The sequence below is a fragment of the Pistacia vera genome, unplaced genomic scaffold (assembly GCF_008641045.1).
Source record: "Pistacia vera cultivar Batoury unplaced genomic scaffold, PisVer_v2 Contig461, whole genome shotgun sequence".
Classification (NCBI taxonomy): Eukaryota; Viridiplantae; Streptophyta; class Magnoliopsida; order Sapindales; family Anacardiaceae; genus Pistacia; species Pistacia vera.
In genome coordinates, this window is record NW_022196292.1 from 442773 (window position 1) to 506669 (window position 63897).

The 63897-nt window shown below is 36.2% G+C and overlaps 11 protein-coding genes across 13 annotated transcripts; 8 read left to right on the forward strand and 3 right to left on the reverse strand.

Moving 5' to 3' along the window:
- Positions 1 to 669: 669 nt before the first annotated feature.
- On the reverse strand, positions 670 to 1608 carry LOC116145402 (transcription termination factor MTEF1, chloroplastic). Its single transcript, XM_031430867.1, has one exon. It carries the CDS (start codon positions 1594 to 1596, stop codon positions 751 to 753), a length of 846 nt encoding a protein of 281 aa, XP_031286727.1. The 5' UTR covers positions 1597 to 1608; the 3' UTR covers positions 670 to 750.
- An 858-nt stretch (positions 1609 to 2466) lies between these two features.
- LOC116145369 (cytochrome c biogenesis protein CCS1, chloroplastic) lies at positions 2467 to 6218 on the forward strand. The gene is made up of 8 exons (XM_031430825.1): positions 2467 to 2902; positions 3187 to 3406; positions 3498 to 3609; positions 3797 to 4069; positions 4427 to 4692; positions 5258 to 5414; positions 5504 to 5587; positions 5706 to 6218. The coding sequence occupies exons 1-8, from the start codon at positions 2539 to 2541 to the stop codon at positions 5859 to 5861; spliced, it is 1632 nt and encodes a 543-aa protein (XP_031286685.1). The 5' UTR covers positions 2467 to 2538; the 3' UTR covers positions 5862 to 6218.
- A 4448-nt stretch (positions 6219 to 10666) lies between these two features.
- LOC116145458 (transcription termination factor MTERF6, chloroplastic/mitochondrial-like) lies at positions 10667 to 12082 on the forward strand. Its single transcript, XM_031430909.1, has one exon. It carries the CDS (start codon positions 10785 to 10787, stop codon positions 12033 to 12035), a length of 1251 nt encoding a protein of 416 aa, XP_031286769.1. The 5' UTR covers positions 10667 to 10784; the 3' UTR covers positions 12036 to 12082.
- Positions 12083 to 13759: 1677 nt separating this feature from the next.
- On the forward strand, positions 13760 to 16247 carry LOC116145349 (protein DETOXIFICATION 33-like). The gene is made up of 7 exons (XM_031430801.1): positions 13760 to 14030; positions 14205 to 14746; positions 14826 to 14912; positions 14994 to 15050; positions 15167 to 15405; positions 15482 to 15687; positions 16143 to 16247. Exons 1-7 carry the CDS (start codon positions 13785 to 13787, stop codon positions 16194 to 16196), a joined length of 1431 nt encoding a protein of 476 aa, XP_031286661.1. The 5' UTR covers positions 13760 to 13784; the 3' UTR covers positions 16197 to 16247.
- Positions 16248 to 16372: 125 nt separating this feature from the next.
- Positions 16373 to 19438, reverse strand: LOC116145350 (4-hydroxy-3-methylbut-2-enyl diphosphate reductase, chloroplastic). Its single transcript, XM_031430802.1, has 10 exons — positions 19098 to 19438; positions 18535 to 18731; positions 18144 to 18323; positions 17897 to 18028; positions 17704 to 17778; positions 17512 to 17617; positions 17327 to 17421; positions 16848 to 17033; positions 16630 to 16716; positions 16373 to 16533 (listed from the first exon to the last, which is right to left on the reverse strand). Exons 1-10 carry the CDS (start codon positions 19369 to 19371, stop codon positions 16468 to 16470), a joined length of 1398 nt encoding a protein of 465 aa, XP_031286662.1. The 5' UTR covers positions 19372 to 19438; the 3' UTR covers positions 16373 to 16467.
- A 2721-nt stretch (positions 19439 to 22159) lies between these two features.
- LOC116145410 (protein DA1-like) lies at positions 22160 to 24994 on the reverse strand. The gene is made up of 8 exons (XM_031430872.1): positions 24972 to 24994; positions 24833 to 24893; positions 24642 to 24731; positions 24151 to 24264; positions 23842 to 24069; positions 23596 to 23705; positions 22600 to 22661; positions 22160 to 22512 (listed from the first exon to the last, which is right to left on the reverse strand). Exons 1-8 carry the CDS (start codon positions 24992 to 24994, stop codon positions 22160 to 22162), a joined length of 1041 nt encoding a protein of 346 aa, XP_031286732.1.
- Positions 24995 to 27357: 2363 nt separating this feature from the next.
- On the forward strand, positions 27358 to 31573 carry LOC116145372 (protein TIC 62, chloroplastic). Its single transcript, XM_031430828.1, has 14 exons — positions 27358 to 27620; positions 28153 to 28270; positions 28368 to 28440; positions 28517 to 28568; positions 28715 to 28891; positions 28988 to 29069; positions 29160 to 29232; positions 29328 to 29438; positions 29529 to 29672; positions 30278 to 30411; positions 30494 to 30691; positions 30834 to 31031; positions 31147 to 31228; positions 31332 to 31573. Exons 1-13 carry the CDS (start codon positions 27446 to 27448, stop codon positions 31199 to 31201), a joined length of 1590 nt encoding a protein of 529 aa, XP_031286688.1. The 5' UTR covers positions 27358 to 27445; the 3' UTR covers positions 31202 to 31228; positions 31332 to 31573.
- A 699-nt stretch (positions 31574 to 32272) lies between these two features.
- LOC116145360 (EEF1A lysine methyltransferase 4) lies at positions 32273 to 34949 on the forward strand. Of its 3 annotated transcripts, XM_031430815.1 has the most exons (7): positions 32273 to 32439; positions 32530 to 32626; positions 33498 to 33636; positions 34008 to 34090; positions 34226 to 34360; positions 34536 to 34640; positions 34712 to 34949. In XM_031430815.1, the coding sequence occupies exons 1-7, from the start codon at positions 32354 to 32356 to the stop codon at positions 34823 to 34825; spliced, it is 759 nt and encodes a 252-aa protein (XP_031286675.1). In that variant the 5' UTR covers positions 32273 to 32353; the 3' UTR covers positions 34826 to 34949. The 3 variants fall into 3 exon arrangements, with proteins under 3 accessions (XP_031286675.1, XP_031286674.1, XP_031286676.1); XM_031430814.1 differs by having other exon boundaries at positions 34536 to 34949; XM_031430816.1 differs by lacking the exon at positions 34536 to 34640.
- Positions 34950 to 37098: 2149 nt separating this feature from the next.
- LOC116145331 (probable E3 ubiquitin-protein ligase ARI2) lies at positions 37099 to 42677 on the forward strand. Its single transcript, XM_031430777.1, has 7 exons — positions 37099 to 37470; positions 37872 to 37904; positions 38023 to 38299; positions 38702 to 39182; positions 39406 to 39954; positions 40033 to 40199; positions 42158 to 42677. The coding sequence occupies exons 1-7, from the start codon at positions 37336 to 37338 to the stop codon at positions 42301 to 42303; spliced, it is 1788 nt and encodes a 595-aa protein (XP_031286637.1). The 5' UTR covers positions 37099 to 37335; the 3' UTR covers positions 42304 to 42677.
- Positions 42678 to 54364: 11687 nt separating this feature from the next.
- Positions 54365 to 55712, forward strand: LOC116145411. Its single transcript, XM_031430873.1, has 6 exons — positions 54365 to 54372; positions 54522 to 54621; positions 54714 to 54773; positions 54850 to 54936; positions 55019 to 55147; positions 55238 to 55712. The coding sequence occupies exons 1-6, from the start codon at positions 54365 to 54367 to the stop codon at positions 55535 to 55537; spliced, it is 684 nt and encodes a 227-aa protein (XP_031286733.1). The 3' UTR covers positions 55538 to 55712.
- Positions 55713 to 57519: 1807 nt separating this feature from the next.
- Positions 57520 to 60309, forward strand: LOC116145412 (plastid division protein PDV2-like). The gene is made up of 2 exons (XM_031430875.1): positions 57520 to 57930; positions 59653 to 60309. Exons 1-2 carry the CDS (start codon positions 57676 to 57678, stop codon positions 60307 to 60309), a joined length of 912 nt encoding a protein of 303 aa, XP_031286735.1. The 5' UTR covers positions 57520 to 57675.
- Positions 60310 to 63897: the final 3588 nt, after the last annotated feature.

Consider the following 63897-nt stretch of genomic DNA (forward strand, 5'->3'; position numbering starts at 1 on the left):
ATCTAATCATATTCTATTAAACTCAAAATATGTAGATTATTTTTAACTTCGTAGGTTTGTTAATTTAATTAAACACTCCCGGTAATAAAAATTTATAAATTGATAAAAACACTCACATCCACTCACATATTGTTGGTAGTCAGCTATCATTATCAAAATGTGGTCGAAATTTGTTGTAATGGTGCATGACAGGTTGGATTTGATCGGTCGTGCGTTGATCTAACATTTTCTAGATGTTAGATCTATGGTCAAAGGTGTGGCCGTTGATGGCTAGATCTAGTCAGATATGGTCGTTCGACGACGACCATATCTTGGCTATTATTGACGATCAAACGACGGCCATATTTGTGACTGTAGATCTGGCTTTTCACAGCCAGATCCACAGTGGATCCAGTCGAAAAATGTCAGATCAGCACATGACCAGCTAGATTTAGTTGGTCGTGTGCAATTCTGATAGATTTTGGTCACCTTCTAGTGGTGGCGGTGGATTGTTGGTAATATGTGAGTGAGTGAGGGTGTTTTTATTAATTTATAAATTATTATTATTGAAGTGTTTAGTTAAATTAACAAACTTATAAAATTAAAATAATCTAAATATTTTTAGAAAATGTTATTAAAAAATATTAAAAAAAAAAAAACTTATTAAAATCCTATCATATTTTCCAAAAATATTAAATAGCGTAGAATGGTATTCTAAATAACCTATCCAAAGTTTTCATTATATGTAGAGCGTAGAAAAGAAACAAAATTTTACTTCCATTTGGCATAGAACCTGTTATCACTCCACAGCAACATTCTATTCAACTTAATATGAACATTTCTCTGCTTCAAATGCCAATGTCTTGGAGCAATTCTTTCCCCCAAACTAAAGGCAAAATACTGAGGAAACTCCTTCAACTCCTCCAAACTCCTCCCCATCTCCTCCACCAAAAACTCAAACTTAACCCTCAAGTTATCCTCAATATCATACCCAAAAATGGCCGGCATTCTCCTGCAAAATTCCGCCGCCTCTCCATGACTCATCCCTGTGCTTTTCAAGAACTTCAACGTCTTCCGTAACTTCTCCACTCTTGTGTTCAAAAGATGTGCATTCAGTTTACTGGCCACATTCAGTTTCTTCACCCCAACTTGCCTTAGATAGTTGAGAGTTGGCTGTAGACAATATTCCACGTCTGAAAGAAGAATGTAAGGGCAGTTCACTATCAATCCGCGCCTTTCTGGAACCGTAGCTTGTAAGTTTGAGATCAAGAATTCGAAAACAGGTTCGATCTCAGAAGGGTCGAAGTTGATGGTGAAAAGCTGAGGGCATAAGTATGCTATACGCGACAAGTCGGTATCGAGAATGCCTTTGGATTTGAGGAAGTGTATGATTGAAAAGAGGTGTGTGACAACATCTGGAGAAGGAAGCTTGTGAGGCTTTGTGTTGGGATCAATCACGCCTATGGCTTTGAGGTACCGGAGATTTTCGCGGTGCGAGGTTCTGAATTTCAGGTACAGAGAAGGGTTTTGATACGAGGAAGATGAAGAGAAAGAGTTCAGATTTGAGGTATTGGAGTAAGAGCAGGAGACTGTAGGAAGATGAAGAGAGAAAAGCATTGCTGAAGTGGTTTTGTGTGGTCGTTATTTAGATAGTCTTTGGAAGATAAATAGGATTGTAAGAAGTTCACCAATAGGACGCATTTGTTAGTTTCTTTAACCTTTGGATCTAAAATAATTACGGAAAACCTTGAGGACTTGGAATATCCACAGAGCTACGACTATTCAACGACTTCTCGTCCAAAGAGTTAGAATTCAGCAGACAAGACAACACGTCTTCTATGTTTTGGACGACATGTCGTCTATAATTTGATCAATTAAAGTCTTCTTTAGTATCATAAATTATTACGCATGTTCTAAGTTTAAGGTATTCATGAAACACCCTCAAATTGTGAAATTTAATCAAAGAGCACCCCTCCTGCTGATATTATTTATTTTTTCTGTGATATAATCCCAAGAGATTGGTCTGATGGTCAAGAAGGTTTACTCCCTTCATTGACTTCTTGGATTCAAACCTAGGGTCACCTACCACATTTGTGGTTTACCTAAAACATTAGGTTTGTAAGGTGTTCAATGGGCTTCAAAGATTAGTTGAGGTGTGCGTAAACTAGCCCAGATACTTCGGTTATCAAAAAAAAGAAAAAAAAAAACTTGTATGATGTGATTCTTTTATCCATTTTCTTTTTATTTATTTTTTTTTTTTATGTGATCAATTATACTTAATAATGAGGATATCTAGATTCTAAAATTAATAAATTTGTAAAAATATTTTAGTATAGTGTAATGATATATGAACTTTCAGGGTATCAAAACTTTATGGGGTCCAATAATTTTTAAGAGCCGAGGATGGTTTCTGAAATTTACCATTTTATTAAATTATCCATACAAAAGCCACACCAACAAATATCTCACTTTGTCCTTGAAGGATAAACTAACAGCAATGGTCGTTATTACACGACACAACACAGCACAGTTAGTTCCAAAACTCGAAGCTCTCCATTAATGGAAACTCTAAACTCATCTCTACACAGAACCCACTTCCTCAGTGCTCCTTTACTTCACTACTCTACATTCAACCCCCAAGTTTACACTCTGTTTAAAAAACCATCTCTTTCTTTCTCCATTTCTTGCAAGCTCAAGACTTCTCAAGATGTCAAAAAGAAAAACGAGAATGTATCCAAGAAGATTGTGTTGTCGGATACACAGCCACCGCCGTTGAAAAATGAGGAAGCTTTGGGGAAAGTTGAGAGAACGAGAGGAGTTTTTGGGTTGGTTAAGAGGTTGCCTAGAAGGGTGTTGGCTGTTTTCTCTAATTTGCCTTTGGCCATTGGAGAGATGTTTGCTATTGCTGGTCTTATGGCTATTGGTATGTGGCCTTATAGTTTTTTTATTCTTTTTGTTTTTGGTTTTACTTCTCTCATTTGTGTTCAATGGTTTGATTGGGATTAGTGAACTGTGTATAGAAAAGACGATCTAAAAGCACTGTGTTCAAGACCTTATTATTATAAATTGAAATTGGAATTGAAATTTACAGCTATAGTTGCCTGTTCAAATCTAGCTTCACTGGCTGTTTAATGTTCTTTGAAAATTGTATCTGTTGCATTGTTTTTGGAAAAATTGTTTTGTGTGTGTAATGCATTGCATTTGCAGGTACTGTGATTGAACAAGGCGAGACACCGGAATTCTACTTCAATAAGTACCCTGAAGATAATCCTGTGTTGGGATTCTTCACTTGGAGATGGGTTCTCACACTTGGATTTGATCACATGTTCTCATCACCCATTTTTCTGGGATTGTTGGTTCTCATGGGATTATCACTCATGTCCTGCACTTACACCACACAGATTCCCCTCGTTAAGGTTGCAAGAAGGTCTGATTTTTCTGCCATAATTATGTACTCTCTGACCGGAAATCTGTTGGAGAAGCTTTTTGTTAATACAACTATTTGAATATATATGCAGATGGAAATTTTTACAATCAGCTGAGGCTATCCGGAAGCAGGAATTTTCGGACTCTCTGCCAAGAGCATCTATTCAAGATTTGGGTGTTATTCTTATGGGAGCTGGATATGAGGTCTGCTCCTTTACTTTGTGTTCTTTAGTTGATATGAATTGTCATGTGAAACAAATTGGTTAAATATGTTTTTACTTCATCCTAAATTTTTATTTGTTAGTCATCTTCTGTATCATTTTTTATTCCTCGTGGGGTGTTACTCTATATGAAAGGCTTTCTACTCAGTATGATTGTTGGATGAATATAGGTATTCTTGAAAGGACCATTCTTATATGCCTTCAAAGGGCTGGTTGGTCGATTTGCCCCTATTGGAGTGCACATAGCGATGCTGCTGATAATGGCAGGTGGAACTCTTAGCGCAACTGGGAGCTTCAGAGGTTCAGTTACGGTTCCACAGGGGCTTAATTTTGTTATGGGTGATGTCTTAGGCCCAATGGGGTTTCTGTCTACTCCAATTGATTCTTTCAACACCGAGGTTCATGTCAACAAATTCTACATGGACTACTATGACAGTGGAGAGGTAGGTCAATTTTGTTTTCTCTAACAACCCATATGAGGGGAGGGAACCTTATGATATGAGTTGGAATTGATTTGTATCAAATATTTCATATGTTCAAAATCTTTAAGGATATTTGCTTTTCAACTTACATTTATATATTTTTCCTGAAAAAGATAACAGTTAAAGCAAAGAAATTGTACAAGTGAGAGTATATGTATCTACCATAGGGTAGATGTCCTAAGCCTACTCACAGTGATTTGTACATTAAACTATCTCTTTTATCAAGTGCATTTCGTCTCAGTTTTTATGGCTTAAAATGCTTAAAAGAGATTGACATTTTTCTTCATTTCTGAGTTTTTTCTCTGGTTTATGTTATAGGTGAAGCAGTTTCACACTGATCTTTCTCTATTTGATCTTGGTGGGAAGGAGGTGATGAGGAAAACAATTAGTGTAAATGACCCTTTAAGATATGGTGGGATCACTATGTATCAGACAGATTGGAGTTTTTCAGCACTACAGATACTTAAGGATGATGAAGGACCTTTCAATCTGGCTATGGCCCCTCTAAAGGTCAACGGAGACAAGAAACTTTACGGGACCTTCTTACCTGTTGGAGATGTCAATTCTTCAAATGTCAAAGGAATGTATGTACTTCTTGCACTTATTCCCTGTATATACTAAGTTATGTAGACAGGAATTTACAGATATGATATTCCCTTGTCTTTCCGTAAACTCTTACTGGAAAACTAAAGGATTAGTTTAGGATTTTTGCTGACTTTGGGAGCCTATACGGCCCATTCTTTCAACTAATGTATGCTGAGTCATTACTTGTTATTTTTTTAGCACAGAATTTTCTTTTAATGTTGTAGTCATTACGAAACACTTTCAAAGAGGACATTACAACAAATCATGACCTCCCATAGAAGAAAAACTGAAAATGGCTACTATGTATTTTATATAATTACTTTAGCATGTGGTTTTATGGCAGGAAATTTTATGTTGTTACAAGTGTTTTGGATTTTTCATAGAGGATAGAATTTGTTAAACTGTCTCATTAACTAAATAGGATTTCTGGGTATTTTAAATGATCTGGTTTGTCAAGTTTCTGTTAGCCTAGAATTAATTGTCATCAATTATTTCCTTCGCTCTTCTTCTGCCAACTCCACCCCTCCTGGTTCTTTATATTTGCCTCTTCATTTTCCATTTTAGATCCATGCTTGCTCGTGATCTTCAATCAATTGTCATATATGATCAAGAAGGGAATTTTGTTGGAATCCGACGACCTAACTCTAAGCTTCCAATTGAGGTTGATGGCTCAAAAATTGTCATTGTAGATGCTATAGGGAGTACTGGTCTTGACCTGAAGGTGAGGACTTGAAATATTGTACACAACAACGTGCAATTGTTATTCATTATTTTAGGTTTATAAATTGGAACTAAAGCTTGTTATTTCAGACTGACCCAGGAGTGCCAATTGTGTACGCTGGTTTTGGTGCTCTAATGCTCACAACTTGCATCAGTTACTTATCTCATTCGCAGGTAAAATTTCTTTACATTATGAATTTGGCTATATCTGTTTCAATATAGAATTTGGCGATGAATTTGTTTCTTCATTTGATGTTTGTGTTCTTTGTTTTCTTCTCTGGTCAACCTAAAGATATGGGCCTTACAAGATGGAACTACCGTTGTTGTTGGAGGAAAGACTAATAGAGCCAAGGGAGATTTTCCGGATGAAATGAATCGCTTGCTTGATCGAGTTCCAGAAATAGTTGAATCATCTGTCTCCAAGCAATCTGATGGCATTAGTGGCTAGTTTCAAAGTCGTGTGATGTGATGGACAGACAGAGCACTTAAGTGGGACTATATTAACTGCTATATGAATTCTTGAGGTAAAATCTAGATATTGTGTGACTTCGATTTAGTTGTCCAGCCTGACAAATAAGCAAGTTACTCCATTACAAGTCAATTCATATAGGTAGACGCAACAGCTCGGCAGGAGTCAAAATTGTTTTTATTCATGTATAGAATGTATAATTATGTCTGGGACCATAAGTCTCAGCCTTGAGATTACATTTTCACTTTCTTCATGTACAAGTTTTCATATCAGCCATTATTGTACCTACCATACTTGACTTCAAGCTTTTTTGAAAGATTCATACCTTTGAATACATCATCATTCTTTATGTCTACTTTGCATTATACGTGCTTTCTTGTCACTTTGGGATTCATTTCACAAATATTCCGGCAGTTCCGGTGCTGATTGCATTCTTTCAAGCATAACATGGTTACTCTCTTGTGGGTTCTAGTGTATATTCATGAAAGTATCTGGCAGCTTTGTGTGCTTTCTCAAAGGCTAGGCTATATTTCAAGTTTCATGTTATAGCATTTCTTTCAATCACTCCAGGAAAGGCTATAAATTAATCGAATATAAAAAATATTTAGTTGAAAGATTTCCTTCTCATTAAGTTATTTAGAGAATCCAAATGGGATATGATCATGCGACAAGTTGGGAAATGTCATTGAAGTCTGTAGATCTTCAACGGTCTTGGGTTCATTTATGTTATGGTTCCTTCAATTCAAAAGCCTGCGCCATAGCTCAACTGCCTCAACATCGGTGTCTCAGAATTGAAGAAAGTTTAGCGAAGTAAGTACAAAGTTCATTATGTTTCGTTTTCTGTGTAGAAGAACACATTTGTCTCTCATCAACTCAACAACTCATCTGGGTTTTTCTCAAAACACATTTTTGATTGTTAGGTCTCTTTCATCAGCTAATCAAAATGAACAAAATCAGTCATTGACGGTCACATACTTGATAAAATCATGTGGGTGGGTTGTCTTTAGAATCTGCTATTTCTGTTTCTAAGAATCCTAAATTGAAGAACACAGAAAGAGTGGACTCAGTTCTTAGGCTTCTCAGTAGCCATGGTTTTAGTAACCCCCACATCTCTAAAGAACTCATTTCTTATGATGCTGAAAAACTCTTTTGCCCAAGATTGAATTTTTCCGTTCTATAGGGGTTTCAAGTAATGAACTTTTAAATATCATAGCTATCTGTCCAGGAAGAGTCTTCTTGTTCCCAATGACAATTTCCTCAAGAATGTTGTTGTTTACAACCACCATTGGGTGACCTGATGATAAAAGAACACATTGGGTTACCTGATGATAAAAGAACAAAAGGAGGTTGTCACGGAAGGATTACTAGATCAGATTTTCAGGGTTTCGGGGGATTAGTTGAGGTGCGTGCAAACAGGTTCAGACACCCCGGTGATAAATCCTTGAGAGATTATGGTATGTGTAAACTAGCTCAGACACCCCGATGTTAAAAAAAATGGGTGTGTGCAAACTAGCCTGGACACTCTTGGTAAATAAAAAAAATGTTGTCGTTCACAAAAAAAGTTGTTAAACACAAAAAGAGCAAACTCAGTTCTTAGGCTTCTCAGTAGCCATGGTTTTAGTAACACCCACATTTCTGAAAAACTCATTTCTTATGATGCTGAAAAAACCCTTTTGCCCAAGATTGAATTTTTCCGTTCTATAGGGGTTTCAAGTAATGAACTTGTAAAGATCATAGCTATCTGTCCAGGTCTGTTAACTATAGGAGTTTAAAGAGTCTTCTTGTTCCCAATTACAATTCCCTCAAGAATGTTGTAAGTTCATGTCTTCAGGATGAAAAAGTAGGCGATTGGTATTTTTACAAGATTTCAGGAGTAGAGATTTTGCTCCAAATATAGCCCTTTCGAACGATACTGCGGTGCCTCAATTTCGGATTTCTTATTTCGTGACTAACAGTCCATCTCCAGCATGCTGTAAATTTTGCAAAATTGTCAATGAGGTTAAGGATATGGGATTCAATTCCACCAAAACTTCGTTTGTTCTGGCAGTTGAAGCGCTTAACCAAATGAAGGAATCGGTCTGGCAATCTAAACTTGAGGTTTATAAGAGGTGGGGTTGATCCAAGATTGAGATTCTTGCTGCATTTAGAAGGCATCCACATTGGATGGCCAACTGTGTTCTCTTCTTCAGCTTAGAGAAGAGGATTGCTCCGAGGTGTTTTATTATTCAGGTTCTTCTATCCAATAGATTGATCAAAGAAGATATATCTCCAGCCACTTACTTAAACCCTGCAGAGAGCAAATTTTTATGCAACCAAATTTCAGGAAGAAGTTCCTCAGTTGCCAAATGTATTCAGGGAAAAACATATTACCTATACCTCAATTAATTTTTTTTTCACATATCCCCCCTCCCTTTTTTTTTTTTTTTATGACTGGAGTTCGGATTAGTTTGTGTACACCTCAACTAATTTCTAAAACCCTAAAGTTGACAGCCAGATAAATTTTGACCACCGCTATTACAACCATAAATTGAACTTAAGACATTTTAAATATATATCCAAAAGTCTAATTGATTGTAACCATATGGTTATTTCAGCACATCCTTACCATTTACTTGAACAGGAAAATTACTCTATGATCGGATCCAAAAATGGAGTTAAAATAGACAGGTATAAATCGAGTCATGAAATGCGTGTGCAAAAAAAACCGATAACCGAACCGAATACGGTAACCGATCGAACCGAACCCGAATTTTCGGGTACCCGAAAATTCGGGTCGGTTTCGGGTAGTTTTTAGAAGGTACCCGAATTTTCGGTTCGGGTATCGGTTTTTAATTTTTAAAACCGGGTATCCGGTAACCGGTTTTTATTTAAAAAAAAAAAAAAAAAAAAAAACAGATTAACAAACTCGTGACTCGTCTGTGCAAAAAAATCCCCAAATGCCAAACTGAAAATTTCAAATGCCCTAAACAAAACTAAAACCCAGATGTCACTCTCCAGTCTCCAATCTCCCCTCTTTACTGTGTAAACTTCCAGAGTTCCAGTCTCACTGTCTCAATCTTCCACTCTCGTCACTCGTCAGTTGACTCATTTCGTCTCTTCACTCTCTTCCATTCCAGCACTCAAGTCCTGCAGCTTTGCTTCCTACCAGACTACCAATATCCGCTTCTTTCACTAATCCGGTCACCGACTGTCGCTGCCAAGTGCCACCAGCAGAGTCTCCTACTTGAAGCTGCTGTCGACCTACAAGTTTCTATTTTCTAACCAGGTAAAATTCTGCTTTTTTTCTCTTTAATTCTACAAGTTTCTAACCAAGTTTCTAGCTACATTTCTTGTCAGATCTATCACCGAGACACCGATACCACCAGTAGCCACCACCAAGCCGACCTGCCTAATATTCTGCAACTATTCAGAACTTAAAGTTAGAGAGAGAGTAAATTAATGTTTGTTATTGTTAATCTGATGTTATTTTATATTTACAGTAGTTTGTTTTTTTAACTTAATGTTTTCTTTTAACTTGTGTTATGTTAATTAACTTGGAAGTATCTGAAGTATATCCTGAAAACTTAGAAACAAATTTGATGGAAAAGATTTCAGTATACAAAGCTGAACAAAATATCTATACGGTAGTGTTCTTTTCTTTTTCTCCTTTGTTCATACACAAAAGTGTCCAGAAAATTTTAGCTTTATTAAAGCACTTTCACTCTCTTTTTAGTTCTTCGGCTTGAATATATCTATAAACTTGAGTCTCTCAAAATTATTGTAGGTATACCTCTTAGTTATGGCAGAATTTTTATTCAGTTTTTATCAAACCCTGTGGGAGATTGAGCATAATAATACTTTGAAAAGGGAGAGATCTGAACTTGGAGATTTAGATGAAGGATATAGAGTATTACATTGATTTGGTGTATATTAAATCTTAAGTATTGAAGGCATTAATTAAAATTTGATGTTCTGGCAACTAATGATACTACATGAATAAGATTTAAGTTTTACATTTCTATATCCTTTGAATATATATGATTAGATGTGTATTTTCTCATAAATAATTACATATTTGATACTAAGTTGTACATTTCTATATCCTTTGGAATATATTTAACTAATGATACTAGTTGTGGGCAAGTCCCAATTTTGACACAATCATAATTCATAAACCCCATGTAAATATATATTTTCTCATAAATTAATATATATTTGAAGCCGAAATATCCAGTTGAGTTGTTACAATGAAACAACTTATCTAAGAGTTTATTTATTAGTAAGAAAAGCTTATTAAAGTCATAAACATTAACACCATTGAATTATTTGGTTGTATTTAAGAAGGCTTGTAGGATTTTAAATAAATTAATTTACGGCTTTTTGAGATTCTCTCATTAGCTCTTTTGGAGCTTAATTAAATTGTTAAAATTTCAATCTATTTTTACATGTTAAAACCTTTTTCTTTTTGGTTAATTAATATTTGAAATCTTTTTAAAAATTTTGTAACCAAGCAATATAAAATTCGGGTACCAAAATCGTTTACCCGGTTTTTTGACCCGAATTTTCGGGTACCCGCAAAACCGGATAGTTTAAAACCGGTTCGGTTAGCGGGTATATTTTTTGAGGTACCCGAATTTTCGGGTACCCGGTTTTTGGCCAAATTCGGAGCGGGTACCCGGTTTTGCACAGCCCTATGAAATGGTGAAGCACTTGACCCGAAACTGACCCGAACCTCTTTTCTGTTTTCTATGGGGTCAAATAAATAACTTATTATACACATCCCCACTAGGTGAACATTACAAAACAATGGCGGCTAAAGATTGAACGTTGAAGGCTCTATATTCAGCTTCAGCCTTCGTAGTCTTGCCATTGGCAGTTTGAATTGAAGAAGTTTCCGGAATGCAGTTTAAACTTGAGTGAGTTATGTTCATTATGTTTCGTTTTCTTTGTAGAACAACAAGAAAAGTAATTGCTGAAGGGGATAGGGATAGGGATTTAGCTCTGAATCTCACAACTACTCAACTGGGTTTTTCTCAAAATAAGATTTTCCCTCTTAGGTTTCTTTCATCATCTTCGCATGTAGGGAAGAGAGCGTTAAAAACTGAACAAAGTGAACAGGAAGAGTCTTTGACTCTTTCATACTTGATAAACTCATGTGGGTTGTCTTTAAAATGTGCTGTTTCTGCTTCTAAGTTGATTCAATTGAAGAACACTGAAAGAGCGGACTCAGTCCTTAGGTTTCTCAGCGACCATGGTTTCATTGAAACCCAGATCTCTAAAGTTGTGAAAGGATGCCCACGAGTCATTTCATTTGATCCTGAAAAGACACTTTCTCCCAAGATTGAGTTTTTCCGTTCTATGGGAGTTTCAAGGGATGAGGTAGCGGAGATTATAGCTAGGACTCCACCATTGTTATCTAGGAGTTTAAAGAATCATCTCATCCCCAATTACAATTTCCTCAAGAATGTTGTCATTGATGACAAAAAAGTTGTTACAGTTTTGAAGCGCATGGGACGGGGACTTTTACAGGATTTAAGGAGTAAAAATCTTGGTCCAAATATAGCTCTTTTGAAAGATATTGGTGTGCCTCACTCTGGTATTATCTTTTTGGTGACTAATACATCAAGCGCAGCACGTTCCAAACATTCTAAATTTTGCAGGATTGTCGATAAGGTTAAGGAAATGGGATTCGATCCTACCCAAATTGTGTTTGTTATGGCAGTTGGAGTAATTAGCCAATTGAAGGAATCGGTTTGGGAATCTAAGTTTGAGGTTTATAGGAGGTGGGGTTGGTCCGAGGATGAGACTCGTGCTGCTTTTAGAAAGCATCCATACTGTATGCTGATATCTGAGGAGAAGATTACAAGAGGTATGGACTTCCTTGTGAACAGAATGGGTTGGCTGTCGCGAGATATTTCCAAATGGCCAGAAGGTCTCTTCTTCAGCTTAGAGAAGAGGATTGCTCCAAGGTGTTTTGTTATTCAGCATCTGCTATCCAAAGGATTGATCAGAGAAGATATATCTCCAACCGCTTACTTAAAACTTACGGAAGGTAAATTTATGGATATGTATATAACTCGATTTCATGAAAAGGTTCCTCAGTTGTTGGATGTGTATGAAGGAAAAATTGATTTCCTGGATGTGAATCCTGAATTTCAGAGGTCTGTGAAATGAAAGAGTCACATAAAACTTTCTCTTTGCTTGGTAGTGTCAAAAAGTTGAGAGGAATACAGACTTGAGAGAAGTTTTACATAGGACTATCAAATTCATGTTGTTTGAGAAATTTTTTTCTGTCTCCGACTGTTTTGTTACAAACAAGTTAAACATATTATGACATATCTGCATCAATGAAATATTACAACTATTTAGCTGTTATCTGCTACAGTGATCCACAGAAAAGAAAGTAGACAGTTAACTGTAGAACATATATATATATAATAAACACATGCTGAGTCAAAGAAGCAAAAGATGACATCCACAGAAAAGAAAAGAAAGTGCAGTGGTTAGAGAGAGAGTCATAACATCGTTGATGATTTTTGCTAAAAGAGCATATTAAAACCCCAACTATCTCTAGGTTAGCTTAGCAATTCGTTTGAGACTTTCAAAAGGTCTTGAATTCGAATTTCCACAACTACTAATAAGGAAGAGTAGCCACTGGAGGCTTCTTTGATCTTTAACTTTAAGGCTCCGGAGGACTAGTTAAGGTACGCGCAAGCTTACTCAGGATGGGTTACTCGAATCTCAAATTCTAGTTTTTCACTTGTAAATGGCTTGGTGAAAAACTTTAAGACGTTTCAACTTTCAATCGTGAAGGTCTATCTAACTAGTACTGTTAATAATGTCTTTTGAGTTGCTTATCATTTTGTTTGAGGCAATGTCAGATAGAAAGCGGGGAGAGTATATTGCATAAAAGGAAGAGGTGAAAATCTAATGTATTCACATGAATTTAGAGATACAATTCATCAAGATAAGCCAACTCTTGGATGACCATAAAACAGGCTCGGTTTCAATCTTCCAGGCATGTGGTTGCCTTGCCTCACGAGGTCTAGTACCGAGCCCAGTTCTTCATGGCCATCAGCTAGCAAAAAGCCACGAGTTTCATTCTTCCCACAGTTTGTAAGATTTAGCAAGGAAATTCTTCAATGATCTTGTAGACTCTTTATTGGCAGTCTGAGACTACTTGGGGGGATTAAGAGAAAACAAGAGAAAATTAGATAACTGACACAGAAAATCCAGAGTGTTTTAGTCTACTTATGTATTGAATATTTCTTGGATACAAAATTTAACGATTTTCTGTAAAATGCTTGATATATCATTTGATGTGCTCAAAAAGTGTATTATGGGAACCAAAATTATTATATGAACATCTTTGACTTGGTAAGTAGAAGTTCTGTATTCTGCTATTTCTACTCAAGAACCTGATCCAACCGTCAAGTGGTTGGATGAGTCATGATTTATCTTCATATAACGAAATATTATCTCTGGTTTTCAAAGAGTTTTCTGTTTTTCAAGTCCAGATTTTATGCCTAATTTTGGTGGCCAATTCAAGCCCTTGAACTTGTACTCAATTTTCAGAAATGAAGAATATTCATATTTTTTAAGTTCTAAAATACAACTTTTGATTTGTAGGGCAGTTTCTAAACATAATTTCTTTTTGATAAAACCAATATAAAATCATAAATCTGTTTTATTCAAACAATAATTTTTATGAAAGATCACCTATAATATATTATTCTACAAAATTCTTAGCGACATTGTATCTAACTTGCACTTACTAATCTTAGAATCTATTAGTTATAATGAAACGAAAAGCCCCATACGATCGTTGGACTCTGATGACTTGAGGTCTACGTAACACAATTGCTACATTCTGGGATTGCACCAAGAGATCCCACAATGGAAGGGGAAGAGAAGCCATTGGTAATGGAGAGGAAGACATTGGAAATTGAGGAAAGTGTGATGATGGAGAAGGATGGGGGTTTGCAAAAAGGATGCATGAATGAATCAAAGAAACTGTGGGAGATTGCAGGTCCTGTGATTTTAGCATCAGTCTCTGAGTTCTCCATTTCGTTTATCACAGCTGCCTTTGTTGGTCACTTGGGAGAGCTTGAATTTGCTGCCGTTTCTGTTTCCCAGAATGTCATTGAAGGATTTGTCTACGGAATCATGGTGAGTACCACCAAATTTTGATTGTTTCGATATTTAGTATATGCTTTTTCTTGTCAATTTGTAAACAAAACGCATTCTTTTCATGAAAAATTTGTCTGTTTGTGTGTTTTTGTTTGAGGATTTATACATATTTGATTTGAAGTTTGAACTGATATTTTGTTTAACTTTTATTAGTTGGGGATGGGGAGTGCTTTGGAGACACTTTCTGGGCAGGCTGTTGGTGCTGGACGTTTTGAGATGCTTGGAATATATTTACAGAGATCATTTGTTGTTACATGCACTACAGCTTTGTGTTTGACTCCTGTTTACATTTATGCATCGCCATTGTTGCAGCTCATTCGTCAAGATAAGCGAATTTCTGAGCTAGCAGGGCAGTACTCTTTGTGGGTAATTCCTCAGTTGTTTGCCTATGCAATCAACTTTCCTATACAGAAGTTTCTGCAATCTCAGAGCAGGGTTTGGGTCATGACTATGATTTCAGTGGCAACTTTGCTTCTTCATGTGTTGTTAACTTGGATTTTTGTGGCCAAACTCAATCATGGAATTGTTGGTGCTGCCATGGCTGGGAATATCTCCTGGTGGCTTATGGTTTCTGCCATGAGCTATTATGTTGTATCCGGGTGTTTCCCAGCTGCTTGGAATGGCTTTTCCCTGATGGCTTTCAGGTCATTATGCAGCTTTGTGAAACTCTCACTTGCATCAGCTGTGATGTTCTGGTAATTACAACTATAGATTATAAAGTTTTCAGGATATTTTTCATCTTATTGATATAAGATCAACCTGTTATGGTAACAGCTTGGAGCTATGGTATTATACAGCAGTTATTCTAATGGTAGGATGGTTAAAGAATCCAGAAATCGCTGTAGACGCCATTTCAATCTGGTAAGTTTTCTGTTCTATTCATGTTATTTAACATTCAACTTATATCATCTCCAGATTCTCATGTATCATCTAATATGGCAGCATGAACTTGCAACTATGGTTTGTGATGATTGCTCTGGGTTTCAATGCAGCCATAAGGTCAGTCCCTTCTGAAGATGTACGTTATAGAATACATCATTTGTTGTGTTTAACATCATTCGTGGATAGATAGATTATCTTTTATTCTAAAAAAGTAAATTCTGATTCTAATGAAGCGTGCGAGTGTCGAATGAACTCGGAGCCGGACATCCGAAAGCAACAAAATTCGCCATAGTTGTGGCAATCATAACATCGACTACGATGGGAAGTTTATTCACAGTAGCAATTGTGGCAACCAAGAACCAATTTCCGAAAATGTTCACAGATAAAGCAGCAGTGATTAGAGAGACTTCAAAGCTGGGATTTTTTCTGGCAGCAACCATCTTCCTCAACAGCATTCAACCTGTTCTCTATGGTAATGAATTTTACCTTTGAATTCTATTAAAGTGTTGTAAAACTGACACAGAAATTGTTCCGTTTTTGTTTTGCAGGGGTTGCAGTTGGTGCAGGGTGGCAGGTTTTGGTTGCATTGATAAATGTTTCATGTTATTACATCTTCGGACTTCCTGTTAGTGCCTTGCTCGGCTACAAGTTTAACTATGGCGTTTATGGCATATGGTCGGGGCTGTTGCTCGGTTGCTTTATGCAGACGTTGTTTCTGTCTTGCCTGATAGCCCGAACCAAATGGCAGAAAGAGGTAAGACACGAACACAGTTGTTAAATGCAATGTCTTAAAAACTAACTCGAGGCTAAGCCTGGCAATCAGAAGCTAGGGTTTGGTTGTTTCTTGGCCAAATTCCGATGATTCTGGTGACTAAAACTTAATCAAAGACCACCTCCTGACTCACCATGATCCACCCTTCAAAACCCCCTAACCCCTATTCATGTTTGCCCACCTGAAGTCGTCGTTTTCTACAATTTCAGTCACCCGGTTTTTTCCAAAACGTTTGACCAGCGGGTTGTTACAATACCCCCGATCCAACCCTGGGTGAATCTGGGTCAAATAAGCTCTCCAGTTTTTAGACTCTCCCAACCTCGTTCACCGGCCGGGCCGGGCCGGGCTGGATTCTAAAACAATGGCTAAATGGGCATTAGTTTTGCGAGATTTCGTATGTTTAAAATCCAGTGATGGAATTTGCCTAAATGTTGCAGGCTTTGCTAGCTGAAGCTCGCATGAAAACATGGGGCAGTAAACCCAATGAATGAAGCTGATTAGATTCAAATACAGGAGAAGCCATATTTGATTTTTCAATGAAGCACTCTGTTTTCCTCAGAGAGGTATTGAGAAAAAGAAAATCTATAAACCTGTGGCCAGAAATTAGTACATTTGACTTGTTTTTACCATGTTGGCTAGGAAATGAAATGAAAAGAGGCAAAAGAAATGGAACCCAAAAAGCATACGACTTTATATTACAGAACTAAAAAGTTAAGGTTACATAGTATAACTGATTCATAATGTGTTTGTGTGGACATTGATTTATGCTAATTGCAAGGCTTCTTCACGTTTCAAGTTGAAAACCTTAACAAGTACATCTTCAACAACCTGTACAAATCGGAAAAGAAAAGAAAAAAAGAATAAATAAATGAGAAACTATTCTGCCAACGTAAGATCCTAATTTGTATGTGGATGAGAGTTTACCTTATCTGGAGTCGAGGCACCAGATGTTACACCGATTGTGATCGGACCCTGTGGTAGCCAGTTCTCTTTCTCAACCAGCTCCCCATGCTGTAAAAGACATCGAGTTACGTGTGATCAGATGATCTCAGATTTTGGAAAGTAAAATTATTTTCCATTTTCTTTATCGAGTTAGTGAAAGTGAGAACTTGATGAATAAAATTTTAATGTGTTCAACCTACCATCAACTTATAGGCTATTTTGTTTCCTGGGCCTATTCTTTTCTCACTGTCAATCCAATATGAGGGAATACCACGGTCTTCTGCAATCTCTTGAAGGTGTGAGGTATTGCTTGAGTTCCACCCACCAACCACTAACATGAGATCCAGCTTCTCATCAACGAGCTTATACATTGCATCTTGTCGCTCCTGAAATTGGAAGAAAAGAAGTGAGCATAAGTTGGACTGAAGACTAAATATATTGGTCAGCAATTGGCATAAGCAACTTTGCTTTCAAATAACTTGCAGTTTGGCTTTATTGTGTATTTCCGGGGAAGGTAGCTTTGTCGTTAAATAGAAATATAGTTCTCTTTGGTTCATAAAAGTGCAACTTATAAGTTTTTTATTAAGCAGAGAATGATATTAAGCCATAGAATGCTCTATAATTCACAAGATTAGAAAATCTAAACGGTAAAAATCACGAGTAGAGAACTGAAAATTACTTGAGTAGCATCACAGATTGTGTTGAAGCTCATGAAGTGGTCGTTTACATTTTCCACACCATATTTTTGCATCATGGTTCTCTCAATTAATTTTCCTGTAAACATAAATAAAAAAAGAAAAGTAAATACCAGTGTTAAACTTTCTAGGAGAACAAAGGAATGAAATTAGCATAAATGCTACCGACCAATCTCTTCTGTTTCTCCCTTGAGCATTGTAGTTTGATTTGCAATGCCAACTTTTATCAGGTCTTGATCTGGATCAAACCCCTCTGAAACTGCAAACTTAAATTTCTGCAGACAAGCCAACAACCATTCAATATCTGCACAACTCCACAAGGTAATTGACACCCATGGCCAAATGAGCAACAAACTTTTACCTCTAGAAACTCCTCTCTTGTAGAGCTAGATCCATTCAGTTGCCCCCCAAGAATGTAATCACAAACATATGTTGCCTGCAGTAAGAACATATAAGAAAACATTATAATGAAAATCTCCTTTGTTTATTGTATTGTTTCTTCAAAAAATATTGAAATATCAGAAAACAGAATATTAGCCCCCTTTTGAACATACCTCTTTCATATCCTTCACAATGACATATTTTCCAGCAAATGATGCAGTTGCTACGGTTTCCTCATGAGCATATTTACCATGAATAATTGAAGTGTAGTCTCCCTTCTTGTGCTTCTCAACAGAATTCCAAACCTTCACGAAAATTTTAAAGTTACAAATCTAAGCAAAAGTTGCAACATGCAAAGTTGAAGAGTCACAGCAAAAACAATAATCACAATGACAGACGACCTGTCTATGCTAAACGTACCTTGGATACCCAGGGGCAAGTTGTATCAACGATTTGCACCTTTTTATCGTTTAAGACCAACATTTCTTCCACTGCAGCACCAAATGCAGGCAAAACCACAACATCACCCTTATTCACCACGTCAAATTGCTTCTTCCCTTCATCAATAGGAATATTTTCAACTTCCATCTCCTCTAAACGCTGCCATGAAAAATATAAGAGCTTCAACAATCAGTCCATCATTATATTCTAAGAATAACCCATAAAAAAGACAGACTCCATTACGATGATGTGGTCAGGAAAAAATTACTCTTAAAACTTTAATAAAGTTTCACTAAAATCCATAACAAGAAACAGGCATCAAAATCTGAAAACTCAGATGATGAAACAAGTTGCATAAAATTTATAAGACCTTATTAACAGTTGGATTGTGAATAATTTCATTGGTTAGCCAGATCTTCTCAGTTGGAAACTGTTTTCTCGCTTCATAAGCAATCTGCACAGCACGCTCAACTCCCCAGCAAAAGCCATAAGCTTCTGCCAGCTTCACAGTAACATTTCCCCATGTGTACTCATATCCATTCTCCTTCAAAGTCTTTATAATATCACCTGATCATTTACAACAAACTCATTACTCCATAAACAAAAACAAGTAACAACTACTCAAAATAATAATAATAATTTTAAAAAAAAAAAAAAATACAACTTCAATATGTATCTTTTCATCATTTATGTACATACAAGCTTCAGTACTCTACTTCAAGCTCATCAAAGCAAACTATACTCATAAGAAAAAGTTAAAAAATAAGAATTGAGCCGAATATTAAATATTTAATAAAAATAAAAACAAACAAGACACCAATTCTAGATTACTAAAAATCCAAAATTTAGCTGAATATTTAACTAAATTTAAAAAAAAAAAAAAGAAGAAGATAAAACACAAAATTTAGAGAGAGAAAAAAAAAAAACTCTTACTTGTGAACTCCTGATTCATGAGCTCGAGAGTCTCTTCTTTGTGGCCAAATCCTTTACGGTTATAATTCTCACTTCTGGTCAAGTTATGCCGGAACTTCTTGGAGTCGAATTTAGAATCAACAGCCACGGAAGCACTACTGGGAGATTCATCGCTGGAACATTTAACCGATAACGGCTTCCGGCTCCTGAGAGCGAACACTCCGGCGCGATGTTCACGGGAGGCTATGTCCGTACGCGCACAGAAACGGCAGAGTTGGAGAGTTGTCGTCGCCATGAGATACCGTTGGAGGGAGATAATGCGCACGTTAGCGAAGAATGAAAAGAGAATATGAATTGTGCACCCAAGGTGCGCATTATATGCTTTGCATCAACTCGTGTTCCATGTTTTTTCAGATTTTCTTTTAATATATATTTTATTAATTAAGGATGCGTTGTCGTTTTGTCAAGAAGGATCCTTCGTTTTGGTATTTGTTTGTAAATTTGTGATTCCTTCTTATTACTTTTAGTCTCAAGAGATTGATTAAATGAATTTAGTCTCAAAGGAATTATTATTATTTTTTATTTGAATTAACGTTTTTTCTTTTTTTCATTTATAAAGTTTCTAAATTACCTAAATTAATGATGAAAATGTGATTTGTCTCAATACTTAATGTAAGAATGTTTTTATAGGGTTGTATTACGTTACGTTTAAAATAATGTACGCCAAAAAGAGGAGTCGTTTAATTTGTGAGAAAGTCATCTAACGGTTGAATATTATTTCAACTAAAAATCTAATAAAAACTTGCAATCGATAGAACAAGTTTAAGATCCGGACGGCAAGACTTTAACTATCTTGATGGGTTACCCATAAGTTTTGTGTTTGAGTCCTACAAAATGGTCATTTACCACATTTGTGACTTACCCGCGTAATGGGCTTGTAAGATGTTCAATGGATCTCAGAGATTAGTTGAAGTGTGTATAAGCTAGTTCGTTGGTTATAAAAAATATAGGCTCCGTTTGTTACACTCTTGGGAATAATATTATTAGTATTCCCAATAAAGTTAAATAGTAAAATTGACTTATTCTCAAAATATTATTATATATTATTTAATATCTTTTAAACCCCCTTAAATTTGTTAATTTAACTAAACGCCCCTAAATATTTTTTTTAGAAATTGCAAAAACACTCCAGCAACCCTCCAGCGGTGGTGGCCAGCTGTCCGTATTTAATGGGTGGGTTGGGGGTGTTTTTGTTAACTTTTAATATTTTATTATAGGGGTGTTTAGTAAATAAACAAACATAGGGGTATTTTTGTTAATTTTCAAATCCTACATCGTAATACCTTCCCAATTTAACTTTTTCAAAATATTATTCTAGAAAGTATCAGAATAATGAACCAAACGGAGCCATATGGATTTGGATATGAATCATGCAAATATAGAGTTATAACTGTTGTATCCGGATCAGTTTGTTCAATTCACACCATAAAATATTTTATGAATTATATATGTGTTTATGTGATGGGAAATATTTTCTTCATTTATTGCTTAAAAATGACCTATAGTTATGGACTTGGACTTTAGACTTACCCATCAACCATGTTTACATCAAATAAAATTTATGGGTTCCATGAGGAACATGACAATCTCTATTTTTTTTTTCTTCTTCAAATTGCCACATTGATTTTGTTTTTCCATACAATTGTGTGAACACATTTTAGCTTCTAGACTTTTTCAGATTTAACCACCATTTTTGTCCTTTTTGTCTTCTCTTGTTCTTGTGTGTTTTAGTCACGTTTTAAACATCATTAAGGAATGTTAATAAACATTGTGCATCACTATTATAATGTGTAACATTAGATTTTTATATATCAATAGGGTCTAACGGCAAGATTTTAACCATCTAGATGGGTTATCAAAAGGTCTTGTGTTTGAGTCCTGCACAATGGTTTCCAACCACATTTGTGTTTTAAGTCCCACAAAGTGGTCTTTTACCACATTTGTGACTTACATGACAAATTGGGTTTATCGGCTGTTTAATGGATCTTGGGATAGGTTGACTCACTTGTGGCCTATTAGATTTGTAGGGAGTTTAACGAATCCCTGGGATTAGTTGACTAATCTATGGCCCATTAGGTTTGTAGATGACTCATTGGACTCGTAGGGTGTTCAATGGATCCTCGTATTAGTTGACTTACCTGTAACCTATTAGGCTTGTATATTTAATGGACCCTAAGGATTAGTTTACTTACCTATGACCCATTAGCCCATTAGGTTTGCAGGGTGTTCAATTGATCCTGAGGATTAGTTAACTTACCTGTGACCCATTGGAAAATAATACAGCCACCGACGGTAGTGCACCGAATGACGTAACAAAATCCTGACCGTTGATTAATTTTAACTTAATATTAATCAACGGTCAGGATTTAGCCACATCATTCGGTGCACTACCGTCAATGGTTGTAGCATTACTCGTGACCCATTAGGCTAGTAGAATGTTTAATGGAGCCTTGGGTATTAGTTGACTTACCTGTGACCCATTAGGCTTGTAAATAACTCATTAGACTTGTAGGTATTCAATGGACCTTGGAGATTAGTTTAAGTGCCTATAAACAGGCCCAAACACCTCGGTTATGAAAAAAAAAAAAAAAAGTTTTATGTTATAATTTATAAATAAAACGTTTTATGTGTTGGTTTTACCAAAACACATAAAACGTTTTTAATTTCCAACTCCTAACAAACGGGAGCCAAATCATTATATAATTTTTACATTTATATACATATATTGTTTTTCTTTTTTTGGTATCCAAGGGTGTTCAGGCCAACTTGTGTATACCTCAACTAATCTCCTGAGATTCTGAAGTTAACGGCTAAGTAAGCCTCCCGTGGCTCCCCCTTATTAGTAGTTATGGGGATTTGAACTGCGGACCTCTTAAGTAATACAGTTAAGAGTCTCAAGCGAACCGTGAAACTATGTAGAGGTAATTATATATATATTGTTCTTATTGTCAAATGTCTTCAGGAAGTTAATCTTTCTTAAATATTCGACAAAATTTATATCTGATATTAATTGCTTTCTGGTGTCAACTAGAAATTTTCCTGGACAGGCTTCGTACGTAATCAGGGGTGTATTCGAAATCTTCATCTCTATTCATGGCCGCCTGCGTTGTTCCTCCGTTGGTCTTAGCGAAAATTCTGTCAAGTGTGCTGATTAATCCATATCTTTTAATTGCATTTGTTGCTCCCATGTATCCCAATCCAAACACTTGTGGCCTTTCGTTCTGTATTCTCGTCTTCCGAAACGCTCTCATCTCCTGGAAAAATTTTATTCTCTTCTCTCTTTCGCTCCCTGCCGGGTCTGTTATGTAGCCCAAGCAATTGTACGCCATCGCCCTGCAGATTCCCTCTTTCAATGGCCAGTTAAACGTTTTGTAATCTGCAAAGAAAGTAATAATAATATTGGATAATATTAGCACAGATGCAACTGTTAATTTCCTGGAGATTGAAGCAAGAAATAGATCACCTTTCTTCAGCTGCAGCCAGACGTGCATCATTTCCTGAGCCAAGAGCTCCCCAGCTATTAACCTGTTTGTGCAGAATATATAAAATATAAGACTAACAATACGTGGTATAAATCACCAATTACACAAAACATTATTATCACAAAGACAGATGTATGTAGACGTATTGTCCGCTTTGGAACCTGGGGCCCAAAAGGCGCCTCTTGGATGGAAGGGATTTGTCGACCTAGTCCATGTAAGAGAGATTGTTCGCTTTGCTAGAATGGCTCACGATTTTGTCCCACTTAGCAGTTGACGCCTTTGGGAAGTGAGAGTGTCCTTGTGCTATATAAGGGACCAAGGTCCTCATCTCTTAACTGATGTGGGATTTTGACACTCTTAACTGATGTGGGATTTTGACACCAATATCCGCTTTCAGACATGGGGCCCACACAGTTCTATCCATAAAAAGGCGTCTCTTGGATTGGATGAAAGGGATTTGTCAACCTAGTCCATGTAAGAGAGATTGTTCGCTTTGCTACACTGGCTCGCGATTTTGTCCCACTTAGGAGTGGATGCCTTTGAGAGACGAGTATGTCTTTGTGCTATATAAAAGATTAAGGTTCTCATCTTTTAACCAATGTGGGACTCACACGGTTTTGTCCACAAAAAGGCGTCTCTTGGATGGAAGGGATTTGTCGACCTAGTCCATGTAAGAGATATTGTTCGCTTTGCTGCAGTGGCTCACGATTTTGTCCCACTTAGGAGTGGACGCCTCTGGGAGATAAGGGTATTCTTGTGCTATATAAGCAACCAAAATCCTCGTATCCTAACCGATGTGGGACTTTGGCACCGACAAAAGGCTTGGCTAAATAATATGGTATCTACCAAAACTTCAAAAACATTGTATCCCAAAAGTATTTAAGCCAAAATCATCAACACTTTATAAGAATATTGATTCTACAATCCAATTGAAATCCAAGAAACAAACAGGTGAAAGACATGGAAAATTTATGTACCATGGTAAGCCATAAGCGATCAGAATCCAAGGGGGTTTCAGCTGCAGTTCCTGGAGCCTGTTGGGCACTATCTCCATCATATTTTCTTCTTCCAAAGTACAGCTTATAATCTGGTTTTAATAATAAATTATCATTAAATGACATGAATATAGTTTCTAAAGAATGGAGATAAAATCCTTGAAAGGATGTATTTATCCTTACACTATTGATGACAATTTCATGTCGCTGCCTTGTTACACGACTTACAGTAGTATCTGAAAGAACAGCTCCACGATTTGCAAGTCTTTTGATATCATTAATGTCTACCAAGTAAATGGGAATATCTTTCTTGAAGGACACATGATTTACTTTGAAGAAATGAAGCAAATAATTCTTAAGCGACTGCAGTTTATCCACATCCATGATCGCCGTCCAACGACAGTCGTTGCAGAGCATTCGTTCATCCACAAGTTTGATGTATTTTTCATCTTTTGGCTGCACAAAAAATCAAAAAATCAGAAAATCAAAGACGCAGTCTGTCTGTCTTAGGTGCTCCTGAAACGATAACAAATAAACCTGATATTTTTCACAGATACAGCACTTGGGAATTTGGCCAACATGAATTTTGCAGTATTTGATCTGGGGCCAAATTGAATGCTGGAAGCTCTCTTCTTCTTGATGATAGCTGATCTGAAATTCCAATTTAATTGCAGTTTTGTCAAGTTAAAAGGTAAACCAAAAAGGTTACAAACAATATCAATATTTCTTATATGAATATGTATGGTATTAAGGATGATCGGTTCCAAGTACTCTGTATATTTTGAAAGAACCGGAACCAGAATTGGAACCGACCAGTTTCGGTACCCAGATAAATTTCAATTTAGAGTCAGTTCCTACGCGGGTATCCGGACCTCTGTTTTAGTTCCTAATTCCAGCATTGTAGGAATTGGAACCAGACCTAGGAATTCCCAGTTCCAATTTTCCAGAACTGGAATCAGACCCTAATAGGGTCGGTTCTAGTTCTACCCTTTACCCATGTTCACCCCTAAATTTATCGATAGACTTACTGGTTTCAAGCAAACAGGACATTTTTGTCCACAGTTGTAGCAGCCCTTGTGATAATAAACGCCACGCTCTATTTTTATCCTTTCAGAAAACTGCATAAAGAGAAGAATTAAGTGCTTTTTAGCAGCATTCCCTGTAAGTGCTTTTAAAAACAGTCAAAATATTTTCTCCTTTTTAATCAGATTAAATTTACCTCGCGGCCTGCATGGATGGGGCGGAGACAATAGCTACATTTTATGTATATGAAACCATTCCTGTAAAAAAAAAAAAAACCAAAATATTATTTCCCTTTGAAGAGAAAATAAAAAATCTACATGAACAAAATTCTTTACCTTTTTCGTTCGGGAATTTTCATGCTTTCTCGCGTTCCTCTGTCCGATTATCTCCCCTCTTTTATGAATAACAGCAAGCTAATTTATACTAAGTTGATACACTAACTGATGTAACATTTAACTTAAGAGCCACCAAAGAAATAAGTAACAGACTAACCGACTCCAGCTAACTAGTTGGGGTTTGATAATATTTGAGGCCTAGAAAAAAAAAAAAATTTATTTATTTTATTTGAGTAAACGACATTTTCCCACCTAAATTATTGTTTAACGACACTTTCCCACTCATAGATTTTTAAAATATTACTTTATTATGCATCGTTGCGATCCCTTATTACCACCATTCTCTTTCCCGATCATCACTCATTAAACCCCTTAAACCTTTTTCCCCCTGACCCCACCAATCGAGCGATTAGAGTTTGCACAGTCGCTCCTCTCAAGTCAAATTCCGATTAATTCTAACCATCAAAGTCCAATCTTCTACTACCAAAAGACTCATTGACTTCCTCTCTTCAAAAGCCCCAACAGCTTGGATCGAGTTTGCTATCTGTTCGCCATCGGAATATTAATTTGGATAATAAAATGGTATTTTAAAAGTTTAAATATTGTTGTAGAAAAAATATTTATTTATTTTATTTGAGTAAACGACTTCTTCCCACCTAAATAATTGTTTAATGACATTTTTTTACTCACAGACATTTAAAATACAATTTTACTATCCAAATTTATATTTTCTTTCTGATTTCGGCATCGTTGCGACCCAACACCACCACCATTCTCTTTCCCAACAATCACTTTTCAAAACCCCTCAAACCCTTTTCCCGTCGACCCCATCAATCGAGCGATTAAGGTTTGCACAGCCGCTCCTCCCAAGTCAAATTCCGATCAATTCTAACTACCAAAGTCCAATCTTCTACTATCAAAAGACTCATTGACTTTCCCTCTTCAAAAGGCCTAACAACTTAGATCGAGTTTGCTCTCTGTTCGCCACCGGAATATTAATTTGGGTAATAAAGTGGTATTTTAAAAGTTTGCGGGTGAAAAGTGATATTAAATCTACATTTATATTTCCAGTAGCCATAATTTCAGAATAGTTGCTGGGGGGGCCCATCATATCCTGAAGGGGTGGAGAACTAGAGATTACCACTAACTGAAAAAGCAACCTTAAAAGATAAAACAGTTGAGTTGTGAAGCTCTNAACTCTTTACCTTTTTCGTTCGGGAATTTTCATGCTTTCTCGCGTTCCTCTGTCCGATTATCTCCCCTCTTTTATGAATAACACCAAGCTAATTTATAGTAAGTTGATACACTAACTGATGTAACATTTAACTTAAGAGCAACCAAAGAAACAAGTAACAGACTAACCGACTCCAGCTAACTAGTTGGGGTTTGATAATATTTGAGGCCTAGAAAAAAAAAAATATTTATTTATTTTATTTGAGTAAAAGACTTTTTTCCCACCTAAATAATTGTTTAATGACATTTTCCTATTTACGTACTTTTAAAATACTATTTTACTATCTAAATTTATATTTCCTTTCTGATTTTGGCATCGTTACAATCCCTTATTACCACTATTCTCTTTCCCGATCATCACTTACCAAAACCCCTCAAACCCTTTTCCTGCCGACCCCATCAATCGAGCGATTATGGTTTGCACAATCGCTCCTCCCCTCTGTTTTAAAAACCGGACCGAATTGGCCAGTCGGACCGGTCAAACCGAGACCTGGCAGCTTCTTTGGTCCGGTTCAGGTCTTAAGGGGTTTTTGTAATATTTCAAAATTATAAGGGTTAATTTTAATTTTGTTGGGGTGTTTTGGAGATATGTCAAAAGTTTAGGGATTAATTAGTAATTTTTTGGGGCTTTTTTAAATAAATAAAAATTTTAGGGACTCATTAAACTTTTTTTTTGGGAAATTTGTGTAATATATTAAAATTTGAGGGACAATATGTAATTTTTTTAAAATAAAATTATCGCTGACATCATCGATCCAACCAGCCGGTTGGACCGGTTGACCCGTGACTTGACAGCGAAATGGGTTACCCTCCGATCCAGGTTTTAAAACAATGCTTCTCCTAAATCAAATTTCGATTAATTCTAACCATCAAAGTCTAATCTTCAAAAGACTCATTGACTTTCCATCTTTAAAAGCTCTAATAGCTTGGATCGAGTTTGCTTTCTTTTCGCCATCAGAATATTAATTTGGGTAATAAAGTGATATTTTAAATATCTCTGGGTGAAAAAATGTTATTGGGAAAAGGTGTTAACTCATTTTATTTTTATTTCTTTATATCTCCATTTATATTTTCAGTAGCCGTGATTTCAGAATAGTTGCTGGAGGGGCCCATCATATCCTGAAGGGGTGGAGAACTGGAGATTACCACTAACTGAAAAAGCAACCTTAAAAGATAAAACAGTTGAGTTGTGAAGCTCTTGTTGACTGACCTCTTAATCACATTCTTTCTTTGTTGTGGCAATGGAGAGTTCCTCCTTCCCGTCAGCAGCTCTAACTTCTACGGCAACTTCTCTGTCCAGGAATGGACTCATTGAAAGACCTTTTGGCTATTCTCAGTTCCTCAAATTTCCCACTTCAAAGAAGCATTCAGTGGCTAGAAACCTCAAGTTTGTTGATTTCAAAGCTCAAGCTTCTGGTATACTTCGATGACTCTCCTACATTTGATCAGGGTTTTGCTCTGTATATGGTTTTTTTTTTTGTCTGTGAAATGGGTATCTTTTTGTTTGAGGATAAAATGAGGTCAATTGCAATTGAACTAGTTGTTGCTTGTTATAATGTTGCGAAATTTTTAGCATCATATTAATCTGCTCTATCAGTTATTTAGTTGTTTTTGTTTGTTCCCTGGAATTGTTTCTTGTTCCAACTTGGTCTGCAAAAATCAAATTTGAAAGTGAGAAACTATTGGTTTTACAATGTGGATTGATTATAGTGATGAGAAAGGGTTTTTAAGTGTTGAAGAACATTTTGTATGATTATGATTCAGGACGAAAATTAGTTGCGTATAATGTACTGACACGCAATGAAATCTTGTATAAACCTTCATGGGGAAGTGAAAAACTTGGCATATATATATACATGGGGTATGCTAGATTTGTTTGGTGAAGCAATAGGATAATCTGCATTTTTACCCTAATTATATCTAATGGATGTTTCTGTGTGTCAACAAGGCGCAATAAAAGTCCGTTCAGAGGCAGCAGGGGAAACTCTAAAGAAAGCAGATTCGAAAGATGATGATCTTGCATTTGTTGCTGGTGCTACTGGTAAAGTTGGTTCCCGAACAGTGAGGTGAGACTCTATGTTCTCATTTCTCTTTTGTGGTCAAAGCGGCTTTCATGGGATGACTGGTTTGTTGAATGTGATAAATTATTGGAACCTTTTTCAGGGAGCTTTTGAAACTTGGTTATCGAGTTAGAGCTGGAGTAAGGAGTGCTCAGAGAGCACAAGATCTTGTGCAAGTATGAGTTTACTTAATCAAAATCTAATAGTTACTATTTCTCAAATTACTTATTTGCTATAAACAATATTCTGCAGAGTGTTAAGCGGATGAAGCTTGATCCTGGAAATGCAGAACAAGGAACTCAACGTAAGAAAAGAGAAGCCCCGAAATATCGGTTTCTTAATTTTTTGATATGAACACAGAATAAACCAAAATATTATTTTGTAAAATTTTAGCATTTAACAAATATGCTCCTTTAGCAAGTAACAGGTAGTCTTTGGTCTTTAGCCCAGCTGTAGAAAAGCTTGAAATTGTGGAATGTGACTTGGAGAAACCTATTCAGATTGGGCCAGCATTAGGCAACGCTTCAGTGGTTCTATGCTGCATTGGTGCCAGCGAGAAGGAGGTTTTTGACATTACAGGACCTTACCGTATTGACTATCAGGCTACAAAAAATCTTATTAATGCTGGTACAACACATTGAGCTTTATTTATATGTTTGTGAATTTGATTTAAATTTGACCATCTTGATCTTGAAAATGCACCATGCTTCTTTTGATGTGTAGCAACTGCTGCTAAAGTTAACCACTTCATTATGGTTTCATCTTTGGGAACAAATAAATTTGGTTTTCCTGCAGCTATTCTAAAGTAAGCTTAAAATCTTTAATGTTCTTGCTAAGATTATCTCTGTCAAGATGTCAAATTTACTGATTATTTTTTTCATCTCTGGTGCTTCAGTTTGTTCTGGGGAGTCCTAATCTGGAAAAGAAAGGCAGAAGAGGCACTCATTGCCAGTGGTCTACCTTACACTGTAAGTACTTCTACTAGCTGCAAATAAATTATGAATGTGACAATTGCAAGCATCTTGGATTGAACTTGATTACTCATCTTGTAGCGTTTCTTCAGATTGTCAGACCTGGGGGAATGGAGCGGCCTACTGATGCTTATAAAGAAACTCATAACATTACCCTTTCACAAGAAGATACTTTATTTGGTGGCCAGGTGTCCAACCTTCAGGTATATATTATGTAAATTTAAGTTTCAAACTTGCAATTTATTTCAGCAGTCTATGGAATGACAACAACAACAAAAGCGGATAAACTGCAGGTGGCAGAACTCATGGCATGCATGGCCAGAAACCGTAGCCTTTCATACTGCAAGGTGGTGGAAGTAATTGCAGAGACAACTGCACCACTGACTCCTATGGAGGAACTTCTGGCGAAGATACCATCTCAACGTGCTGAACCAAAGGTAGTTTCCATCTTTTTTTGCTAAAAATACATCTGGAAACCTTCATAAGAGAGATCTGAGTTTTGAAGTATACAGTTGTAGTCAACAAAATTTTTTGTTTGAACTACTCATTATTGTCCATGTAGAACTTTCTGTGCCACTCCACATCAATAGCCTTATCCATTGTAATTAGAATTTAAATCAGTGTAAAAAACTTTGAAGGTCCACTGTTCTGTTTTCTCAACGTTTCTTCCTTTGTTGTCAGTGTTCCAATAGGTTTAACCTTGCTCATTATAGCCCCACCACTAGTGTCCCCACTTAAATCACGCCATAATATGGACATATCTGTTACAGTGAGCTAGAAATAAAGCAACTTCTTTTCCTGGAGGCCAATTAATTGGATTGTTTATGAGAAGAGAAATTATATGGTACTTAAACTGGCTTCTCTTTAGCAATGTTCAATGGGAAATTAATTAGTTAATGATACGAACCAAAGCCATATTAGCTCCATGGTTAAGGCATTTAGTGGGATCTCTCTCATTGTTGTAGGGAATCATCGGTTGTTCCAGACAATGACATTAGTTAGGAGGGAGCCACATTCATTATTCTTTGATTGTTGTAATCAGGACTCAGGGGCTGTAGATGGGTCTGTTCCGGCATCTCTGAAGAGCACCATATCCGAGGAACCTAGTGCTCCTCTTGAAAAGGAACCTGCTGAAGCAAAATCAGAGGCAGTACAATCACTTTCTCCTTATAACAGGTAAGCTGATCTATTCAATAATTGTGCAGCTTAACTTAACAAAATATCTCTTTGTGAAACCATTTTCACATATTTTCCAAAGCTATGAAGATATGAAACCACCTACGTCTCCTACTCCAACCCCAAGCACTACTTCTGGTGCCTCCAAAACAAGTGATTTAGATGCCACGCCAGCAGCTCCGATAACCAGTACTTTCTCAGAACCATCAGGCATCACCCTTGAAAAGGAAGCTACCCAAGAAGATGTGAAGAAAATGAGGCCTCTCTCACCTTATTTTGTGTAATTCATATCTCTTCTCATGTTTCCCTTATTTTGTGAAGAAAGATTTAACCATTGTTGATGGACAAAGCCAGTTCTACTAATATCTTGTTAAATCACGGATGTGGCTTTGTTTCTTACAAGCTGATTTAATTTCAATTAGTTATGAGGATTTAAAGCCACCTAGCTCTCCAAGTCCAACACCAAGCGGTCCTCAAGGAATACCTTCAAGTACCTCAACACCAGAAGCTACATCCCTGCCGCTTAGTGGAGGCAATGATGTAGCGAAGACAACGGTTGCTACTGTCATTGAAGAGAATCTTTCCCAGAATTCAAATTATCATCTTTCACCCTACCATATGTAAGATGATTATCGTCGTTTCCAATCTTGCAAAATGATAGCTTTGATCTGTATGAATGTTATTTAAATATAACATTATTATTTATTCTCTTTATCGCCATGAAACATTTCATAGGTATGAAGACATGAAGCCTCCAGCATCTCCAACTCCATCCCCAAGGAAATCTTAGAGAAAAAACAGCTCACCATTCAACAAGGTAATAACTCTATATCCTTCATAATCTTCCTCTTGGAATGAACAAGTTACCTTATACCAAATCCATAACTCGACTGCAATCCTGACAACCGTCACTCTCGCAGAACCATCGAAGTTATCAGGACTCCTGTCCAGGGATTATGCTCGGCGAGTTTACCTGTAATTGTATGAAGAGGCAAGCTATTGAAATTACAGGATTCATTTTATAAGTAATATGCATTTATTTCTTCCCTGGGATTCATTTTTCATCACCTCTTTCCAAGTATTGTTTTGACAATTTCAAGCTGAAGTATATTGAATGAGAATCAAGCATTGTGATTATAAAAGTTGATCTTCTTGTGTACTATTTCCTCTTTTTATTGTTTCATCAGGCAAGTTTTTTAAGGCCAATTAAACAACTTCTACTCTTTAGATTGTGAAAGAGATCAAAAAGCTTGAATTTTTATAAGTTGTGACGATTGGTTGTTACATTAGTCTCTTCTGAGGATTAGTGGAAATGCACGTAAACTAATCCTGACACATTGGTTATACAAAAAAAAAAAAAAGATTCAATTAAATTTTGTATTAAGTATATTGCATTGGTATTAAGTTGACAAAAAGTGAAAGGAATTTCCGCAATTTAAGTGAGAGGTTATGACGATGAGATGTTGCGCTAGTTTCCTCTGAGGATTAATCGAGGTGCACATGAACTGGTTCGGACACTTTGGTTACAAAAAATGAAAAATTCTTGTTAGACAAATCTGATTAACATTTAATACAAATTAAATTTTGTTTTTCATAAATATTATATTAAAATTTAGATTAAAATAACTGCATTTAATCAAATTCAGCCCTAGTTAATTAGTCAAAACTTCTATCAAATCATATAAATTATCTGAAAAAACAAAGGGGAAAAAAAATTCCCATTAAAAAGTTATTTAATTTTTAAATCTCAATTTTTTTTTTCCCGAAATTACATAATTTACATTAAATAATTGTTTTTTAATTAATTATATTATAAAATTTATAGTGATTAAATAACTAACAAGCTGGGGTTTTGGCTTAGGGTTTGTTTTGAACTTTGAACGCACCCACTAAGAAAGAAGAGCAAAAGGAGGAAAGAGCGGGTTGACCCACGAACCCATAAATGGAAACGGATCAAAATCCGAAATCAGCGGAGAAGAAAGCTGTTTTACCCTCCTCAACTTCAGCTTATCTTGATCCTCACTACTGGTACTTATATTTGCTTATAAATAATTTTCTGTTTCTGTTTTCGTCTCACTCTGTTTATGATTTTTTTTTTTTTTTTTTTTTTGGTTTCAGGAATGAGAGGTTCTCTAATGAGGAACACTACGAGTGGCTCAAAGATTACACTCATTTTCGCCACCTCGTTCGAGCGCATGTTAAACCTGGTTCTTCTGTAACCACTTTCTCTCTTTAAATGATGGATATTATTAAAATGGGTTTTTACTAAGCTACTAAATTTGTTGACTTGGATAATTGCATTACCTTTTAGACTTGTAGTTTGTTTTTGTGGGTTACAGCTTGTTCATTTAGGCGGTTTTGAGAAATATAATGGTAGTGTTAATTTACTACTTAGCTAATTTCATGGTGTATTGATTAATTAGTGAAGTCTTCTGTGGGATGGGCATATGTGTCACTATCCAATCACGTTGTATTGTGATTGGACGGATGTACATATGCCCGTCCCACTGAAGAACTTTTGCAGTTACTGTCTTTTAAGTAGAGAAGGTATACGGCCATTCAATAAAATTCCACCGTCTATGCATTTATCTTTATTAACCACTCTTAGCAGTGGTTAACTGGAGAAAAGAGAAAATAAATGTATTGGTGGTAGGATGTTATCGGATGGATATATAGATGACTTGATACGCCGTTCTTGTCCAAGACTTCTCTTTCTAAGCTATGGTTCAACTCCTGTTGGAGTCACCTGGCTACTCAGAATACTTTATTAACAAGTTACTTCATGCGGTAGTTCCCTAACCCTAGTTAGAATTAAGAGAATTTGTAAGAAAGGAGTACTAATTTGAAGGGAAAGAGATTATTAGTTTGTTATCTACTGCTAAAGTTGGTGATACAAGGTGTTGGTTGTTTTTTAACAGAAAGCTTTGGGTTGGTATTTGAACTTGTTGGGTTTCAACTCACATAACTTTTTCAGTATCATAATGCTTTGTGTAGAGTGGCTTAAGCTAGTTTGTTTAAATATTTTTAAATTGTACATTTAGCAAGACACGCCAACACAGTGTTGACGACAAAATTGTGTGATGAAGGTATTGGAGCTGGGCTGCGGAAACTCTCATTTAAGTGATGAATTGTATAACGATGGGATCACTGATATAACATGCATTGATCTATCGGCTGTTGCCATTGGGAAGATGCAGGAACGTTTGCGGTTGAAGGGATATAAAGGTTTGTTGGTAGATATGAATCAGTATTTCTAAAGTTTGTGTTCACTTATCCGCCTATATAAAAACTCATTTTCTGCTTAAAATGCAGTTATTCATAGTTGAGTGACTTGAAAAGCTCAATTATTCATATAAAGTAAATTGTTGGAATAAAATGTTTATAATACTGAGTGGCTAATGATTGGATTCCTCTATCAATGCCAATGAATTTTTTTGTCAGACAGAACATTAAACTTAGCAACCCCTGATATTTTTATGTTTGTTTACTTATGAGTTATTCACTGTTGTGTGACTCGAATAGGAAAGTTTGACTGCTAAAAGTGATGTATGTCTAAGCTATTGTTGTTCATGGTTTCTTCTTTTACCTCCCATCAGAAATAAAGGTGTTGGAAGCCGATATGCTAGACCTGCCCTTTAGTGCCGAGTGTTTTGATGTGGTTATTGAGAAAGGAACTATGGTAAATAGACATAAAACAGTGATTTTCATATTACTTTCAGTTTGTCTTTCCTGATTGTTGAGATCAGTTTTGTGATCACAGTTCTTAATTTATTTTTATTTTTTTAATATTGTGGAAGCTTTTTCGGTTTTGAAGGAAGTATTGTTTGTGAACAGTGGCGATCCATGGAATCCGCGACCCGAAACAGTGACCAAGGTCATGGCTATGCTTGAAGGTGTTCATAGAGTTCTGAAACCAGATGGGATTTTCATCTCCATTTCTTTTGGCCAGGTATCCCAAGTAAAATTTAATCCTTCGTCTTTTAATAGCTGTGCTACGGAAAAAAAATATTCTACAGGTGCCACTTTAGCGTGTGTGACATGCATTCATTTCATGATTGATTGGTTGTACGTACATCCTTTGCACTAGGAATACAATTTTTACTTGAAACTGGTATCTCATGCAGCCTCACCTCAGGCGTCCTTTGTTTAACGCTCCAAAATTTACGTGGTCATTTGAGTATAGCACTTTTGGTGATGGATTTCACTATTTTTTCTATATCTTGAGGAAGGTTAGTGCAGAAACTGCTCAAGTTTTAATTGTTTTTTGTGACATATATGAATCCATTCTCACATTTTACAGGGAAAGAGATCATCATATTGTGAAGAATCTTGCGAGAAACGCGAAACGCCGGTGATTAATCTGCCTCATGAAGAACTAGAGAGCGAGGACTATATATTTCGAATCAACATTTGATGAAATGGGTTCTTAGAATGTGATTAAAATGCCATTTTTGCTTCCTGTTGTAATCTTGATTTCATTGCATTTCTAATGTAACTCAAACAGTATAACCTTCAATCACCAAAGCAAATGTTATTTCAAATGCAATTAGATTGTTAGATATGACTGTAATGGCTTCTTGTAGTTCTTTAATCAACCCATCACAAATTTGCCCTTATATGAACCTTGATAAATTAATAAAATCGATTAAATAATGGCTGCGTTTGGTTCAAAATTTGGGGGTTTTGGGAAAAGTTTTTTGAAAAAAGTTAAAAAAAAGTTGAATTGGGCGGGTATTACGAGGTAAAATTTATAAATTAATAAAATCTCCTTTATGTTTATTTTTTTACAAAATACCCCCTATAATAAAACATTAAAAGTTAACAAAAATACCCCTAACCCACCCTCAAACACCCCCAGCCGTCGACCACCACCGGAGGTGGCCGGAGTCGCCGTATGGGCGCATGACCGGTTGGATCTTGCCGGTCATGCGTCGCTATGGCCTTTTCCGGCCAGATCCACGGTGGATCTGGCTGGAAAATGCCAGATCTACGGTCAGATCTGGCCGTCAACGGCCAGATCTGGCCGTATTTACTCTCAACGACGGCCAACAAACGGTCGTCGTTGATGGTCAACGACGACCGTTTGTTGGCCGTCGTGACCGAGTGTTACGGCCAAAGATCTGGCCGTCAACGGCCAGATCTTTGGCCTTAGATCTGGCCTTTTCCGGCCAGATCCACCGTGGATCTGGCCGGAAAAGGCTAGATCGGCGCACTGCCGGCCAGATTCAGCCGGTAGTGCGCCATTCTACCAGATTCCGGCCATTTTCCGGTGGTGGTGGCCGGAATCTGGTAAATTTGGATTATTGGGGTGTTTTTGTAATTTAAAAAAAATATTTAGGGGTATTTAATTAAATTATCAAATTTAAGGGGTTTAAAAAAAGTTGAATAATTTTGGGAGTAGTATTCCCAAAAATCTGAAATTTTGGGTATATTACTGTTTAACTTTTTTGGGAATACTAAAAGTAGTATTCCCAAATGTGAAACAAACGCAGCCAATATTTTTGGCCGGTCCTGATTTGGGCCAATGTGGTAAATTAGGATGTATTTGTTTTATTATTTTAAGTAGTATTTTTGAAAAAGTTGAGTTGGGTTATTATTAAGAGGAGATGATTTGAATTTGAAAATGTATTTGGTAAATGGTAAGATTATTTGTTAATCCTCTATATTTGTTAATTTAGTGGAACACCCCTATAATAAAAGTTCTAAAATTAATAAAAACACTTTTACCTACCCATTAAATGTTGGCCACAGGCTTCTGAGAATATGTGAGTGGATGGGAGTGTTTTTATCAATTTATAAATTTTTTTTAATTGGGGGTGTTTAGTTAAATTAACAAAATTTATGAGTTTAAATGGTTGAATAGAATAAAATTAGATTTTTAGACTAGAAAACAAATATGAATTTTTGGGTACGATAAAATAGGATAGGTTAGAAATATTAAAACAAACACAACCTTAATAATTCGTTAAATTTATAGGATAATACATTTAAAAAAAAAAAACCCATGATATACCTTATATATACGTAATTCAATTAAGATTAAGAGGTCTTTGAGCTTTATTTATTTATTTTTGACCTGGGTGCTCGGGCTAACTTAATCGTATCTCAAGTAATTCCCTAAAATCTTAGAACTATGGTCCAGCAAGAGCTTCCGTGGTCATCCCTATTAGCAACCAAAGAGTGACTTGAACTAAGAACCTTTCGAGTAATATACCTAAGAGTTCCTATCGAATCGCTCGGGCACCTAAGGGTCGGTTAACTGTGAGTTATTTTTAACAGTTATTTCTTGTACCACATTAACTATACACAATATGTATATGCATTAAACTCAATGTTTTGAAAAAATAAAATACAAAATGCCTCGATAAATTAATAATCGGTTAATTTATACTATTAAATAATATATTGATTAATTAATAAATTTTCATGATCTAAAAACTATTATTTTATTGAGGTTTATATATATATTATTTATTTCCAACTTTATCCATCAAAATGAGTTGGTTAAGCTTGAACAGGTCATGATCCCACTAGGACTCCTCACTCCATCCACACACAAATAAAGCACTACACGTCATCCGTATACGACGCCGTCTCCCTTCTCTCTCTGCTCCTGAAAACGACATCGTTCCAACACAAATGAACCTGTCACAAAAATTATAAAAATAAAAACTAAAATAAAAACAAACATTCCACTTCTCTCTCTCTCTCTCTCTTTCGCCTCACAAGCTTCCTCTGTAAGCAGCAGTGTTTTCACTCGTGTCGCCGGCGATAGAGCCGTCGGAGTTTTGCTCTCTCCGTCTCTTTCTTCCGATCGGCCTACTAGGTTCTTCAATTTGTGGATACAGAGTATTTTTTCGCAGCGAAATTGAATTATTTTTGTTTTGGTTTTTTTTTTTTTTTAATTTGGGGAAATTTTGATCGATGGACGATTTTATGAGTGGAGACGAGGATTACTATGACTCGGATCACTCTGAGTCGGATCTTGACTCGCCCGACATCATCGAGAATGATGAGGCTGACGTGCAGTGGGCCCCACCCAAGGGTTCCTCCACCAAGGTGGGTTTTTTTTTGGCAATTAAATTAGGTTTTCAGTCATGTTTTTGTGTGTTTTGTTTTAATTTTTGGATGAGAATTTTGTGTAATTCTTTTTTTTTTTTTTTGTTGTTAGAAGTTGATTTACGGTAAAAGTTTGTTTTTTATTAATGTGATGTAGGTTTTGTTGAAGTTTGTGGGTCCTGGGAAAAGGGTTTTTTTTTTTATATGAGTTTATTAGTTTTGATTTCTCTAATTCGTCTTTTGTATGGTATCATCTGGGAATTTTGTCAATGTTGCACATAAATAAGCTGACTTTGTTGAATTTTATGAGGAAGCTTCAATGTGAAACTGTGTTCATAATTTTCTTTTCGGGTTCCTTTTCATAATTATTCTGAAAGATCTTTTTTTTTTGGAATTCGCAGGTTATAACGAAAGAATCACTTTTGGCTGCCCAGGTTATCTTCTTCTTCTTCTTCTTTTTTATATTTTATTTATTGTAATGGATTGTGCTTCGTCGACTCATACTTTTGGGTCTTAATATTGATATTTTAGTTTTTGGGTGCATTCTTGTAGAAGGAAGATTTACGGCGAGTGATGGATTTGCTATCTCTGAGGGAACATCATGCACGTACTTTACTTATTCATCATCGTTGGGATGTTGAAAAGTTGTTAGCGGTTCTCGTGGAGAAAGGGAGAGCAAGCTTGTTTTCTGATGCCGGTGTCACTGTTAATGAAGATACTGGTTCATCACTGTCTTTTTCTTCTGAAGTAATGTGTGATATATGCATGGAGGAAGTTTCTGCTGACACTGCAACCAAAATGGACTGTGGGCATTGCTTTTGCAATGAGTGTAAGCAACCTGCTCATTATCTTCACCGCTTTTTTTTTCAATACTATTTTAGCCTCCTTACTAAGTTGTAAGTTGTTGGTATAGGTTTCATATAATCACATTGTGGATGTGCTTACATATTGTTTAAGCTTTACTGACCCTAAAGGCCATGTGAAGATTAATTTTTCTATAGATGTTTGCTTATCTATAGTTTTTGCGTTCCTTTTTTTTTTTGGTAAGCCAGTAATTTTTTAAGCTCTAGTCTTGATTTTAGAGTTTTACTATTGGAAGTATTAGGTAGTTTAGTCAGGTAAGGGCTTATCAAGCCAAATATTGAAATACCATACGCTGATTGTTCTTAAATGTGTAATCACTTTACTTTGTATGTGAATTGAATCTTCTGCATCAATTTTTCCTTTTTAGGTTGGACAGGACATTTTATTGTGAAGATAAACGAGGGTCAGAGCAGGCGAATTAGATGCATGGCGCACAAATGCAACGCTATTTGTGATGAAGCAATTGTCAGAAATCTTGTCAGTAAAAAGCATCCTGATCTGGCAGAGAAATTTGATCGTTTTCTTCTTGAGTCATATATTGAGGATAATAAAATGGTTAAGTGGTGCCCAAGCACTCCTCATTGTGGGAATGCAATACGTGTTGAGGAAGATGAATTTTGTGAGGTAGAATGTGCTTGTGGTTTACAATTTTGTTTTAGTTGTTTATCAGAAGCACACTCGCCTTGTTCATGTTGGATGTGGGGACTTTGGGCCAAGAAGTGCCGAGATGAATCTGAAACAGTTAATTGGATCACTGTTCATACAAAGCCTTGTCCAAAGTGTCACAAACCTGTGGAGAAAAATGGTGGCTGTAACCTTGTGAGCTGTATTTGTGGACAGGCTTTTTGGTGAGTTTCTTTTCTTTTCTCTGTTTTTTGTATTGCTGTTTCCAGAATACGCTCATCATTCCTTTCTGATGAGAGTTGATTAGATGTTTTAGATTGATTGACATGGTTGACTGTGATTTACCTAGTATTTATTGTATGAAAGGTTTTCTTACTCCAGCTGCATATATTTTATTTTGTGATATAGTAACTTAATGCTTGTTTTTCCATATTCCTTCTGACACAGTTGGCTGTGTGGTGGAGCTACTGGCCGGGACCATACTTGGTCAAGAATTACTGGACACAGTTGTGGTCGCTACAAAGAAGACAAAGCGAACAAAACTGAACGGGCTAAGCGGGATCTATATCGGTATATGCACTACCATAACCGTTATAAAGCTCATACAGATTCCTTTAAGCTAGAAAGTAAACTTAAGGAGACAATTCTGGAGAAGGTGTCAATATCAGAAGAGCGGGAATCTAGGCTTAGAGATTTTAGCTGGGTAACAAATGGGTTGTACAGACTTTTTAGATCAAGGCGTGTCCTTTCCTATTCATACCCATTTGCATTTTACATGTTTGGGGATGAGCTCTTCAGGGATGAGATGGACTTGCAAGAGAGGGAAATAAAACAGCATCTATTTGAGGACCAGCAACAGCAGCTTGAGGCAAATGTTGAGAAACTCTCCAAGAACTTAGAAGAGCCATTTGATCAATATCCTGATGACAAAGTCATGGAGATAAGGATGCAAGTCATCAATCTGTCTGTGATCACTGATAACCTCTGTAAGAAAATGTTAGTATTACTATCACAAAGACTTTGAATACATGTTTGACTTTCTAAGTACGCATGTTCTGATAAAATCACTGGCAGGTACGAATGCATTGAGAATGATTTGTTGGGTTGTCTTCAACTTGGTACCCACAATATAGCTCCTTACAAGTCAAAGGGCATTGAAAGGGCATCAGAGCTTTCTACTTGCTGGACCACCAAACCTAATACTGCTGATAATTGTCTACCATTGGACTGTGGCACAAGTGGTAATGTGGATTTAGCTATTTTATGTTATTTTTCTTTTTTCTTTTTCTGCTAGATATAAGTGTATAGTGCAGAAGTTTTCGCACAACTTATTTTTTTTCTTTTCTTTTGATAGGAAACAATAATTTGCAAATCTTTACCTAACTTCTCTAATCGTACCAGAGAGTAGTAATTAAACCATGATTTTTTCTCCTTGAAAATGAAACGTGGTTTATAGTTATTTACTCTTAGCATCTATTACGAGTGATTGGTAGGCATTGTCTAGGATACCGTGTCACTACTAAAGGCCTCTCAACAATGCATCCCTGAGTTCAGCCAACTTATATTAGGATTTTGATTGTCTGTGGTCCTCTAATTGGCTGCTGTTTTAATTCTTATTGACATTCTTATTGTATTCTTTTCCATCTACTGGAAGTCTGGAGGAATATTCCTTTGAGTTGCCGAGAGATGATTTATTTTTTCTTTAAAATATTTGTTCATGGGCAATGCTATTTTTACAACTGAGTCATACAAAAAGACGAAAAACAAAGGACAAAGTAGTTATTTTACATAAATTTTATGCAATTTTTATCTGCTTATGACTCAGTTGTAAGCAAACATTATTATTTGTTCATTGTCAAGAGAAAATTTTCCATAGTCATTGATGCTATTTTTCTGCCAGTTTTCTTGGTTTCTTTGGCTAGTGATTAATTTTTCATGTACATTTTTTCCACCGAGATTGTGAATTTTGTCAGTTAGTTTTTCTAGTTTTTGTATTTAACTTTTATCATTACATCTGAAAGTATGTTTTCAAGTTGGCGTTTAACCTCTTATGCATTGGCCAGCCCGGTTTTGGGGAAGTTCAGGAACCTGTGACTAATGCTTTTCTTCTCCCCGTTATTACGGTCACATAATAGGATTTGAATGGAACTCAAAAGAAAATCTTTTCACAACTATCTTGGGTCAGACAATAATATTTCATCACTATCAGGATTGCTCCTAATAGTAGTTTCATAGCACTGAGGCTTATTCTATACAGATTCACTATACTTAATGGTAATTGACATTTTGTTTGTATCGATGTTAATTTTGAATTTTAGCACACTGCACATCAACTAAATCTTCTTGATTTATTACATCATGTACTTCATATCATAGTCCCACAACTGCCATGGGTTCTATCGTTTTTTATTTGTTATTCATTTCTCTAGCTGCCCACAATCTCCACGAGTTCTATTTTTTATTGCTACTCATTTCCTCGGCATCTTGAATTTGGAAAAATACTTGATTTTGTTGCCTGCTGCTTTAGTGCGAAGCATCTTAAATTATGACATCTAGTAGGACCCCTGACTTCAATATTCTGATCTTCATGTCACTGGTCTGTACGAATGTGCAAAATTGCATTAGGCATATCTCCTGCTTCCATTTTGCTTTTTTTTTTTTTTTCTTTCCCTTGAAGACTTTAGAGTTTGAAGTTTTTATACTTTATTAGTGATGCCTAAAATGCGGTTTTTATTGGTTTTTTTTTTTAATTAATTTAAAAAATACTTGGAAAGTATACTTGATGAAAAGAAAAATGTTCTAGTTACAAACTTTTTCTACCATTGTATTAAATATTAAACTAATGCTATGCAAGATCGCTGGTTTAAAGATCAAAACTTCAAATTCTAAGTTTACATCAAGAAAAATAATTTACAACTTTAAAAGTTTGTTCACAATTTTATCAATTTTCTTACTCCAATTATGAATGCTACAGATCCAATAGGTTTATTGTATCTTTAATATTCTTTGTATTTGCTATTGTGGACATATGATCAGCTCTTGTAACTTTTCTTCCATGTTAACGCATATCCATTTGTTTCCTTACAAAAAGAAAAAATTTAAATCTTGATATTATGGCTTAGAATAAGAAGCTTCTTTTATGTAATCAATCAAATGGTTTGAAAGAAAACTGAGATGAATCTATCTTGTATTAATGTAGGTGGGTCTTCAGAACATGATCGGCCTTCAGGCTCTGGGAGTTCAGATGATAGTGGATGCTTTTCTCGGAAGCGTCCTAGAAAGGAGGGTTTTGGTGGTGGCTTTTTTGACTTGAACTTGCCGGCTGAAGTTGTTGACAGGAATTGACCTCTCATATTGGAGGTTTTCATAAAAAAAACGTAGGTGTACAGCTCTAACTCAGGATCCTCTTTATCTTTTGTGGGATTAATTATAAGGGGGTTAAGCACTTAAGTGCCTAACTTGGTATCTTCTTGTCCCGGGATTTATGTTTATGTTCCTTCATCGCGTTTAGATATACCTGAAGAGAAACATGGAATTGCTTGGTTTTCTGTCATTCCGAGCTCCTGAATTTATATAGTGTACATAGCCTCTTATTGGGGTTTTGTGGGCAATAAGATATGTAAATTTTGAACCTAAGATTTGAGCATTACTCATATATCTTTTGAGCTAATATTACATTCTATGGAAAATGCGAGTGTTATCAACTTTTCTCTTTCCTTCTTTCTTGGATTTGATCTGTTTTTACAACTAGCCCCCATTGACATCAAGATGCAGAGATCAAATTAGCTTTACCTTTCTGGGATTTGTATGTTTTTGATTTACAGTGAGCGAATGGCTGATTAAAGTTAATGAATATGTATTGAGTTGTATATGGAGAAGAGCTGAAAAGCAAGAAAATTTTTAGAAGATTCCTTGATGTTATCATTGGTTGATTGAATTTGGCATTGGAAAGTTCAACTTTTCATGTGTTTCTTCCTGGGTTTCTGGTCTGACCCTTTCCCCCAGATTGTAAACAGATATTGTTTGCATTAATCTCAATGTAAAGATTCGCTTCTACTTCATTGAGAGAAGCTTCCCTCTTGCTTTGAGTTCTGCATTCACCCCCATTTTATAATTCATATGTTATAAACCCAATGCAGATTGTTTTTTTTTTCTGTTAATTGTTTGAACTTTGTACAAGAAAATTAGGGTTCTTTATTGACCTCATTTCAATGTATTTTTTTAATATCAGATTCAATTAATTCAAACCCATATTGTTTTCGGCACTAAATCAAAACTTGCTTTGGAGTGTGTAGAATTTTTGTTTGTTTTTGATCAGCTGACCCTCTTTTTTAGTTTTTTAAACACCCACAAGCATGTCTGTCAGTTTCCTCTGAAAATTGATGCAGTTTTTTTGACTTCCTCAACTCAAGAACCCAGCTTTGTTTTGTTTCATTTCATCTTCTTCGATATGTTTCTGTCTCAGAAATGGCGTCTAAAGTTGCACATATTTTCCTGGTTTGACTCTCCTGGGATATTATTATTAATTTTTATTTCAGTAATATTAAGTTATTAGAATCTTGACTCTATGAATCTATAAACTATAGTTGAATTTATACAACCATCTATAAACTATTATAAGTTCTCCGGTGCAGTCGATGCGCTAATATTTAAAAAATCAGGACTTCCCATCGTCAGTTTTAAAAGTAAATTCTAATTGTCTTATATAAGTTTAAACTATAAGCATAAATACAAGTTTGAATTTACTCCCAAAAACTAGTACAACAGCGCAGGGAGTCTAACCACTTATATACGTTAGGGGTGAGCATGGGTAAAAAAAAATTGGAATCAGAATTAGAATCGAGGTCTGAGCAATGTTCTGAAAATCGAATCGGATAATGACCCGTTCAAGGGTCTGGTTTTCGATTTGACCGGTTGGATCGGTCGTTGGACCGTAATTTGTAAAAAAAATTAGTCCCTGAAGGTTTGAAATTCATCAAAAAACACCCCTATAATACTCCCTTAAGGTTTGAAATCTGTCTAAAACACCCCTATCGCCTGAAGATTTTGGTGAGTGGTGGGGCAACGACGATCGACAGCCAATCGAAGCTGGAATCTTGGGGCTTTTGATGTGTAGGTGCCGACAACTCTGATGGTGGTGCTAGGGAGTTCCATCGGCGTGGGAACTCGTCGGAATCAACAAAAGAAATCCGACGTCGCGTAAACTTTAGGTGGACGGCGAGCGACGAAGGCTGGATGACGGCTACTGAAAATGGATGGGTTTGGTCGTGAAGATGTCGTCACGTCGAATGGGGGTGTTTTCTCCATCAAAAGATGCCAGAATCCGGCGGGATGGAGTTGCGATTGGATCGCGATTGGACCACGACTCGGCAGTTTTCTGGCGGTCCAACCGCGGCTCAATCCGATTTAATGGTAAATGCCGGTTTTTACAATATACCAAACTGGAAATACCGCTGGTTACCGGTCGAACCGGCCCGACCGGGCAGTTCGGTTCGGTTTTCAGAGCACTGGGTCCGAGTACTCGGATAGGAATCGAGACTAAATTATAATTTTTATAAACTATTGAGGGTGTGCTTGTTATTTTTTGGGAGTGTATTTGTCATTTTTTAAAATGTAAGGGATACTTAAAATTTACCCAGATACCCGGAACCGGAACTGGAACCTATGCTTCAAGTTTCGGTTCCAAATCTTAGGAACCGGCTGGTTACTGTTCTGGTTCTTTTAAAAAATACAAAGTATCCAAAACTGATCACCGCTAATTATATACTATAACAGTCCAAAAACTGAACGATGTAAGATAAATTCAACTTCTAAGAATATATATGCAACAAAACATAAAACTGAACATGCATGTGAGAGCATCCCCATTTAAGATGATGTGTGGTATTGGCAATCGTCAATTTTTCAGTTTGCAATAAATGAAATGGCTTAGAAGTTTGAAGCATCTTTTAAGTTCTCGGTTTTTGGTTTTTGGTTTTTTGTTTTTTTTTTTTTTAACACATCCACGAGCATGTCTGTCAGTTTCCATTGAAAATTGAAGCTTTATGGCTCTGCTCGAGAGAGAAGCTTATAATTAATTTATGACTCAGTTGTAAGCAAACATTATTATTTGTTCATTGTCAAGAGAAAATTTTCCATAGTCATTGATGCTATTTTTCTGCCAGTTTTCTTGGTTTCTTTGGCTAGTGATTAATTTTTCATGTACATTTTTTCCACCGAGATTTTGAATTTTGTCAGTTAGTTTTTCTAGTTTTTGTATTTAACTTTTATCGTTACATCTGAAAGTATGTTTTCAAGTTGGCGTTTAACCTCTTATGCATTGGCCAGCCCGGTTTTGGGGAAGTTGAGGAACCTGTGACTAATGCTTTTCTTCTCCCCGTTATTACGGTCACATAATAGGATTTGAATGGAACTCAAAAGAAAATCTTTTCACAACTATCTTGGGTCAGACAATAATATTTCATCACTATCAGGATTGCTCCTAATAGTAGTTTCATAGCACTGAGGCTTATTCTATACAGATTCACTATACTTAATGGTAATTGACATTTTGTTTGTATCGATGTTAATTTTGAATTTTAGCACACTGCACATCAACTAAATCTTCTTGATTTATTACATCATGTACTTCATATCATAGTCCCACAACTGCCATGGGTTCTATCGTTTTTTATTTGTTATTCATTTCTCTAGCTGCCCACAATCTCCACGAGTTCTATTTTTTATTGCTACTCATTTCCTCGGCATCTTGAATTTGGAAAAATACTTGATTTTGTTGCCTGCTGCTTTAGTGCGAAGCATCTTAAATTATGACATCTAGTAGGACCCCTGACTTCAATATTCTGATCTTCATGTCACTGGTCTGTACGAATGTGCAAAATTGCATTAGGCATATCTCCTGCTTCCATTTTGCTTTTTTTTTTTTTTTCTTTCCCTTGAAGACTTTAGAGTTTGAAGTTTTTATACTTTATTAGTGATGCCTAAAATGCGGTTTTTATTGGTTTTTTTTTTTAATTAATTTAAAAAATACTTGGAAAGTATACTTGATGAAAAGAAAAATGTTCTAGTTACAAACTTTTTCTACCATTGTATTAAATATTAAACTAATGCTATGCAAGATCGCTGGTTTAAAGATCAAAACTTCAAATTCTAAGTTTACATCAAGAAAAATAATTTACAACTTTAAAAGTTTGTTCACAATTTTATCAATTTTCTTACTCCAATTATGAATGCTACAGATCCAATAGGTTTATTGTATCTTTAATATTCTTTGTATTTGCTATTGTGGACATATGATCAGCTCTTGTAACTTTTCTTCCATGTTAACGCATATCCATTTGTTTCCTTACAAAAAGAAAAAATTTAAATCTTGATATTATGGCTTAGAATAAGAAGCTTCTTTTATGTAATCAATCAAATGGTTTGAAAGAAAACTGAGATGAATCTATCTTGTATTAATGTAGGTGGGTCTTCAGAACATGATCGGCCTTCAGGCTCTGGGAGTTCAGATGATAGTGGATGCTTTTCTCGGAAGCGTCCTAGAAAGGAGGGTTTTGGTGGTGGCTTTTTTGACTTGAACTTGCCGGCTGAAGTTGTTGACAGGAATTGACCTCTCATATTGGAGGTTTTCATAAAAAAAACGTAGGTGTACAGCTCTAACTCAGGATCCTCTTTATCTTTTGTGGGATTAATTATAAGGGGGTTAAGCACTTAAGTGCCTAACTTGGTATCTTCTTGTCCCGGGATTTATGTTTATGTTCCTTCATCGCGTTTAGATATACCTGAAGAGAAACATGGAATTGCTTGGTTTTCTGTCATTCCGAGCTCCTGAATTTATATAGTGTACATAGCCTCTTATTGGGGTTTTGTGGGCAATAAGATATGTAAATTTTGAACCTAAGATTTGAGCATTACTCATATATCTTTTGAGCTAATATTACATTCTATGGAAAATGCGAGTGTTATCAACTTTTCTCTTTCCTTCTTTCTTGGATTTGATCTGTTTTTACAACTAGCCCCCATTGACATCAAGATGCAGAGATCAAATTAGCTTTACCTTTCTGGGATTTGTATGTTTTTGATTTACAGTGAGCGAATGGCTGATTAAAGTTAATGAATATGTATTGAGTTGTATATGGAGAAGAGCTGAAAAGCAAGAAAATTTTTAGAAGATTCCTTGATGTTATCATTGGTTGATTGAATTTGGCATTGGAAAGTTCAACTTTTCATGTGTTTCTTCCTGGGTTTCTGGTCTGACCCTTTCCCCCAGATTGTAAACAGATATTGTTTGCATTAATCTCAATGTAAAGATTCGCTTCTACTTCATTGAGAGAAGCTTCCCTCTTGCTTTGAGTTCTGCATTCACCCCCATTTTATAATTCATATGTTATAAACCCAATGCAGATTGTTTTTTTTTTCTGTTAATTGTTTGAACTTTGTACAAGAAAATTAGGGTTCTTTATTGACCTCATTTCAATGTATTTTTTTAATATCAGATTCAATTAATTCAAACCCATATTGTTTTCGGCACTAAATCAAAACTTGCTTTGGAGTGTGTAGAATTTTTGTTTGTTTTTGATCAGCTGACCCTCTTTTTTAGTTTTTTAAACACCCACAAGCATGTCTGTCAGTTTCCTCTGAAAATTGATGCAGTTTTTTTGACTTCCTCAACTCAAGAACCTAGCTTTGTTTTGTTTCATTTCATCTTCTTCGATATGTTTCTGTCTCAGAAATGGCGTCTGAAGTTGCACATATTTTCCTGGTTTGACTCTCCTGGGATATTATTATTAATTTTTATTTCAGTAATATTAAGTTATTAGAATCTTGACTCTATGAATCTATAAACTATAGTTAAATCTTGAATTTATACAACCATCTATAAACTATTATAAGTTCTCCGGTGCAGTCGATGCCCTAATATTTTAAAAATCAGGGCTTCCCATCGTCAGTTTTAAAAGTAAATTTTAATTATCTTATATAAGTTTAAACTATAAGCATAAATACAAGTTTGAATTCACTCCCAAAAGCTAGCACAAGAGAGTAGAGAGTTCAACTACATATATACATTAGGGTGAACATGGGTAAAAGACAGGTACCCACTTGCCGGTTTTGATTCTAGAAAATTGGAAGGGGAATTGGAACTGAGGTCCGAGTACCCGAGTAGGAATCGGGACTAAATTATAATTTTTATAAACTATTGGGGGTGTACTAATTTTTTAAGGGTGTATTTGTCATTTTTTAAAAAGTAGGGGTAATTAAAATTTACCCGGGTATCCAGAATAGTAACATATGTTTCAGATTCCGGTTTCAAATCTTAGGAACCAGTCGATTTTGTTCTTATTCTTTCAAAAAATGCAAGGTATTCAAAACCAATCACCACTAATTATACACTATAACAATCCAAGAATTGGACGATATAAGACAAATTCAACTTCTAAGAACATATATGTAACAAAAACATAAAACTGAACATGCATGTAAGAGCATCCCCATTTAAGATGATGTGTGGTATTGGCAATCGTCAATTTTTCAGTTTGCAATAAATGAAATGGCTTAGAAGTTTGAAGCATCTTTTAAGTTCTCGGTTTTTGGTTTTTGGTTTTTTGTTTTTTTTTTTTTTAACACATCCACGAGCATGTCTGTCAGTTTCCATTGAAAATTGAAGCTTTATGGCTCTGCTCGAGAGAGAAGCTTATAATTAATTAATTTATCGACAATATCGATAGATGAAGATGATAATTAAACATCATTGTGACTTACGATAATGGCGTTAATTAATTATTAATTAATTTAAGGTTATAATAATTGAGTATGAGTATGCATGGCGACGAAGAAGGCGATCAGATCAACTACTAAAGTTTATGCATGGCTTTTCCACGTTGACTGTTAGCCTCAAACCAAATTAGAAACTTCTTTAGATCATCTCAATATATTTATATATACCGACTAGGGTTTCAACTTACAATTAATAATCTAATCCTTGCACCAGCTAATGCTAATGTCAAAGCACTCTTGGATGGTCAGAGAATCTTGAATTCAATTTCCCTCTATTGTTAATAGGAATGGCTGCTAAAAGATTATTTGACCATTAACTTCAGGGTTCTGAAGTATCCGAACACCTCCGATTACCAGAAACCAGCAAAGAAATGTGATCTTCCATTTAAGGTTCATAATTATAAACATGAACAGCTATATGAAAGATATGATCCCATATAAACGACAGCAAACTTTCACGGATTTGAAACTTTGTGTTAAGCCAAGTGCCTGCATGCATATGCATATGCAGTAGTGACAGGCAGCATGAGGGAGCTAGCTTCCAATTGTTCATGTTATATTGTAAACTGGCCAAAGATGGATCGATGGATCATGGATGGATGTGATGGCAACTTTTAATTAATTGAAACCCGTGTTCAACCAAGCTTTAGTTTGAAGTTTGAACTCCTTTTCTCACTTTTCAACCATCTGCAGCAAAAGGGATTTCTCAGATTTTCGAGCTGCTGCTGCTATACATATAGCTTTTTCAACGTTCATCAAATATTTTCCAACCCCTGGCCTGTTTACAGATAAATTAACGTTACAAATTAACTCAGATTTTGAATTAGCTCACTCCATAAAGCAGAACGGTGTAAACAGCTATGAGTAAACATTACACTAATGTTTTTCATGAAACAAAAATCTCCTTTGCAGCAGCACCTTATCCCAAAAAAACAAAAGGCAAGAAACTTTATTAAGTTTTTGACCGATGAGAGAGACAAAAAGGGGACCTAATATAGAGGAAGATAATGCAATTACTGAAAGAGAATATTGAATGAAAGCCCACCAAAACCAGTCATTTCATATCAAACGTGCATTGTTTTGTATGTGTTTTTAATTTTCTTCGCCTTTCAGCCCTTTTGAGGTTTTCCTTCCCTTTTTCAAGTGCTATTTGCCTCTCCTTTTTGTGTGTAATAGACCCCCTAGCGTAGCCACCACAATTCTCCATCACTGTTTTCTTCTTATTTTTTATTCTTTCTTTCTGTGTGTTGAGTTGCAGCTGGCTAGCTACCATGAATACCGCTGATGATTTTATTATTATTATTATTATTATTATTATTATTGATTATTGAATTAATTAAGTTATCAACTAATCCATGATTCATCATTTTGTACCACTTTTTTTGCATGGTTATATTTTCATGCCATATATGACAAATTCTATGCTTTATGAACCTTGAATTCTAGTGAGATCCACACATCACCCATTAAATAGTAAGATTATTCTAACATCAATTATAAGAGTACGATATAAATGAACAGTGATATGTCTGTTTCAATTAAGTCGATGTTTTCTACTTTACATAAGCGTCTATCACCTATAACATATCTCGTTTATTACCTAGAATACACTTTCTGATTCAGTGAAAAACGGAGAGCAAAATTGGTTCAGATATTAGGGTTTTTGAAGAGGGGATGCCAGTAAGTCTTTTAACGGTGAAAGATTGAATTTTGGTGATGGAGATTGGTTAGAACTTGACTTGGGAGGGGTGGGTATACATTCCACAAATTACCACAAACTCTCTCATTCACTATCGGATTAGTATGTTACAAGAGTAAACAACTTTTTTCCACCCAAGGTTTTCCTTAATGACACTTTTCCGCCTAAAAAGTTTCAAAATACTAATTTACTATCCAAAGTTTATATTCTATTTATTACCCAGAATACACTTTCCGATTCAGTGGTGAACAGAGAGTAAAATTGGTCCAGACTGTTAAGGCTTTTGAAGATGGGATGTCAATGTGTCTTTTGGTGGTAAAATGTTAGATTTTGGTGGTCGAGATTGGTCAAAACCTAACTTCAGAGGGGTGGTTGCGCGTGCCACAAATTGCTTGATTTCTAGCAATTGGCAGGGTCGGTGCGTTCCATAGAACCTGAGAGTTTCAATCAGTGATGATCAAAGAAGAGAATAGTGATGGTGTAGGGTCATAACGATATTGGAATCGGCCAACGATTGGTCAGAATATAAACTTTACTTTTTGGGTGGAAAAGTGTCACTAAGTCAAATCTTGGGTGGGGAAAAAGTCGTTTACTCTATGTTACAAAAGACTCCGTTATCCCAAAATTTCAGTACGTTATTAAATTGCAAGCATACATGGAAAGCAAGCTAAAAAGTAGAACACAAATTGAAATGCTTCCGCATGGATCAGGACAAGGTCTTTCATGCATGGTGATGGAACTCAATATTTGAGTTCGGTAAATAACGGTTCATGTGCAGAGATTAACCAGTAAAGTAAATTAATAAACTAATTGATGTATTGGAGGAAACAAAGATGGGCCCAATTACAGTTGTTATTTTCCTTATTTTATGAAGTTGATATTGACAAGCATAAGCACCAAATGACGGTCCACTACTTTCCGTAGTTTGACGGTTCTTTAGATTATGGATGTATTATTCAAGATGTTTTAGATTGAATTTCCAGATTATTAGAAAGCGTACACGTGGAGCTTACCTAACGCTTAACTTCAAGATTCTGGAGTATTAGTTCAGATGCGTGCAGCTGGTCCAGATACCTAAAAAAAAAAAAATTGTGGAGTGAACGTTTCAAGTAGAACAAGTAGCATGGATTCCTATGCTTATATATTTTGTCAATTGTCATTTGCCATTTGCCATAGCACCTCCTTGTCTCTTGTCCTTTTCTTTTGAAATCCCCTTTTTCCACTTTTAAGCTACTCATCTTCTATCAAAACCCACCACCAACTGAGATTTACTTCTTTTAATGCAATGCAAAAGCCACCATTTTTACAAAGCTTCAAAGGTGATTGCTTTCTAAGACAAACCTTCTGGTCAAACAAATTGACACCCTTTTAAGCACTACGACACATCCTATACTTATACAACATGTTCTTATGTGTGAAATTTCAATATGGTATCAGAGGGACAGTTTTTTGATTTGTGTTTGGTCTTATATACATATTAATATGGGTTGGTTTTTCTTAGTTTGGTTAGATTTAACAAAGAGTGAATTGATCTTTGAACCACTAGCTTGGTTCTACTTTTCAAAAAACTATTCAGTGTGAGTAGTCTCACTCTGATCAGCATATTGTGTATGTATCATAGGCAGAGATTATTCTTTAACAATTATGATTTTGGATGTTCTTTGGTGTTGTGTTTTTATCTTGGTCAAGACTTTGTCAATATCTGATGGTGGTATTTGCTGCATTTAATGCTGTTCCAGTCATATTTCACTGTGGGGTCTAAACCTTACTTGGGTGCTATTATGCAGAAATATATTGGCGGGGTGGCTCTGGTTAAAGCCATTGAACTTCATGGAAACAATAAAATTTCAAGACACAACGGTCTAACAGGTATTGCACAAAGTAGTCCCATTAGCTGTAGATAGTATGCCTCTTTGGTTTCTCTTGTTTAATATGATTCAACTCATCACTTTTCTGAAACTTTTTCTGAATGAAGCTCTGAAAAAGCTATTGTGCTTAGTTGCTGGTGATGATATATTTTTTTTTTTACTCCCACTGCTCGCTCCTCTTCTCCTTTCTCTCTCCATGCTATCCTAATGAACCAGTACTGAAGCAGCTGACTCCTTCTGGCAGTGGCTGCATCGTGTTGTTTTGTAAACGAACTCAGATCTAAGAGTTAAGTTTCTAAAGTTCTTTTGCTTGTTTTCATCATACTGCCTGATTTTGCTTTGCTTCATTGACAGTGATCCACTTAAAAAGAAAATATGGGGATGACAAGTGAATACACCCTTGAGCACTTACCACCTTAAGCTGGTAGGAATTTCAGTTTTCTTCTTCCGTTGGGCTAGTTCTTGAACATATGGAGCATCTCTTATGCTATTTATTTCTCAGAAATTGCATTAAGAATTAAACATCTGATTCGAGAGTAGAGAATCTCATTTTTCTTTTGTCTTCTGTCACAGAAGGAAATGGACTAGCATAAGCCTCTGTGAAGCCAAAAAGAGGCAACCACCTAATGCCGAAGTCCAAAATTCTTAAAGCAAGAGGTATATATATTCAGATACATCCTTTGTTGATTTGTCGCTTGTCATTAAGCAAATAACTACCAACCACATGAATTCGGCAAAATGGTGTTTATTTCTATCTCTGTTAAAATGGGAGCTCTTTAAGAGGCTTGGCTGTTTCTGATCAACTTCAAACGTGTTGCATATGAAAAATATATAAATTCATGCAAAGGAAGACAGATTTAGAAAGTTAGCATTGCTTCGCACTTCCATTTCTTTATTCTCTGAAATATCTAGCTGCCTTTCGCAGATTGTACAGCGTCAAGAAAGTTAAAGTCAGGAGTTTGTGGTACGACATGCTTGCAGAAGGCTTAGCGTTTTAGCCATTTTCCCAGTAACTGTGACAGACAAATCAATCCCCAAGGTAACTCCTTTGATTGGATTGTAATTAGCTCCTTTCTCACTGGGAAAATTGAACCAAAGCATTTAATCATGTCAAAACTGGGGAGGGGTATGCACATTATCACCCAAAGATTTTTCCTTTCATTTTCCTATTTGGTCAAATCCCGTTTTCCTTTGTTTCAGGATGCCACAGGACTGAATCCGGTATAGCAGTTTTTGGCAATTTGTTGGTATTTCGACATTATCTCTTTCTCATACCGGAAAAAGTTTTTTGATCAAAGGTATCCTCTTACACGGGGACCATGGATGAAAGATAAACATCGGTACACACACACGATGAGGGATGTTTTCAGATTTTGTCGAAGTGATATACTTCAGAAAAAGCATTATGTGTTTCAAACGAGTATCTACAACCTATGAAAATTCATTTGCAATCCTCCAAAGAAGGCAATGACATTTGTGGAGCCGAACTTTTAGATCTGGCATTACTCGTAGCCACTCATCACTGTCTCAAACGTTCAGCTTGTTCATTAGAACTACCCCTCCATTAAAATCTTTAGCTACAGCTGTAACTCGTACCATTCCTACCTTTGTCAATGTTGGAGGTAACTTGATAACTCCCATGACAACAATTACCTGATGTTTGTTATTTATATTTGATAGTTCGGTGTAAGAGCAATCTCTAATTGTGATCCTTTTTTTTTTTTTTTTTTAATCTTCAGCAAGGCTCAGGCTTGCGCCCCATGGAATCAGCTTGGCGACATTTTGGGCACAAGTTGTTTCTGATATGTTTCAATACACCAAACGTGGATATCTGAGGAGATGAAAGTGCATTTCAGATATATATTGTGAACTTGCGACGCCACTTTGTGAATCATGGTGCTTTCGTCTCCCTATTTCATACCATCTCACTGATATGTTTTTTCTTCACGAGGCATGGGCAATATTTTGGATCCACATGTGGGAGGTGTTTTGTTTTCTTCCTTCAATTCACACTTGATAACCCTTTAGCATTAGGAATCCAAGAATTCATTGACCGTACTCCACAATGGCAAAGTGAAATGAGTTTTAGAGATGATAAAATTTTAAAAGAATTTTCAGATACATAAGCTGCGTATTATAGTCGTCTTCTAATTCATAAATCCTCATCCCAATGCCTATTTTTTTTATACATTAAGGTTATTGTAACAGCTATTCAATTGCAGGTCACTTGTTTATCGTTTGGAAAAAGTTGATCCAAGAAGGATGAAACATGAGGAGAAGCTAGCTTTCTGGATCAATGTGCACAATGCTCTGGTGATGCATGTAATTTCTCTAATTCTAAAGCTATGAATATAATTTTCTCATTGTGAGGCAATTAACTAGTGCAACTCATTTGCTAATCCTTTGTCTTGCAGGCATTTTTGGTTTATGGAATTCCCAAAAATAATCTGAAAAAAGTATCTTTACTACTCAAGGTGAGCTTTTCTCTGGTTACTTTAGACAAGAAACTGGCTTGTGATTTTCTATTCACAAAATCTATGGCTGATGCAGGCTGCATATAAAGTGGGAGGCCAAACCATAAATGTAGACATGATTCAAAGTTCTATTCTGGGATGCCGAATCCCACGTCCAGGACAAGTAATTCCCTCAAAAGATTTATCAAATACTGCTTGTTTGTGAGACATCATCATCTGACTCCTTTGGTTAATTCTGCTTGCAGTGGCTGCGTTTTCTATTTTCTTCCAAGGCAAAATTTAAGGTTGGAGATGCACGAAAAGCTTATGCAATTGAGCACCCTGAACCTCGTTTGCATTTTGCACTTTGTTCAGGAAGTTATTCTGATCCTGTGGTATATATGCTCCCACCCTTCATTTATATATTTCAAATGTCTCCCTTGTTAAATCCACAACATTTTTTGACATGTTAAATGGTTCTCCAGGTCCATGTATACACACCCAAGAGAGTTTTCCAGGACCTGGAAACAGCAAAAGAAGAGTACATTCAATCAAACTTCAGCATAAACAAGGAGCAGAAAGTTCTTTTGCCAAAGATGGTAGAATCTTTTGCAAAGGATTCAGATATGTGCTCAGCTGGTTTGCTTGAGATGATTAAGCATTCCATGCCAGATTCTTTCAGGAAGAACATTCAACTATCTCAACACAAGAAAACTGGAAAGATCATTGAGTGGATACCCCACAACTTCACATTCCGTTTTCTGCTATCAAAAGAACTGGCATAGCAAAACACCTCCGCAGCCAGCGGCCGAGAACCTCCTCTACTACAAGAATTATCTTTACATTTCACTAGTTTGCTAGCTTGGTAGATTAGAATGACAGAAGAATCACAACTAAACTTCTTGTTACATCAGGCTTTAGCTGAGGGCTGAGCTTGTTTGATTCAGGAGTTTTTTTCCATAATAGCATGGTTGCGATTCGGCTGTCATTTTCAAATTGCTTGAGTTCTTTATGTACAAATTTGTTAAATGAGATAAGGGGGAGAGATGAATATCAAAATGGCTTATGGCTGTAAGAAGTCTGTACTTTGTACAAGTTTCATGATTTTTTTTTTTTGTTGTGTGAAGCATATCCTTTTCAGCCTTTTTTTTGGTGCAACAACTTGAATTGAAAGTGCTTAAAAGTAGATAGATAAAAGTGTGACAGCCTCAAGCTTCATGTGGTTTGAAAAAAAAAAAAAAAACACATAAACCGGCTTCTACCTACCTAAAATGGTGTAAAAATAAGTAAAACATATCACATTAGAGTAATGGTACGCTTACAACCTATTCTCACAAACTTTTCTTACAACCTCGACGTGACAATTGAGTTAGCACTATCACGTCAGCTCCATCCACACCCAAGTGTCACGGGCTGGGAGTTTCACACCCAAAAGACTAACCTATTGAGTGAAAGGACTCCCCCTATTTATAAGCCCAGGACCTTCCTGGTACGTTTTTTATGTGGGATTCGTTACATTCTCTCACACCCAATCCTGTGACGCCCTCATCACAGGTGGGACCCCTGCCTACCCGTCCACCTCACTCTTGTGTGGACCCACAATCACACGTGGATGCCCCTGCATGGGCGCTTGGCGGGACATCGAAAGAGAGATCAGGTTTGCTCTAATACCACTTGTCACGGGTTGGGAGTTTCACACCCAAAAGGCTAACCTATTAGGTGGAGGGACTCCCCCCATTTATAAGCCCAAGACCTCCCCAATAAGCTTTCGATATGGGATTCATTACACAAGGCACAAAATGATTTTGACTAGACTTAAGAAACAATCATTCCTTCATAGAGAATGATTGTTAACTTATTCTCACAAACTTCTCTCACAACCCTGACGTGGCAGCTAAGTTGGCATTGTCACGTTGGCTCCATCCATACTCAAAACACAAAATGATTTTAATTAGACTTAATAAACGACCATTCTTTTATAGGAAACGACTATTCCTTATTGAAGAAATGATCATTCCTTCCTTACGGAATGGTATTGCCATTCCAGGGAATGGTCATTCCTTAACGAAACTATAGTCATTCCTTCGTAAGGAATGACTATACCTCCTTAAAGAATGATCATATCTTATAAAAATTCTTTAATGTATGGTCATTCCTTCGATACCTTATTAAAAGAATGATTGTTCCTTCATTAAGGAACAAATATTCGTTATGAAAAAATGTTGTTCCTTCAGAAGGAATGAGATAGTGCACATTTGTTATCACAGTAAGATTATAAGAGAAAGTTACGAGATTGGCTTATAAACGTAATATTTTTCACCATATTAGCAGAGTTTGGATCAGTATATAAGCTTTAGACCTCCTAATGGTACAGTAAGTGAAACCAAAATGAAAAGTATGTAATCGAGTGGACCAAGATTATTAATGCATTATCTCTTTTTAGAGATTCAGCAGATGCAATGTCAAAAAGCAGTCCCTACAAAGAAGCCAAAGTCCGAAACTTCATCCCTTTATGCCCAAAGACCGAAACAGAGTCCCCACTGGCCACTAGAAACCAAGTCCAGAAATTTCTTCATTTTATACCCAAAACAGAAAATAAAAATAACAAGACCAGAAAGCCCCTGGTCACATGCATACAGCTAGAGTCATTGCCCATTGGATAGTCATAGATTATCTTGGGATCCACAGAATCTTAAATTTACTTAAAGAAAAAATTAATTAAGTGAAACCAAAATGAAAATATCTGGTGGGAAGCATGAGAGTCACTTAAAACACTCACCAGAATTATACACCTGCCAGTTTTTGGCTCTTCTCAGAGTCTGTTCACTTCCAAAACCCTCGCCGACTAACCCAAGAACACATTTTTATTATATTTTCGGCGTCAAAAGCCTTAACCCACCGAGCACAAACATCAAGAAACACAATGGATGAAGAGGGTATAGGCTTAGTTTTAGCCAGGGCGGCGGAGCTTAGGTTGAAGATCAGTAATTGCATTCACAAAGCAACAACAGGGAAACAACAAGAAGGTGATGTTGCTGTTGTTGTTAATGGAGTTGAGAAAAACCCTGATGAGAAAGTGGCTGAAGAAGAAGAAGAGGATTATGATGAAGAAGCAGAGAAGCTCTTGAATATTCAACTTGCGCTTGAATCTTTGGAGGCCCAGCTTAGTAATTTGCAGGTTTGTCAAGAAACTCCAAGTCAGGGTTTTATGTCGAAAGCCTTATACAGTTATAATCATGTTCTATTTTGTTTAAATAATTGATTTTGAAGCATATACTGATGAATGAATTTGGAATTTTTTATAACCATGCGAGTCTTGTAACAGTGTGCTTAAATAATTGGAAATTTGTGGTAAACACTGAAATTGGCTTTGCTTCAAAATTTGTTCTTGTGCTTGCGTTTCTTTTGGGCTTGGGAGATTTCACCATGGTTTCATTCGGATTACATTGCAATAATAATCGTATAATGTGTTATCAATGTTACTTTATATGGTTCCTTGAGACTTGTATCTTAAATTTTACTAGATGTGACTTGTCTAGATTGAAGGATTTTGTGGATTGTTACCAGAGTTAACTTGTTTCAATTCAAGGTTATGAAAGTGTTCCTGGCCAGTTCTTATTCCTTCAGTTGATCATTTGTCATGCCGGCAGTGTCTTCTTTTATCATTTATAAAAGCAATGCCGTTTATTACACTGCACCGTCTAACATGGATTTTGATTAGCATGTTATATATGCATTTGAATTCTGTTGCTTGTATCATATAGAAAATTGCAAGTGGATGTATTTTTTAGAAGAGAATGCTTTTATTCATTGGTTTTTGTAAGATTAAGAAGGAAGCAAATGATGGAAGTTCTCATTATAGATTTAATGTCACATCTACTCCTTTATGATTTTGTGCTCTGCTTGCTCTTGCTCTGGGTGATATTTCAGTATGTACGAGGTGGGGCTCAACCACATATGTCACGTGGGTATATGTGTGTAGGAACTATAAAGAAGAGAATGATAAAGTGGAGCTATATGTTGGTACCTATACATGTTTCAGTGCGTTTAGAATACCATGTACCAGTCATTGTTTTGTGGGCTTCATCCTATAGAGTATACAAGATGCCATCTTAATAATATAGTAAACTGCATTTACACATGGTTTCCCTGCTATGTTAAAAGGATTTTGAGATAAACTTGGGCTGATATTTGAGATAAACTTGGACTCTGATAATTTACCTTAGCAACTATAATTTATCTCAATGGAATTCTTATATTGATATTAACTGGAATAATCATGTTACTGTTGTGACTGTTAATGTATGTTGACATTACCTAATACTTTGGATTAATTGATACTACCAGCCAGGAAAGAGGACAAATTTCCTAAGAATGACCCCAGGACAAACTAACCTGTGGCCCAGGTATATGCATCCAGATCAGTCACTAAGGAAAGATGCCTAAATAAGTGCTAATGATGAATTGATTCTTCTTACCGTGTTTGATGACTAAAATTTTGGAAAGCACTGATTTTTATGTTTCCGTTTGCTCAACTAGTGCACTGATTCTGCAGAAATTATCCATTACCTTATGTATTAGCCTGTTTCCCTACTTTCTAACGGCCAGCACATTTGCATTAATAGAACTTACAACCTTTTGAGTAGAATTTTCCTGCTGATGGCCCTTTCCTTTTGTTGGTAGGATCTTAATTTTCGGTCAACCAATGTATTTATGTTTTCCATTTTTGTTCCCTTGCTTATCTGAAGCTGTAAAAGCTGCTATCTAGTCCTCGTGTGAAATGTTATATCTAATATTATATACATATGTAGAGATTATATAATTTGTATAATTTCATACGCAATAGAAAAGTTTGAAAAACTTGTGGATTGATGATTAAAATTTCTCTTTTGATGCATAGAATCTACAACTCCAGCAGCGTTATGATAGGGAAGTTGCACTTGGTGAAATCGAGTTTAGCCGCAAGATGTTGCTAGAGAAGCTCAAGGAGTACAAAGGGGAGGACTTGGAAGTTATACATGAAGCATCTGCTTTTGCTGGTGAAACTGTAGAGCACAACAATGATCTCCTCCTTCCTCCATATCCTAGTCGTGTTCCTCGATCATTGATCTTAGACAATGGTTATCTCTCACAATCTAATTACAAACCCAAGTCTGTGCTGAATGGAGTGATCACGGATGAGCTAACTAGTGGAGCGAAGAAGAATCTAAATGAATATGAGAGAAACCAAATGCAAAATAGATCCACAACTTCAAGGAAAGGGTTGGGACACTTTATTAGTTCGGTGGCCAAGACGGTGATTCCCCTGGCTGGTTTGGTATATGCATTAAGCATGTCCGGTTTTGCTCAAAATCTTGGGAAGAAAGGTATCCCTTTGAAGCTTTCGGGCATCTTTCAACGGCCATCAAATGAAGAGAAGAAATCAGTTGTTCAATGTCCACCTGGGAAAGTCTTTGTGGTTGAGAATGGCGAAGCTGGATGCATTGTGAAGGAGAGGGTTGAAATCCCATTTGATTCAGTTGCTGCAAAGCCAGATATAAACTATGGGAGTGGTTAAATTGTTGTTCATTCTCTAACATGTGTATATCTCATTTCTGAATTTGGTGAATGAAGTTTTTTCTCTTAACGGCCTACTATGTTCTTGAGCTTCATGGTTCTATATCTTTGATTCTGTTTCCTGTAGGTCTCATTAACTTTGAGTTTTACTGATTTGAGAAAGGATAATATTACACTTACAATCCAATTTCACAAACTTTGTCTCACAACTTTAACGTGATAGTTCATAATTTGTCAGTTCGCAATATGTCTCGTCTGTCCAATTGTGGGTCTTGGTGTTTAACACTTTAACTTTAAGTGTAAGTTGTTACGTTGGAGTTGTGAGAGAAGATTTGTAAAATTGAGTATCTTTATTGTTTGAGAAAAGGTTACTGTCTTTCAAGATCAATGATTGTAAAGTTTTAAATTTTAAAGTACTAATTCTTCAATAGTTTGTTAGCAACTTGCTGCATTTATACTAAACCAGACTGTTGCTTCCTGTGGCTACGATAAAGCTCTTCAAATCTTGACATGAAGTTGTTGAGAAGTCAAGGAATTCTTTAAGTATTTATGTCGGTAGCGTTTTTTTTTTTTTTTTTCCTCAATTAAATCCAAAACTATGGCATCAACAGCTGTGGTGGTTCTCACACTAGTGAGCCTTCATGGGGGATTCACTGATAGAGTATCGACATAGTCCTCCCACCCAAGGTTTGATGAAATCTCAGTTAGTACTATAGGATTTTTCCTTTATTCGATTCTCCCCTTAAAGTGATGGCAAAACGTTTGATGTAATGGGTAAAAGGGAATTGGTCATTTTACATGGGTAGTGCACTTTAGCAACCACGCCTGTAACAGTTTTGGCGCACATTAGCATGTGTGTTCTCGAACTTTTTCGCATCTTTTTCCTTCCCGGCGATTCTTTCCACCGAAATCCACTTGTTACCAACCATTTGACTCTCGCATTCTCCCCTACAAACCCCTAACCTTTCCCGCCACGGCAGCCTCCCGTTTGCCGTCCACCACTTATTGAAAACAGCAGCTCAACGAAACTCTCGTCCGACGAATGACGACTAACGTTTGCTTGGGCATAGGTTTTATAGATTTGAGACGGTGTTGCATTGGTGTGTCCAATTGGATTTTTGTCGGCGGAATCGACGAATCCGATGAAGAACACAGAAACCCTAATCCTAACGCGCCGGCGATTGGATGGGGCAAATGCGTCTGGAACCAAGGGGTTTTGGACGATGGCTACGGGGAAGGTGATGAATGTACCAGGGGGTTCGACGTCGTCGGAACAGCCCAGATCGATGTGCGTGCCCGATGGTGTTTTTAAATAATTTTTAAAATATTGTAATTTTATACTTCTACTAATTTTCTGGGGTTAAACAAAATTTAGTATTTAGGGTTAAGGGGCATTATGGAATTCATCTTCTAACGCTTAAAATTCATCATCGGTTACTTTAAGGTGACATCTAGAATAAATGACCCCTATAAATACAACTAAAATTTCTCAACTTGGGTGGCATACATGTCCGTTTACCTTCCATACTCCACCCTGATAATATATAATACAGTAGCTAGATCAATCAAACAGAACCCCTGGTATTGTTTCCTACCACAAGCCCTTGTTTTCAGATAAAATAAGAATGAACTAAAATAATATATAAGAAACTTTGACCCTTTCATAGACTGAAGGTTAATTTAGACTCCCTTTATTAATGCATGCCAAGTTGAGGACTTAATTACAATTGAAAGTTGGCTGTGCAGCGACTAACTACCTATGGATGATTGCTTTGTAGACTATTCCCTATAAAGAAACCTCTTTAAAATTTTATGCTGATATTTGCAAGGTCTTCTCAATTCTCTGCGATTGGATCTCTGACATTAACACTGTTGCTTCAAAAACTACCACCATGCTCCCTCCAATGGTTAGCATCATTTTTGCACTTTCCTGTTTTCTACTTTGACTTGTCTTTTGCTGAACCTAGTTTCTCATCTCACTCCTGGCATCCTATGCGATTCAAGGGATGTTTCTAAGATTGTTCAACTCAAATTCATCAAGACTAATGCATAAGCAATATGGACTTATCATGATCAGGAGAGATGGATCATTGAAGCGGCTATTGCAAGAACTCCAAATTCTATCAGAAGTACTTTTTATTTTTCTTTCTCTGCTCTTTTTTACGGAGACAATTTTCATTTCATTGTGTGTTTTACATTATTTATATTATGTATATATATAGGTGTGGAGAGAGTGAAGATTCAAGTGAGAGCTTTTAACAGAAGAACAAGAGGCTTTGGTGGTTAAGTCTTGGAATTCTATGAAGAAAGATGCTGGAGAACTTGGTGTTAATTCTTTTTTGAGGTCATCAACCGCCTTCCTTATTATTACATTTTAGTTTCCATTCCTTCATTCTAACGAAGGGTTGGTTGTTACCTTTGAAAACTTTACAGATCTTTGAGATTGCACCATCATCAAAGAAGCTGTTCTCCTTTCTGAGAGTTCAGATGTTCCTGTAGAGCAAAATCCAACTAAAACCCAGCCATGCTGTCGTTGTTTATGGTCTGGTTTAATTCTCTTCACATCCTCTATTTTAGCTGCAACATCACCAATGTTATTGCCTAGGATCTTACAATTTTGCATTTAATATATTGGCAGACCTGTGAATCTGCTGTGCAACTTAGAAAGGCTGGCAACGTTACTGTGAAAAGTCCACTCTAAAAGATTTAGGTGCCACTCATTAAAATATGGGTTGTCGATGAACACTTCGAGGTACACTTTTGCTTATTGAGTATCAACAAGTTAAAACAAAGTGCAGATCAATCCTCAAATTTGCTTGTTTAATTAATAACTGCAAATAGTCCCCTGGACTCTCCCAAATGTTTGGAGTTGTCGACCACTTCACATTATAGCCACACTTTTCTCTTGTAGCGGGGGGTAGCAATCAATAGCTAGCGAAACATAATTCATTAATGTGAGTTGAGGTATATTGAAATATATTGACTGTGTGGACTAAACTTGTTATTGGGTAAACCAGGGAAATCGCGACGTTTTCTCTTCTTTCTCTTTACTGTTTGTGTTTGCGTGTTTTCTGTTTTATTCGTTTTTTCGTATATTTCTATGTAGGTAAGAGTTTGGAACAGATTTGCTCAATTACGAATGAAATTTTAGTATTGTTACAGTAACAAAATTGCCTTGTTGGAGACCATAAAGAAGTACCAGATATGTGGTCACCAGAGATGAAGAATGCATGGGAGAATCTTAGGATCAATTGGTCCGCCATAAAAATGAAATGAAACCTTCTGTAATAATTGTTCATACGTATCATGGTAGCTTTTAATGAAAATTAAGCTTGAAATATTCAATCTTTCTCCAAATAGATCACTGAGCACTCTGATTAGCTTCTGGTTTTCTACCATTTACTGCCTCTTTACATTCTATATATCGTACTAAAGACAATAAATAAAATTTTTTATGATGATCAAATATTATCAGGCCTTATGAACCCATTAATTTTTTCATGAGTTAAAACTGAACACAAATTGCCCTGCAGGGTCATGTCCAACACCCCATGAGCCAACAAGTAAGTCAAGTTTTTTTTCCTTTCTC

Coding starts and splice junctions, on each gene's coding strand:
- LOC116145402 (XM_031430867.1), bottom strand. CDS start 1,596: ATGCTTTTCTCTCTTCATCTTCCTACAGTCTCCTGCTCTTACTCCAAT.
- LOC116145369 (XM_031430825.1), top strand. CDS start 2,539: ATGGAAACTCTAAACTCATCTCTACACAGAACCCACTTCCTCAGTGCT. Junction 3,610..3,796: donor TTATGGGAGCTGGATATGAG/GTCTGCTCCTTT, acceptor GGATGAATATAG/GTATTCTTGAAAGGACCATT. Junction 5,588..5,705: donor GTTACTTATCTCATTCGCAG/GTAAAATTTCTT, acceptor GTCAACCTAAAG/ATATGGGCCTTACAAGATGG.
- LOC116145458 (XM_031430909.1), top strand. CDS start 10,785: ATGTTCATTATGTTTCGTTTTCTTTGTAGAACAACAAGAAAAGTAATT.
- LOC116145349 (XM_031430801.1), top strand. CDS start 13,785: ATGGAGAGGAAGACATTGGAAATTGAGGAAAGTGTGATGATGGAGAAG. Junction 14,031..14,204: donor GATTTGTCTACGGAATCATG/GTGAGTACCACC, acceptor AACTTTTATTAG/TTGGGGATGGGGAGTGCTTT. Junction 15,688..16,142: donor GAACCAAATGGCAGAAAGAG/GTAAGACACGAA, acceptor TAAATGTTGCAG/GCTTTGCTAGCTGAAGCTCG.
- LOC116145350 (XM_031430802.1), bottom strand. CDS start 19,371: ATGGCGACGACAACTCTCCAACTCTGCCGTTTCTGTGCGCGTACGGAC. Junction 18,029..18,143: donor CTTGCCCCTGGGTATCCAAG/GTACGTTTAGCA, acceptor ATTTTCGTGAAG/GTTTGGAATTCTGTTGAGAA. Junction 17,779..17,896: donor TTGTGAAGGATATGAAAGAG/GTATGTTCAAAA, acceptor TTCTTACTGCAG/GCAACATATGTTTGTGATTA.
- LOC116145410 (XM_031430872.1), bottom strand. CDS start 24,994: ATGAAAATTCCCGAACGAAAAAG. Junction 24,732..24,832: donor CCATCCATGCAGGCCGCGAG/GTAAATTTAATC, acceptor CTCTTTATGCAG/TTTTCTGAAAGGATAAAAAT. Junction 22,513..22,599: donor CTGGCTGCAGCTGAAGAAAG/GTGATCTATTTC, acceptor CTTTCTTTGCAG/ATTACAAAACGTTTAACTGG.
- LOC116145372 (XM_031430828.1), top strand. CDS start 27,446: ATGGAGAGTTCCTCCTTCCCGTCAGCAGCTCTAACTTCTACGGCAACT. Junction 28,569..28,714: donor TGCAGAACAAGGAACTCAAC/GTAAGAAAAGAG, acceptor TCTTTAGCCCAG/CTGTAGAAAAGCTTGAAATT. Junction 30,692..30,833: donor CCTCTCTCACCTTATTTTGT/GTAATTCATATC, acceptor AATTTCAATTAG/TTATGAGGATTTAAAGCCAC.
- LOC116145360 (XM_031430814.1), top strand. CDS start 32,354: ATGGAAACGGATCAAAATCCGAAATCAGCGGAGAAGAAAGCTGTTTTA. Junction 32,440..32,529: donor TATCTTGATCCTCACTACTG/GTACTTATATTT, acceptor TTTTGGTTTCAG/GAATGAGAGGTTCTCTAATG. Junction 34,361..34,535: donor TCTCCATTTCTTTTGGCCAG/GTATCCCAAGTA, acceptor TATCTCATGCAG/CCTCACCTCAGGCGTCCTTT.
- LOC116145331 (XM_031430777.1), top strand. CDS start 37,336: ATGGACGATTTTATGAGTGGAGACGAGGATTACTATGACTCGGATCAC. Junction 37,471..37,871: donor CCAAGGGTTCCTCCACCAAG/GTGGGTTTTTTT, acceptor TGGAATTCGCAG/GTTATAACGAAAGAATCACT. Junction 40,200..42,157: donor ATTGGACTGTGGCACAAGTG/GTAATGTGGATT, acceptor GTATTAATGTAG/GTGGGTCTTCAGAACATGAT.
- LOC116145411 (XM_031430873.1), top strand. Junction 54,622..54,713: donor ACAATGCTCTGGTGATGCAT/GTAATTTCTCTA, acceptor TTTGTCTTGCAG/GCATTTTTGGTTTATGGAAT. Junction 55,148..55,237: donor GAAGTTATTCTGATCCTGTG/GTATATATGCTC, acceptor ATGGTTCTCCAG/GTCCATGTATACACACCCAA.
- LOC116145412 (XM_031430875.1), top strand. CDS start 57,676: ATGGATGAAGAGGGTATAGGCTTAGTTTTAGCCAGGGCGGCGGAGCTT. Junction 57,931..59,652: donor CCCAGCTTAGTAATTTGCAG/GTTTGTCAAGAA, acceptor TTTGATGCATAG/AATCTACAACTCCAGCAGCG.